This window comes from Hibiscus syriacus, unplaced genomic scaffold (assembly GCF_006381635.1).
Source record: "Hibiscus syriacus cultivar Baekdansim isolate YM2019G1 unplaced genomic scaffold, ASM638163v2 tig00008289_pilon, whole genome shotgun sequence".
Classification (NCBI taxonomy): Eukaryota; Viridiplantae; Streptophyta; class Magnoliopsida; order Malvales; family Malvaceae; genus Hibiscus; species Hibiscus syriacus.
In genome coordinates this window covers 655,303-727,391 of record NW_024062162.1, presented here as the reverse complement: position 1 = coordinate 727,391, position 72,089 = coordinate 655,303, and the positions used below count along the sequence as shown (strand labels likewise).

Sequence of the window (72,089 nt, the reverse complement as noted above, 5' to 3'; positions counted from 1 at the left end):
GGCGTTTATCAGAAAAACGCCGCAATAGGTGTTGATATTTCGCAGCGCTTGTCATAAAAACGCCACAATAGGTGTTGATGTTTAGCGACGATTTTCTCTAAAATGTCGCAGTAGGTGTTGATGTTTTGCGGTGTTTTCCCACAAACGTCGTAGTAGGTGTTGATGTTTTGTGGCGTTTTTCTCACAAACGCTGCAGTAGGCATTGATGTTTTACGGCGTTTTTGCTAAAAACGCCGGTAAAGGTCTGTATATAGCGGCGTTTCTAAGATAAAAATGCCACTAAATGTATGGTATATTGCGGCATTTTTTGTTACAAACGCCGCTAAATAACATAGAATTTAACAGTCCTAAAAATTATTCTTGATTACCCCAAAACTATTTTTTCAACCTGTTCCATTATCCAACAAACAAAACAATAATAACATCAAACTCTATATCCATAACAAACAACATCAAATCCAATATAATAAATAAAAGTTTTCATTAATGTAATATAAGTTTAGTTAAACAAGGTTCAATAGAATGCTCATAACATAAATGAGACTACGATGGTGGATTCTGAGGTTGCGATTTTTGAATCATCATCATCATATCATTGAGTCGTTTTTCAAATTCTTCACATCTCTGCTCATATGTTGCTTCTCTCTGTGCTGCCACTGCTTCTCTCTGTGCTGTCGCTGCTTCTTTCTCTGCTTCCACTGCTGCTCTGGCTGCTTCTGCTGCTGCTATCTCTGTTTCCCTTGCTTCATTTTTCGCTTTCAAGTTAGCCATTTGTTGATCCATCTCAGCCAACTTTTCTTTTAAACGACAAACTTCTTGGTGGGAAGATCGAGACTGTGATGACATGTACTGTGATGAACTAGATCCAAAATATTTGGTGGGAGTAACGAATGATCCTTGACAGCGCACCCGACCATATCTTTCAGGACCCAAAACGTCATTAATAGCTTGGTTTTCAATGTAATCACCATTAACAATACCTTAACTCGAAGCAGTAACATGATACTCCACCTTTTTCTCCCTCAATTTTTCCTAATAAAGTGAATAATTAATTAAAATAAAAAATGTCATAGTACAAATATAAATAAAGTCAGGTAAATTTAAAACATCTACCCAAAAAATGTACTATAATTTCTACAGCGTCAGCAGTTATAGGAGTGTCATCTTTATTCGTATCTGTCATGTCGAAGAGTTGGATTCGACCAACTTTAGAACCGGATGTATTTTCCTACAATGTACCATAATATAATTACTATGAGTTAGTATGTACATGGAATACAAAAAACTATTTCAATAATCTATAATACCTCCTCATGAGCTATACAAGAAAAACTCTTCGATCCAGCCGTTTGCGTAAACGTTTGTTGTTGCCTGCTAGCAACACCAATATGCTCTCGGTCCTACAATGTTAAACAACCACTTTTAATGATGATTTACAATTCGTTGCAATTATTTCTGAAAAATACATCATACCTGTTCTTTTTATGAACTCCAAAATCTGACTGCATCTTACCATTGGTACCTGAGCATTCCTGGTGGGACTGTTTGCAACTTCTCTTCAAGGCTGAGATCATTCTTGAAGTATTTTTTCTTTAAGGAGCTCTTGTGATCCCTCCATCTCTTCCCTAACATTTGCTTCACATAATCGTCAGAGACCTCTAAAGAAAATTTCTCCTATACAACAAATAAGTGTGCACCGCAAGTATAAATTAGTATTGAACTTCTATAGAGTATGTATTATAATGACATTATTACCTTAAAAAAATCCAACACTTGATTTTGGTTATTATTAGGCATTTCGCGCCATGACTCGTAATTGATGAGTAACAGATTCGCATTACGTCCAACTATGACTAAGTAACCTGCTAGAAGACGTGATTCTGGGCCAATAGGTTGACCGTCATCGTTTCTTGAAACTTTGACACGATGCCCAGGAGGAAGTTGGTATAATTCCTTCAAAGTTCTATGTCCTCGAGTCTTGCGCGTTCCAGCATTTTCAACTATATAAAAAATTATTAAATGTCAGTTTTGAAAATGAACAAAGTAGTAAATAATGTTTAGAAGATTACTTTGAATTTCCACGTCTTCTTCAACAGTTTCCGGAACTTCGGAAGACTCAGATGCATTCAATTCCTCGTTATTTCTTTCTTCATGGTCTTCAGAAGCTCGAACAACCCGCAAATCATTTATTTTTCTCCTCGGCATGATATTTATAATAAACAAATATGAGTAATAAAAATGAATTAATTAATGAATATATTGAAAGACAATATGTTAAAGGTTATAACATTATAAATAAATAAATGAAGATATAAAATCATACAAAAGTCTTATATAATGTCAGTTGTCATAAATATCTTCCTCAACGTCCTCCCGAACCCATTGAAATTGTGTTGTATTACTGATAGTTTCATCTAAGTTTTGTGGTAGTACATGTAAACTTTATGATCTTGTTTCAATGTCATCTCTACTTCCATCCCCGATGTCTATCAAGTGTCTGGGAGTATTTCGAAGCACAACATACCAATCGTCATCCATTGGATCGTGACAATAAAATACTTGTTTCACTTGAGAAGAAAATACATATGGTTCATCCATCAAACGTTGATCCGTGTGAATTAATCGAGAGAAATTCACCATTGTAAACCCGAATTTATCTCTTTTTATACATCTGTTTACATCAACCCAGTCAAACCGAAACAGCATAACCTTTCGTTTTCCATAATAATCTAACTCAATAATGTCTGTAAGATTTCCATAATAATCGACCTCTCCCTCCTGCGGATTATTGTCCCTTACAGTAGCATAACTTGTAGTTGACGAAGTAACTACGACTCCACAATTTTGTGTCATTCTTAATCTTTCACGAGATTTCGTGTGGAACCTGAACCCATTAATGAGGAAGACATTATATCTTTTAACTATTCTATTCGGACCTTGAAAAAGCCATTTAACTTCTTCACTAACTTCTCTCCCACTCCAAACCTATTACACATGAATGGTGAATTAATTTGCATTGAAGTCGATACAGAAAGTAAGACGTATATAATTTATAAGTGTTCCGTAAGATTTAGTTTCTTACCGTCTGGCCTAACCATTCATGAAAAGTTTCTATGAATAACTTATGTAGCTCTCGTTGATTTAATCTTCGGGAGCGTGCTCGAGATCTTAATACTTCTTTAAACCCACTATAAAGAATATTATGTCGTTAAAAATTGATAAATATAAAAGATAAAGAGATTTCATTAGGATTAGGTCCGAAAGACTTACGTGCGAAAGGGATCTATTGAATCGTGATGGAAAAGAACATATCAGTGTGCTTGTACCCAAGACGTGTCATCTAAGTGTGCAATTTCAACTTTCCCTAATGGTTGACCATAACTTCCAAAGAAATAATGTTGAGGTAAGTCATCAGTACTTAACACATCATTTCGATTTGGTCTATTCCATCTTGTTTCAACATCTTCCAAATATCTGGATCAAAATGTCATACATTCCTCTGCCAAATACCCTTCAGCAATTGATCCTTCTGGATAACGCTTATTATGACAATAAAACTTCAACTTGCGCAAGAACCTATACACAAAACAACATATTATGTAAATACATTTGAGTGAGAGGTATAATCAGTAGTAATTTGAAACATGTAATTCAAATAACACATCTCTATAGGGTACATCCATCGATAGAAAATTGGACCACCAACTCTTGCTTCGTAAGGAAGAGGAATTAGCAGATACACCATAATTGTGAAGAATGAAGGTGGAAATATCTTCTCCAAGTTGCATAAAGTCAAGGCGTCTCGATCTTGTAGTTTATCAAGTTCTTCAACCATTAGAACTTTTCCACAGATGGCTTTCATTATATTAGAAAGTTCAATGATACAAGACGTCACCTTACTCGGCATGCAACCGCGAACAGCTACTGGCAGTCAATATTGCATTAATATGTGATAATCATGTGACTTTAAACCATAAAATCTTCGATCTTTAACACTGACACATCGAGAAATGTTTGATGCATACCCATATGGGACTTTTATATCCTTCAACACCGTGCAAAACACTTCTTTTTCTTTCTTAGAAAGAGAAAAAATAGAAGGCGACAAGAAATTTCTTCCATTTGGACGTAATTGCGGATGAAGATCATGTCGAATTCCTATATCCACTAAGTCAAGTCGACTCTTAAGATTCTCTTTAGATTTTCTGCCATCATTCAGAATGGTCCCGATAATATTCTCACAAATATTCTTCTCAATATGCATTACATCAAGATTATGTCTCAAAATCTTTTTTTTACAATAAGGCAACTCGAAAAATATACTTCTCTTTTTCCACAAGTCTACCTTGTTTGGATCATCCTCTTCATCAGACTCATCATCAGTTTGTTCGTCAACTTCAACCTCTTCATTGACTTGCTTTGCCTTTTTCTTTGATCGTGCACTACTTGGTTGATTCATCTTTCCATAAGTAAAATTGATATTTTTCAACATTCTGAATATTTGAGAGCCGGTTGTTTGGTCAGGAGAATTTCGAAACTCTTCATCACCATCAAACATATTCTTTTGACTTCTAAATCTATGATTATCAGGTAACCACCTACGATGTCCCATATAAGAGAACTTCTTTCCATTACCCAACCACTTCGAACATGTTTCTACAGCACAACAAGGACAAGCGTAACGACCTTTGCTACTCCAACCCGATAAATTTGCATACGTAGGAAAATCATTAATTGTCCGTAATAAAGTCGTGCGTAAATTAAAGTTCTCATTCGTCAACACATCGTACGCTTCGACCCCTTCCCATAACTATTTCAACTCTGCAATTAGCGGCTGCATGTAAATATAAATATCATTTCCAGGGCCTTTCTCGCCGGGGATTATCATGGATAAGATGAAAGATGATTGTTTCATGCAAATCCAGGGAGGCAAATTGTATGGAACAAGTACAACATGCCAAGTACTATACGAAGTACTCTTGATTTTGAATGGATTAAACCCATCAGTTGCAAGACCGAGCCTGACTTTTCGAGGATCTCTCGCAAAACTTAGATACTTGTTGTCAAATGACTTCCAAGCTAAAGAATCCGTTGGATGCCGTAATAATCCATCATCGGTTCTGCCATCATGATGCCACCTCATAGACTCAGCAGTCTTGGAGGTGATAAACAATCTTTGTAGCCTAGGTATGAGAGGAAAATATCGTAGAATCTTAATCGGTTTCTTTCTTGATCGTTCTTGAGCTTCATCCTCAGTAACATTTTTTCCTCCCTAATCATCCATCAAGATTTTTCACATACATGGCAAGAGTCCTGATTTTTTCGATCACCCCAATACAACATACAATCATTCGGACAACTATGAATTTTGTCATATCCAAGACCCAAATCTTTTATCATTTTCTTCATATCTTTGCATGATTGAGGGATTTTTGCAAAAGAAAACACTTCTCCTAGTAACTCCAACAATTGCGTAAAGGAGTTACAGTCCACCCTCCCAAGCATTTTAAGTGGAAAGACGAATGCAGAAAGAAAGCTTTGAAAACTTTGATCCCTCATAAAGTTGTTCATTCATTTCATTCAGCAACTTGTAAAACTTTGCTGCTTCTCCATTTGGCTCTTCAGCAATTCCAATTCTTCCCATCTCAATGAAATCATTAACATCATTCTGACAATAATTTTCTGTAACATACGGCTGATGAGTGTACATATTAAATGCATCTCGTAACATCCCTTCCATCTCATCTTCTCTAAAAGTTGGATGGTGAGAAGGAGCATGATAAGTCAAATAACTCGTGGAAGCAGATCTATCTGATACAAACTCTCCATGAAAGATCCATTTTCTATACTCCGAATAAATCCAAAAATAACTAGATGCTCGTACACAACTTCACGAATGTGCCAGTTAATGTTAACACAATTCTTACAAGGGAAAAGAATCATATTCTCTTGGCTTGTATTCAGAAAAGCTAAATTTAGAAAATTTTTGACTCCATTTCGATATTCGACGCTTACCCTTGACAAAACCATCCAACTCTTATCCATTTCTTATTTCTGGAGTTTCAAATTCAAATGTTAATTGCTAATATTATAGATAAATTTAGAACCTAAACAGAAGCATTACATTGAATTCTATCACCATCTTTCTTTGTGGATAATCTGTAAATTCTAGAATAAATTCCAATTAGGTCTTAGATATACTCTGACCCTAAATTGGGAGAGTCACCCTGACCTAAACATTTTTCGATCAAACCTTTCAACCCCGACAATTACTCACCTTTCCTTTTCCTAAACAATAGTTTTGACTTTCATTCTTTTATTAGAACTCTATACAATCATTTGTACTGTATGAGCTAATCAATCTAAAAATTACTAAATCTTTATATTGATAATTAAAATATTCTTATCTTTAATTGTGGAGAGATTTAAATACAAATAATAAAATAACCTAACAACAAGTTATGAAGATATAACGTCCATTTATCCATGCCATGGTGAGTTGGTTAATTAGGATCGATTCTAATCATCTAAGAGTCTTTTTGATTATTTGGACGTCTCGAACAATTATAATCAACCTACTAAAAAATCATATAAGTATATTTAAAATTTAGATCAAATCATGAATTAAATTTTACAATTTTACCATTCAAAGAAACGAGGTTCAAAGAAACAAACCTGGGTAATGTTCACTAAAACTCTCTAAGAATCAACCTTTCAAGAAAAAAATAGTAGACAAGTGGTAACAAAGGGTCCATAAATATAGTATTAACTGATTTGGAGCTTTAAAAATCCTGAATTCACAAACACAAATGATTATCTAACATCAGTACAGGACTAACATTAACAAATTGACCCCACAATCAAAACATTCTAACACTTCCCTTGGTCACATGTGCAAAGTTATATACAAACAACCAACAATAAGAGCTATAATCATTTCAGTTTTAATTAAAAATCAGTTCAATATAAGTAACTTTCATCCACAATAAAAAATCACTGACAAGCAAGGTTTACATAAACCAATTCTGAAACTAAGAGTTGGTATATAGTTAGTTAGTGTATACTTTCTCCCCTGCTTGTTTTAATATAAAATTGCACAAGTCACACATAACATGTTGATTGCAATGAGGGCAGCGCCAGGGTGGTCTTCTAGAATTTATGTCAACATAGTTATTGAAATCAAAGCACTACACCAAATCAAAGAAATTTTATAAACATCAGGAACAAGAGGAACCAGACTACCATGAGAATTGCAACACGACTAGGCAAGTAAGAAACTGTTACTTGAAGTATATATTTTTAGTCAGGCTTTTCGAAATGAAAGCAAGATTCAGTGATGAAGGTTTAAGAGGATCAAAATTCGCCATAAGGAATTCAAGATATAGTGAGCTATTAACTCAGGCAAACTGTTGTAAAACTTCAAGTTCCACAACTTTATTAATAAAAAAATACCTCAAGAAAGACTCACCTGGAGATGCTTACATGCATGCCCTTTGACAGGAGTTCTGATGTGCGTTCGGCTGTTGGAAGAAAGAGAGTCAATCAAATTAAATTCAACAAGTACTTAATCCTCGAGAAAAACTAATTTCATGAACCATTTATAAAAGATTGTGAGAAGCCCTTGGTCAAAACACTGCTATATGTGTAACTTATAAGGCACTGTTGGAAGAAACATGCCGTAAATGTTTTATTTACAGGGCTAAATGTTTCTTTGAAATCATAACCAGGTATTCGTGAGAAACCCTTGGCTACTAAACGTGCCATATAACGCTGCACTGAACCGTCTGGATTGCGTTTTACCTTGAACAACCTTTTGCACCTAACAACAGTTCGATCCTCTAGCAAGGTAGCTAAAGTACAAGTATTGTTTCTCAATAGGGCATCATACTCATCACAGACTGCTTGTTTCTAGTGTTCCATCTGAAATGCTTAATGTATTGATGTTGGGACATCATCTTCATATGTAGCAGAATATGCTTTCAGTTTGAACACACCACATCGACTGCGAGTCATCATGTGATGAGTTCGCTGAAGTGCACAAGGCACACCATCAGAAGCAAGCACAATGACTTCAGGTACTGATTTTAATTCAGTATTGACCTCATTGTCATGGTTAGAAACCAGACCAGAATCACCATTTGCAGAACAAGGTGAAGATGAATTATCATATTGCTGCAAAACAGGAGAGGCTACACTACTCTAAGACTCCAAGGGCACTGATATTTCAGCACCATTCCTTGCACCATTTGATAATGATTGAGAAACTTGTTCATGCGTGGACTGGAACAAAGGCTACCTAGGATCAGCCACTATACTTAGATATGGTGTCAAGGTGGAAGGTGCATTCAAGGTACGAGCATTATCATTGTCAGCACCTGAAAAAGGAAAAACAAATTCGTTAAAAACCACATGACGAGAAGTGTATACTCGACCATCTGGGGCCAGACATTGATAGCCCTTATGTTGTGGGCTGACACCAAGATACACACATGCTCGTGATCGAAACATAAGCTTATGATTCTGAAAGGGTCTCAAGTAAGGAAAACATTGACAACCAAATACTTTCATCATCTTATAATCTGGCTTCCTATGCATGAGCTTTTCAAAGGGTGACATCCCATGAAGGACCTTAGTAGGTAATCTGTTGATCAAATATACTACAGATACAATTGTATAAGACCAATACTTGATTGGCATGGCATCTTAAGCAAGTAAGACGAGTGCAAGCTCCACAATACGGCAATATGTTCGTTCAACTACACCATTTTTCTCAGAGGTGTGTGGACAGCTCAACTGATGAGCAATGCCTTGCTTGGCCAAGAGAGGAGACATGCTGCAAAACTCCCCTCCCCAGTCGCTTTGAACAGCCTTGATCGAGTAACCAAACTGTCTATTGATAAGCTTTTGAAACAAACTAAAGGCTACAACAGCCTCATCTTTACTTTTCAAGAGATAGAGCCAAGTATGTCTAGTAAATGCATCAATAAATGAGACAAAATATCAAAAGCCATTAGAAGAAATATGAGGAGGCCCCCACAAGTCAGTGAATACAAGTTCAAATGGAGAAGAAAAAACAATATTTGATTCACCAAACGGCAATTTATGGCTCTTGCCCATATAACAGGCAGTACATGCTTTGTTTACATCAAACTTAAATTTGATACCAAGGTAATTATACAAACTAGCTAAGATAGAAGATGCTGGATGTCCAAGACGCCTGTGCCAAAGCTCATTGATGGAATATTTCATGGATGCAGCATGCACCTCAGCCTTATGAACCACAAGAGCATTGCTATTAATTGCAAAAGAATAAAGACCACCACTCTCTTCACCTTGAAGCAACAAACAACCAGTCTTATCATCACAGACACAACACCTATTAGCATGAAATTCAAAGAACACGTCATTGTCCCTAACAAGCTTCGAGACCCAAAGAAGGTTCTTAGTGATTTGAGGTACATGCAATAAATCATTGAGTAGAGGTAGTTGCTTATAGCACGTGGAGCTTGCGTCTTGTAGAAGGCAGAGTTGCTAAGCTATTATGAAACGGTTATGGTCTGTTAGGATTAACAACGTCTGTTAGAGCTAGTTTCTTTCATGGTGGTTATAACAGCTACAAAGGACTGATACTTGCGATCCTTTTAATATGCTAGCAATACGTTCGACAGAAGAAACCGGGCTACCACAAGATTCCAAGGCATCGCAGACTTCTTTAACACGTGTAAGATAGACTCTCATAGTGTCACCACCTTTCTTCAAGGATTGCAATTTCTAATGAAGGCTCATGACAACAGTCGTTGAATGCGCAAAGAAGAATTGCAATATAGTGTTCCAAACGGCTGAGGCAGATTTAGCACCAACAAATTGAGGAAGAATAAGGGCACTGATGGTGGAAAAAAAGCCATGAGGCAAGTGCACTGTCTTGTGCAACAAACTCCTCATATTCTTCATTAATCTGAGCAATACCGTTATAATCAACAACTGTTTCTGGTTGTAACATCCTCAATACCGGGTTAGTGATCAAATCGTAAAGTTTCATAATTTGATGACTAAAATAGAAGAATGAAATAGTTCTATGATTATTGGATGCATATGATGAAGGTTATTTTGTAATTGTTAAAGGAAATAAAGGGTAAAATGGTCATTTGATCATTTAAGGAATTATATACACGTGGGAAGAGAGCTATCTGGAAACTTTCTTCTTCTTGATTTCTCTTCTTCACGTGGGGCTAGCTTCAAAAGGTAAGTTCTTTGTTTGTAAATGAATTGTTGATTTTAAGGTTGGGTTTTGATTATTAGGTGATAACTAAGCTTAAGGAAAGCTTAAATCATCTTAAAAACAAATGATGGAGGGGTTAAGAGAGATTAAAGATTTGGAGTTTTTATATGAAACTTTGGAAAAGAATTGATAAGTAGAATTTGAAGTTAAATTTGACTTGTCAATGGTTAAATTAAGAGATTTGGAGTGTTAGAATTGGAATTAGAACACATTGAAAATTTGGTATGATTTTTGAATCTCATATGGAAGATAGGATTTTGAGGTTTAAGATGAAATAAATGAATATAGATTGGTTTAAGTATGTATACTAGAGTTAAGAATGAAAAGGGGATGATATATGAAGGGTTTGAGTGGAAATGAAGTAATTTTCGGGTTGAAAATATGATTTCTGGGCAAGGGGAATCGGTACCCATTCAAGGGGAACCGATACCCCTTCAAACGACAGAATTCCAGAATGTCTTGAGGGAATCGATACCCCCATGGTAGGGAACCGATTCCCCCTAAAGGAAAATGCGAATATTGGTTTAATAAGTTCGTTTAAGTTGCTAGTATCCAATTACAAGGTGTAGGTATCTAATGATTACCTCGAAATGTACATTTATGTAGATTCTACGCATAAAGAATTCCGGAACGTTTGGCAAGTAAGATTGATCAAGGGGAAAGATAAGAGATTTGAATTGACTAGTGAGGCCAGGTGAGTGCATATTAATTAGTTTATGGTGCTAAATGGAACAAGACTTGCGACAAGTCTATTTCCTCTGTTAGAATGCATGAAATATGATTATACGTATATGAATGACATGAATTGTATGTATGCATGATTATATGTGTTAACATGCTTTTGAATGTAATGTTATGAGAAGTATGTGCTATGTAATGTATATATATGAACATATGTGAAACTGAACTATGGACTGCATGAGAAAAATATGAGCCATATGACATGATATATGTGAACATGAGAAAACAAAGTATAAGATATGAACTATGTGATCCTATGAGAATGTGAAAGAAGCTATGAGCTTATATGGCATGTGATATGAAAGTGTATATGTGAAATGATATGAAATATATATGTGAAAACAAGTATATGTTATGAGATCAATGATTACACGTACATGTGATACGTGACTGAAAAGAAAGGATAAGTGGTTATAGAGAAAGAATATGAATAAGTAATGTGAACTGTTATAAATGATAATGCCCATGTTATGTGATATGAGAGCTAGGGGTATAGTTGGCATGCCAAGGGTCGAGGGTTTACCTATGTTCTTCTGGACATATGGACTGTTTACCTATGTTCTTCGGGACATATGGACTGATTACCTATGTTCTTCGGAACATACGGACTGTTTACCTATGTCCTTCGGGACATATGGACTGATTACCTAGGTTCTTCAGAATCTATGGACTGGTCCTTCGGGACATTGATCGAGCTGTGGTGACAGCATATGTGTGCACAACCTCAATGTACTCACATACCTTAAGTTCTCACTAGTGTACATGGGCTAATAAAGTGATTAAACAAGCATACTGAATGTGATGTATACGATGGGTTATAAGTGGTTTGAAATGTGTTACGTGAACCATATGATGTTGTGTGTGTATAGCGTTTGATTGAAAAGGTTAACAATAAAAGTATGTGATTACATGATAAACTGTTAATGATGAATTATGTGTCTGTATGTATTTACTGTAATTAATCTGATATGATTTTATATGATACGAAGAATGCATGGAATTGGTATAACATGATAGAACAGAACATGCATGTATTGATATATGTTAAGAAGTGCATTGTAAGTTGTTATGCCTCACTAAGTCTTCGACTTAGCGTGTGATTGTTTCACGCGTAGGTTTCGAGAAGAGTAAAGAGTAATGCGGAGCAAGACAGGTCAGTTTTCCTTACCAAATGTCAGATCAGAAAATGTATGTACTGTTTACAGAGTGTAGTTGGCATGTAGTCTAAAGATATAAATGGTATGAACTCTGATATCTGTTGTAAACGCTTTGAAATAAATTAAATGTTATCAAAGTTTTTAAATTACCCACTATTTTATACGAATACATGTTTAAAAAGTCAATGTGACACTTCGGACTCGTATCCGGGTCGGATACGAGTTGGGGGTGTTACATTTAATGGTATCAGAGCTAAGGTTTAGCCGATTCTCGGCATAAACCGAAGTCCAAAGTGTCATAAAAGGTGTACATGCCAACATAGATTGAAAAATTTCTGATCTGATTGTGTAAGGAGTATGTTGTCTTGCTAATAGAATAAGAATAGTTTAATACAGTAGAAAATCCGATCGTGATAATTTCGAAGTAAGTGAAAGGTGATATTCCTGATTGTGATAGCTATTCACTTGCCCTGGCCAGGCAGGATGAAGAGCGGACACCTCAGGAAATGCCTAGTAAGATCAAAAGTTTATTTCAGAAAGCTGAAATCATATCTGAATAATGATAGAAAGTTTTCATCGTTTGAAATCGGAAAAATGATATAGAGTATTATGTGGATAAGATAGAATATGGTGAAGGGTGTCATCATAAGAATGTTAAAAAGATCTAAGGATGTGATGAGTACGTATAGAAGAACTTAAGGATAAGTGCATCAGTGACAAGTGTATAAGATGTATAAAGTCAGAGTTTATGAGTTTGAAACGAAGTGATAGTATTGCGCATAAACAAGAGTATGTTTATGATAAGGGTTTGCAGTTTAGATGGAAAGAGTTAGCGTTGGCTAACTAGAGTATGTGATAAAAATGTACTAGATTATAAGATTATAAGATATTGTCAGGATATGATAACCAGATCTGCAATGGATCTGGATACAGTTGCATATTTGGATCATAGTAATGTGGTATAGTAAAGGAAAAGGAAGTAAGAATTTGTATATTTAAGTAAAGCTGAGGATTGATAAGAAGAGTTTGAGAATATGTATATCGATGATCAGATTATAGGACACCGGAAGTTAGAATGTTGAGTTTGAGTAAAAGAAATTTCAGGATGTATGAGAATAGAGGTGAAATTGATAAGTTGAGTAAGCGAATGTTAAGATAATTTAGATTGGAAAGAATGTATATGATTGGTATAAGAGGGCTTGTGCCCTAGACTGAACCAAAGTTATTATCTAGCTGTCAGAGTAAAGGTGCTAGAGTTATAAGATTGGAGGAAAGATATAGTGGAGTTAATTGATTATGATATGAATTTGAATATAATTTTATATTCTGAGCAGATAGCTATAATGTAGAAACAGAGATAAGTATTTGCATGGAACTTTCAGGAAGGAAAATACAAGTATAAGAAATGAAAGGGATTGATTTAAAAGAATCAGATACGATAAATATGGAAGTACAGAGGACAGTTTTGATATAGAGTGATGAGATGAATGTTACTGTCAACGTGATGAGTGACATTATATGGAATTTTAGAAAGGTCAAAGGAAAAATGCAGAATCGAATGAGAGAAAAGACAACAATGGATTGGTATTACTGGTTATTGCTTATATGATAAACAACAGAAGATGAAGGTATAAACGAAAAAGATAGTCGAAAAACTAAGGGATTGAAAAGTAAGTTTCTGACAATGACAAGAAAGAGTAAGTCAGGGAAGCAACATAAGAACATTAGAAGATATGTTCCTATTAAGATGTGCAGTGAAAATTCGAGGACGAATTTTCTTATAAGGAGGGGAGATTTGTAACATCCTCAATACCGGGTTAGTGATCAAATCGTAAAGTTTCATAATTTGATGACTAAAATAGAAGAATGAAATAGTTCTATGATTATTGGATGCATATGATGAAGGTTATTTTGTAATTGTTAAAGGAAATAAAGGGTAAAATGGTCATTTGATCATTTAAGGAATTATATACACGTGGGAAGAGAGCTATCTGGAAACTTTCTTCTTCTTGATTTCTCTTCTTCACGTGGTGCTAGCTTCAAAAGGTAAGTTCTTTGTTTGTAAATGAATTGTTGATTTTAAGGTTGGGTTTTGATTATTAGGTGATAACTAAGCTTAAGGAAAGCTTAAATCATCTTAAAAACAAATGATGGAGGGGTTAAGAGAGATTAAAGATTTGGAGTTTTTATATGAAACTTTGGAAAAGAATTGATAAGTAGAATTTGAAGTTAAATTTGACTTGTCAATGGTTAAATTAAGAGATTTGGAGTGTTAGAATTGGAATTAGAACACATTGAAAATTTGGTATGATTTTTGAATCTCATATGGAAGATAGGATTTTGAGGTTTAAGATGAAATAAATGAATATAGATTGGTTTAAGTATGTATACTAGAGTTAAGAATGAAAAGGGGATGATATATGAAGGGTTTTGAGTGGAAATGAAGTAATTTTCGGGTTGAAAATATGATTTCTGGGCAAGGGGAATCGGTACCCATTCAAGGGGAACCGATACCCCTTCAAACGACAGAATTCCAGAATGTCTTGAGGGAATCGATACCCCCATGGTAGGGAACCGATTCCCCCTAAAGGAAAATGCGAATATTGGTTTAATAAGTTCGTTTAAGTTGCTAGTATCCAATTACAAGGTGTAGGTATCTAATGATTACCTCGAAATGTACATTTATGTAGATTCTACGCATAAAGAATTCCGGAACGTTTGGCAAGTAAGATTGATCAAGGGGAAAGATAAGAGATTTGAATTGACTAGTGAGGCCAGGTGAGTGCATATTAATTAGTTTATGGTGCTAAATGGAAACAAGACTTGCGACAAGTCTATTTCCTCTGTTAGAATGCATGAATATATGATTATACGTATATGAATGACATGAATTGTATGTATGCATGATTATGTGTTAACATGCTTTTGAATGTAATGTTATGAGAAGTATGTGCTATGTAATGTATATATATGAACATATGTGAAACTGAACTATGTGACTGCATGAGAAAAATATGAGCCTATGACATGATATATGTGAACATGAGAAAACAAAGTATAAGATATGAACTATGTGATCCTATGAGAATGTGAAAGAAGCTATGAGCTTATATGGCATGTGATAGAAAGTGTATATGTGAAATGATATGAATATATATGTGAAAACAAGTATATGTTATGAGATCAATGATTACACGTACATGTGATACGTGACTGAAAAGAAAGGATAAGTGGTTATAAGAGAAAGAATATGATAGTAATGTGAACTGTTATAAATGATAATGCCCATGTTATGTGATATGAGAGCTAGGGGTAGTTGGCATGCCAAGGGTCGAGGGTTTACCTATGTTCTTCTGGACATATGGACTGTTTACCTATGTTCTTCGGGACATATGGACTGATTACCTATGTTCTTCGGAACATACGGACTGTTTACCTATGTCCTTCGGGACATATGGACTGATTACCTAGGTTCTTCGGAATCTATGGACTGGTCCTTCGGGACATTGATCGAGCTGTGGTGACAGCATATGTGTGCACAACCTCAATGTACTCACATACCTTAAGTTCTCACTAGTGTACATGGGCTAATAAAGTGATTAAACAAGCATACTGAATGTGATATGTATACGATGGGGTTATAAGTGGTTTGAAATGTGTTACGTGAACCATATGATGTTGTGTGTGTATAGCGTTTGATTGAAAAGGTTAACAATAAAAGTATGTGATTACATGATAAACTGTTAATGATGAATTATGTCTGTATGTATTTACTGTAATTAATCTGATATGATTTTATATGATACGAAGAATGCATGGAATTGGTATAACATGATAGAACAGAACATGCATGTATTGATATATGTTAAGAAGTGCATTGTAAGTTGTTATGCCTCACTAAGTCTTCGACTTAGCGTGTGATTGTTTCACGCGTAGGTTTCGAGAAGAGTAAAGAGTAATGCGGAGCAAGACAGGTCAGTTTTCCTTACCAAATGTCAGATCAGAAAATGTATGTATTGTTTACAGAGTGTAGTTGGCATGTAGTCTAAAGATATAAATGGTATGAACTCTGATATCTGTTGTAAAACGCTTTGAAATAAATTAAATGTTATCAAAGTTTTTAAATTACCCACTATTTTATACGAATACATGTTTAAAAAGTCAATGTGACACTTCGGACTCGTATCCGGGTCGGATACGAGTTGGGGGTGTTACACTGGTGGTGTAGAGATTGCACCAGTGAGCAATCGTTCCAGCCGATGGCTGTGAACCGTCAATAACACTTGCTGGTTCCAAAGAAGGAAGTTCATTTCATTGAGCATCACATTGACTTTCTTATGGGAGAAAGTCTTTGAGCTTTGGGCGGGAAACTCCATTTCTGCAACCGTCAAGCAGCAGAAGCCAAACAATGAAAGACCAGGGCCACCAACGATTGATACCATATTGGATTACTTACACCAACGAATATAGAGTTTTATTGATGCCTTAACTACACACATACATCATGCTTATATACAGCCAAAGTATTCAAGAAACTAGCTCTAACAGATGTTGTTAATCCTAACAAACCATAACCATTTCATAATAGCTCAGCAACTAACACTAACAGCTCAACAACTCTGCCTTCTACAAGACTCAAGCTCCACGTGCTATAAGCAACTACCTCTAATATCCTCTCAACCAAGCACAACCTAAGAACACTCTAAGTCTAGACCATTCACTGAAGCGTAACAAGTATTTAACATATTACGTCTCAAATTACCACAAATTATAAAAATATCCTTATTTGGCTATGTTGGAGGGTTAGGGTACACTTTTGGTTTTGGCTTGACTTCGATTTCATTTACACTTCGTACAAAGATGGCATCCGGTTCATGTCTGCACACAAGAAACGGATCAGATATTAGAGGTCGATATGTCTGATATACATGGTTTACTTTGAGGTTTTCATGTTCGATTACAGTGTAGGGGGTCTTACGGTTTATCTCCCTCTTCAAACGTGTAACTTGATGCCACAGCCAACAGCCGCCCATCTCTACTGAACGAAAGAGCTGCAATGCTTGTTGGGTACTTCGAATACTGTAAAAGATAATTTGAAAGTAGTGGTGAACTATCTGCATTTTTTCCACTGTAGAATAACGTGCAGTTCAATCCAGTCACTAACCTGATACAACCTCTTCTTATTGTTCCATCCCACACGTTAACAAAACCATCACATCCTCCAGTTGCAAATGTACCATAGTTGCGTCGAAATTCAAAGACGATATTAATTATTTTCAAGCTCCCAGAAAGAATCTCTTGAGCCTAACTCAAAAGCATTACCAACAAACTGTAACCTCATGTCTTAAATGCTAAAATGTAGGATATTACTAGCAACACAGATTTTGCAATTTATTTATTTCTCAGCAGTATTCAAATAAGAGAAAAAAAATACCAATGTATCTTGCAGACTTCCACATCACATGTGTATCTAATTTTCAAATTACTAATTGTCATATGTCCATACCAGCTAATCATAGAAACAGCCAAAATACTCTCAGACAATATGCATTTATTATAATTAAGGACAACGCCAACATGCTACTTCATATAGGCAATATGCTATCTTAGCATATATAAGAAGTTGAAGACTTGTGTCAAAAACTTACACAGGATGAAATGCAATGGCATTTACTGGATATACATTGTCCAGGCCAGCCTCAGATTTCCGATGGCACTTAAAGGCATATTTACAGATTATCCAGAATAGCCACTTAAATGAAGCAAAAGAAAATGAAAAACAGGTAGGATCAGCTGATGAACAGTTCCAAAGTTTATGTTATACACATAGGGAGCATAACCACAAGGTATACTGCTAAAAGGAAAAGAATTATACGTACTTTTTGGCTTGACTGGCCTCTGAAAGATCAAAGAACTCCATTGCCACCCGACCTTCAACTGAACTAAGAGCATATCCTACATAGAGAAGAAATTTTACCAAGTAGAACGAATGGACCACACGTCTAAAAATCTAACCCTTCATTTAAAGATTATTACTTTTAGAGGTTATGACTATTACCTGCTCCGTTTGGATAACATCTCACACACCTAGTTTCAATGAAGATTCCCTTCGTTGCTCAGGCTGGGACATATTTCGCAAGTCATAAACATTTACATGTCTTCCTGCAGTTGCCACAACTAAGCGATTTCCAACAAGAGATAATGAGTAAACTCGTTCAGGCTGCAGGTACGTGCCAACAAGAGTTTTCTCCTTGCCACTTGCTCCTCTTGGGTCCCAACATTTCAAGGTCTTGTCCCAACTGCCTGTGATACCTTGTCCTGTAACAGACAGAATGAAACTTTAAGAAACCAGATATCTTCTTAAATAAAACAAAAAGCACCCAATACCATGTTTAGTACATTCCCAAGATGTAATCCGTATCATTGGCATGACACTATTCTAACCCTCAAAACTTAAAAGTTAACTCATAAACAATGAGATCGATGTGAAATTTGTGGCTAAAAATCATTGAATTATGATTCAGCTAGCGTCAATCCCTCCAGAAACATTCAGGAAACTATGTCGAGCTTCAGGAAAAACACTTGACATTCGTACTAATAAACCAATGAATTAAATGAGACAAGATTTGTTATTTCAACCAACCTGCTGCATAAGATACTCTATACATCGCACAGGAAAATCATGTCTACCAAAAATATCCTCCTTTCCATGGCTGAACACTATCCTGCAAAGCTAAGAGCTCCATTTTAAGCTTGATTACAAAATTCATTTTACCAAACATTCTCGAGAACCAAAGAGAGAAAAAATGAAGGCAAAATCCAAAGCTAATTAACTAACCTCCTAACGGTATTATCATCACTGGCACTGAACCCAGAGGAGTCATCATGGAAGCAACAATCGAGCACGGGCCCACCGTGCAGGAACTCTCCTCGCAATGAGTCGGCACTTGCATCATACAATCTCACAATCTATTATAAAAACAATATGTTAGTTGGAAATTAAAGGAAACTTGAAAATTTTAAAGGTAATTGATGGTGAGGGAGCACCTTATCCTATGAGGAGACGAGATGGTGAGGGAGCACCTTATCATCACTGGCACTGAACCTGATGTGTCTGTGTTCCCTATCGTTGAGGTACATATTCTACCTTGTTACTATTTCCTCTTGTTCGGTGGATTTTCTTATATCTTCCAAACCCGACATATAAATAAAAGTACAAATTTACGTTAGTAAGGAGCAGCATCATAAATAAAATCATCAGACCATACCAGATCAGTAATTTCGACATCCTAATGGCATATACATATTTCTGATATAACATAGGTTCGGTTTAGACCGAGAATCGGCTAAACCTGCAGCTCTAATATCAATAAATGTAACACGCTTAACTCGTATACGTCTCGATACATGAGTAAAAAATGTCACATCAAATTAAAAACATTTTCTTAACTGAAAATGCCTAACAATTTGTTTATTTGAAAACACTCTTATTGTAACTTTAAAAATCTCTTTTTAAAGTATACATCAACTTATAATTTATTTCTTTGTTACTGGAAAATAAATTCTTTTGTTAATCAGTAATTTTATTAAACTATGTCTCTTCGTGAAAACTTTTAAAAACATAATAACGTAATATATTCTTTTCATGCATAGATACGGATAAAACTAAGCCAAGTAAAATAAACTAAAATAGTTCTAGTTTACTATAAATTCTTTTGTTAATCAGTAATTTTATTAAATCATGTCTTTTCATGAAAACTTTTAAAAACCTAATAACGTAATATATTCTTTTCATACATAGATACTGATAAAACTAAACCAAGTAAAATAAATTAAAATAGTTCTAGTTTACTATTACAGATTATTAAAAATAAATACAATAAATAGAAATCACTAACATAATTATACATGCCACTATAAGTCAAAAGAAACATCATAGACATCTTACTGATACTGATGATATGTATGTCTTTCCAAAAAAATGCTCTGATACCTCCTTACTGATCGTATTTATCCTTATTAGAACATACGCATGAAAATCATCACGCGCTAAGTATAACTTAGTGAGACAATAATATTTATCCTTACTGATCGTATTTATCCTCACTACATAATTTGTATATAATAATCCTAGTCATGAGCTTTGTCATTTCCTTTCGAATCGTTCGGATTGCATGATTTAACATAGTCTGACAACACCAAATTATAACACAAAATTTTTTTGAACTACATATTAGTATGGTACTAATATAAGCTCATTTTAACATTTGAAAATCTATAAAATAAAATTGATATCAACCAAACTCATAACTCCATTATAACTTAAAACTTATCGAAACACTTATTCAATTTCATAAATAATTATTCCCAACATGATTCTTCAACTTTTACCAATTATAAAATCAAACCACATATTTTAAATTTTTTCTAGAATTCAACTCAACTTTTCCTTTAATTCATAATGGTCCTTCACCATTATGATAATTGTACATTAATTACTAAAATTCCAGCACTTGAATAAAATACCCAAATCAATTCTTCAATATTCAAAACATTATAAATTTCAACTCAAACTTTCCTAAACTTTCGATTTTCAACACTTAACTTTATAAATTTGTAATTCAACCTCAATTCAATATTTAATTCAAAATTTAGCATACTAATAAATTTTCCAGCATTAAATAATATACTCAAATAATACTTCTTCATTTAAGAACTTGCAAACAAGTCCCCAAAGTTTTGGAACCTTTCAAATTCCACCATCTAACCTTTAAAATGAATTCTTTTAGAATTCTTCTCAACATTTCCAATTTATTCAAAATGGTCTCTTAACATTTAAATTCAATTCCAAGCATCCAAAAATATACTCAACATTTAAACATTACTCTTCATCTTCTAATCCATTTCAACGTAAATTCTAAAATTTTCATATTCAGACAACTTGCACTACCTTTAAAGAATCAATATTTTGTATTGATACACACACTTTAATTTAATTCCGTTTCTTCCATTGAAAACTATACTCGAATAAGAATCTATCCATATAAATAAATCCTTCTAATTCATTCTATACAATTTATGGTGAATTTTCTAAGTTGACCGAAAGAATCTGTTTTGTGCAGAATCTGCTGCCCATTTTTCTAACATTTCCTCGGTTACAAATTCATATCTTTTTGTATACAACTTGAAATTGATCTCCGTTTCTTTTAAACAAAACTAGATTGATATACGAACACAATATATAAAAATTACCTCCAAATAATTTTTATAGAATTTCTGGTGAATTTTCAAACTCACTGCCAGATTCAAAAATCTAAACTGTTTTCATTAATTTTCATCTTTAGGTTCTTTATCAATTCTTACAACACTTCTAATATCAAGAATCAATATTTAATCATAAAAATCACACTTCCCCTTCATAAATATCTTACCAACTTGAGCATGAAACATGAAGATTTTTTATGCCAAATGAAAGAGAATTTCATGTATGTTATTTTATCCTTAATAAGCTAACTTAAAATTCTAGTAAAAATGGACCAAAAATCAAACTAAAAATTCTTACCTTGAACAATTGAAACTTTCGCCCCCCCTGGAGAGTTTTTGCTGAAAATTCTCAACGTTTCTTGAAAATTTTGATGTTAATTAGCCTTAACACATTGCTAAATATCATTATTATTGAATTTTTTTATTCAATTTAATAGGAAATTCCATTTTTGCCATTAATGAAACTCCATAACTACAACTTTTCCACTCTATGACATCATCCCTTACCTCATAATATCCATAAAAAATATCTTAATTCTGAGTTTTCATGTTTGTCCTTGCAATTTTTGAAAATTGCAATTTAGTCACCTAATTCCAAAATTTTGGCTTAACATGGAAAATCGACCTTAATTCCATTAATCCATGTTAAATTTCACTTTTCTAAAATATATGAATAATATTTCCAACTATTTTATAACATCCTTCAAATTTTCGTAAAATTCCAATTCAATCTGAATATTCGATTTCAATACCGAACTTTACTGCTTTATAGCTTTTAACAAAATTCCCGTACCAAAAATCTGATTCCCACTAAAATCTCTGTTTTAATCCAAACTATTCATTTACAGGCTAAAATATATATCTTTTAAAAATTACAATTTTAGTTCCTATACTTTTCAAAGTTTATACTTTAGCCACTAAACTTTCAAAAATTATATTTTAGTCACTAGACAAAGTTTGGGGTATTATAGGAGATGTACATATAGTTGAAGGATCTTCTTGATGTTGGTTACATCCAACCTTCCAAGTCACCCTACGGTGCTCTGGTGTTGTTTCAAAAGAAGCACGATGGGTCACTTTGCATGTGCATCGACTACTGAGCTTTGAATAAGCTCACGGTGAAGAATAAGAATCTGATTCCTCTCATTGCGGATTTGTTTTGATTAACTTGGTGATACAAGGTGGTTCACTAAGTTGGATTTACGATCGGGCTATTACTAAGTCTGGATAACCGAGGGAGATGAATCGAAGATAATTTGTGTGATGAGGTACATTTTATATGAATACCTTGTGATGACTTTTGGCCTCACGAATGCTCTTGCCATTTTTTGTACGTTGATGAACAAGGTACTACAACCCTTTTTTGAAAAGTTCATTGTAGTATACCTAGATGATACTGTGGCTTATAGCAAGACATTGGAGGATCATGTTGAACACTTGAGGAAGATGTTCATGGTCTTGTGAAAGAATAGGCTCTATTTCAAGGAGGGAAAGTGCTCATTTTCTCAAAAGGAATTTCCGTTCCTCAGCCACATTGTTGGAGGTGGCGTGATCAAGATAGATAGGGACAAGATTCAGGCCGTTAAAGAGTGGGAAGCACCAACCAATGTAACGGATTTAAGATCATTCTTGGGGTTGGCTAATTACTACCGGAGGCTTGTCAAAGATTACTCCAAAATAGCCACACCATTGATCGAGTTGTTGAAGAAGACCAAGGTGTGGGATTGGGGACCGGAGTGTCAGAAAGCCTTTGACGAACTCAAGTTCACAATAGTGAGTGAGCTGGTCTTTGTGCTTCCAGATTACACAAGCCCTTTGAGATTTACACTGATGAATTCGATGTGGCGATTGGTGAGGTCCTTATGCAAGAGGAACATCAGGTTACTTTTGAGAGCTGGAAGCTCAAAGATGCTGAGTGGAGATACACGATGTATGAGGAGGAGATTACTGCGGTTGTCCATTTTCTATGAGCATGGCGACATTATGTGCTTGGGTCAAAGTTGGTGGTGTACACGCTTAATGTTGCCAACAGTTACTTCCTGACACATAAGAAGTTGTCACCGAAGTAGGCTTGTTGGTAAGAGTTTCTTGTCGCATTCGATGTTTCCTTGGAGCACAAAATAGGGAAAATAAGTTATGTTGTCAATGCCTTAAGTCGAAGGTACATTAGCGGGATGGTGATCTTGTTGGAGGGACCAATGCTAGAACGTGTTATAGAGGGCTTATCACATGATCCTATGGCGAAATCACTAAAGGAACTTACCAAGGAAGGCAAAATGAAGGTTTTGTTTTGAGGAGGAGCTCATGTATGCCCGAGAACACCGAATCTATGTGTCATAATTTGGGGGATTACGGAAAGTGCTCATAAGGGAATGCCATGATTCGAAGTGAGAGGGACATCCGGGGATTCACCAGACCTTAGCCTTAATAGCAGAGCTCTATTATTGGCCATACATGGGCATTGATGTTGAGGCCTATGTGAAGACTTGCCTTGTGTGTTAACAAGATAAGATTGAGCAGAAGAGACCAGGTGGGTTACTACAGATATTGTCGATCTTGGAGAGACCATGAGAAAGTGTTTCCATGGATTTCATAGTCGGTTTACTAGTTTCAGAGTGATTTTCGAGCATCATGGTCATTGTTGACTGATTTTCCAAGTATGGAACATTTATTCCAGCATCTAAAGTGTACCCAATCGAGGAGGAGGCTCGTCTTTTCCTTAAGTACATGGTGAAGTACTTGGCTGTTCCAAAGATGATCATCAGTGATAGGGACACAAGGTTCATTAGGAGGTTTTAAATGGAGTTGTTCAAGTTGATGAGACCATACTTGAACTTCTTGACGAGTGTCCATATGCAAACTGATGGGAAAATCGAGCAAGTGAATGCACTCGTTGAGATCTACTTAAGGCACTATGTGAGTGCCACGTAACATGACTGGCCGAAGTTACTAGATATGGCCCAATTTTCTTATAATTTGAAGTGAAGTGAAGCAACCAATCAAAGCCCGTTTGAGATTGTGACCAGGCAATAGCCGCTCACACCAAATGCGATTATGACCGGATACCGAGGGTCGAATCCAACATCATACCAATTTGCCAAGGAGTGGCAAGAGAACCATGATGACTTAGTCTGCACTTGTTTACACAAGGAGGGAAGCGAACCAATAAGTGGGCTAATCAAAAGCGTTGAGACGTGAATTTTGAAGTTGACGATCTAGTCCTTGCCAATTTGATTGAGATCTTGCACAACCTGAACCATAATGAGCTTGTGCAAAGATACAAGGGTCTCTTCAAATTTATGAAATGAATAGGCACCATGGCCTACAAGTTGGAGTTACCATCGACCATCCAAGCTCATCCTGTGTTCCACGTGAGTTTGTTGAAGTCTTTTCATCAGGATAAGTAGGACACGGATCGAGGAAAGTTGCATTGAACGCCATTCAGAGTGAAGGTTTCATATGAGAAAGAAGTTGAAGCCATTCACGCATAAAGAGCCATTAGAACAGTGGGATATATCCCAAGGCATGAATACCTTGTTCAATGGAAGGGACTTCCCGTGAGTGAGGGGAGTTGGGAGCCTGCCAAGGCCTTGCAGCAATTCTAAAAGGAGATTGACCAGTTCCATTCTAGCCGCGCGACGAGGGTGTCGCTAGATCTAGTGGGAGAGAATGTTACAGACCGTAAGCCCAAGATCAAAGGAAATGTGATCAAGGCTGCCAAAAGTTTTCTTTGCCACATTTTGGGCCTTCCAAAAGATCCAGAAGAGTTTCCAAAAGACCCAGGGGAGCTGACTCACTCATTTGGATGAAGAGATAAGGCACAATAATTCCTTATTTATCTTGTAGATATACCTCACAATTATCTCTTATAATTATCCATTTAAAAGGGATAGAAAATAGAGTTTTAGATAGAATATATTTTCTTCTGAACCATTGATGTAATTCAATTGTAATTGTTGGATGTAGGGGACTCCAACTATAAAAGAAGGCTCTCCGCACTTCATTTATCATCATCACTTTGAGGAATTCAAGTTAGCATTCTGTCATTCTCTCTTTTCTTTACTTTGAACGCCCATATCTTTATTTTCCATTTCTTTTGTTTGTTTCCTCTTTACTTTAATCAATCTTTATTTAAGCGTTTGAGTTACTTAACTGTCGATTCAACTAAGAATGTGACTAAGGCCGCACGAGCATTTTAGTAGTAGTCTATCCCCGTGACACTAAGGGATAAAGTAATAGCCTTGCTAAATGTATAATATAATAATTTTAAGAAAATTTCTTAAAGACCCAATGAAAATATACAATACGGTAAAGTATTTGTCGAAACGATTTTCTCTGAAGTGGGAAAATGTGGGTCTCGTTTTGAAATAATTTTTATGATCGGTTAACGATAAAATGTGGTTCGAGGAGTCACCACCAATCTTTGATCAGGGTGTGATTGGGTACCCAAAAAAGTATTTTCCATTTTAATAAAATATTAATTTTAATTAAAACAACAAACTTGCGATATATGTTACCAAGATTCGAGTTCGGGAGTTGGTTACGTGTGGGGAAGGATTAGCACCCCATAGCGCCCGAAATCGGTACCTAGTTGATTAATTAGTCATCTTCGCGATCAAATTTACGAGTTCGAGTCTAATTTAATTTAAGATCCCTAACAAAAATTATTGGGATTTTACGGAAGCTCGAATTGATAACCGAAGGGGTTCGTCAAGAGGGGTCGGGTCGGTTTTTTTGTTTAGAGAGTAAGGAGATTGAAAGATAGAAAATTGAACAGTAATTTATAGTGGTTCGACTTCTCAACTAAGTCTACATCCACTATCTTAGCTTCTCACCAAGGATTTTCCAACAAATTCACTAATTTGTTCTTTCTTTTTATAGGATAAAGAGATAACCTTTACAAACTACCTAGTTTTTTCACGGGATAAACTAGAACATTTCCCTAGCTTTTAGCAGGCTATGTTAGAACCAAAACCCCTTTACAATGAAATGAAATATAAATAAGAAAACATCTCTAAGGTAGGTGTTTACAAGAATTAAACTCACAATAACAAAAATATTTACAAGAGAAATATGAAATAAAAATGAAAAACTCTTCTCTTTTGTTTGATTGCTTGGATAATTGTTCTCTATCTTCTTCAAGTGTCCTCAGTTTGTTTTTATAGCTTGAAATAAGTTTGAAGTCGTATCTAGCCGTTGGGGATGTTTTGGAGCCGATGGGGATTCATTTTCTGCAAAATAAAACTGCTCAGAACAAGTAGTATCGGTACTACTTCAATAAGTATTGGTACTACCTTTGTAATATTTGAATTTTTTACCGTTGGGCTTGATTCTACTGTAGCAGTATCGATACTACTGTAGCAGTATTAATACTTATTTTGCATTTGATGTTTTTAAGTATCGGTACTGTTCATTACTGTTCACACAGTATCGATACTATTCATATGATATTATTCATTTAAATTCCAATAAAATGAACTTTGAATTATTTTTGAAAACTTTGAATAAATTCAATTCAAGTCCAAAAACATTTTTCCATAATTGTTATATCAAAACTTAGTTCAACAATCTCCCCCTTTTTGATATTACAAAACATTTGAAAAACAATTTATGGCAAAACTCACCCTTAATAAAATGTTTAACGAAAAATATATCAATTGTTACCAATTTTTTAGAAAATATATGAAAATGTTAAGCTCCCCTTTTTCATTAAGAAATTGAGTTTTTCAAACCATAACTTCTCCCCTTTTTTGTTATATCAAAAATAATTCATCTTCAAAGTTCTAAAATAACTTTGGAGAGTAAGTGATAAATTTGACATTTAAAAAACATTTGAAAAAATCAAAGCTCCCCCTCAATAAGTGCATTTCCAAACAAAATTTAGCTTTAAAAACTTGACACTTAACAATATTGAATTTCAACAAAGAATAACAAACATGTTAGTAGCACATGAAATTCAATATATCAAAGTCTAAAATACTTTATTTAATATCAAATTTTGAAATTAAGTCCATATGCATAAAGTTTTCCAAAAATGTTATGCATTACAAAAATATTGATATCAATTGTTAGAGAGCTATCATTTTCATTTAAACCACATGCATAAACATTCAAATTTAGGTCAAAAATTTAAAATTTATAAAATCAAAGTATTTGAAAAGTTGATATCAATTGTTAGAGAGATATCATTTTCATTTAAAACCAATTTTGACCAAAATTCATTATGATGAACTAAAATCATTAAAACTTTAAAATGTTCATCACAATTTCCTCTTAACTTACATGAGATTAAAAAAATAAAAATAATTTTAAAATCAAAACTCATGTATGTATAAATTCAAATGAGCAACCAAATAACCAAAATCAAAAGCATTTGAATATCTTTACTTTCATCACCATTGCTCCCACACTCCTACAAGAGACATTTAAGTATATTTTGGTATCCAAATTGCTTTGGATCCTTGAATGTTCGTTTCCATGCCCCTTGTTCCCTTGGGAACCCATACTTGTCTAATTTTAAAAGATTTTCTTTTCTTTATAGGACAAGTATGTTCCAAATGACCATGAATATGACAATGTGAGCATTTTGTCATTTTTAAACATAATGTGTTGTTTTTAGAAATTAATTCTTTTTATTTTGTTAAGCTTTCAAGCTTAACTTTTAAATCAAAATTTTCTTTTTCTAAAACATTGATTTTGACTTTTGAAAGCTCTAAATTATTTTGCAAAATTTCATTTTGATTTTCAAAATCAACTTTTACTTTCAAAGCCAAATTATTTTCAAGTTTTGAAATTAATTTCTTATATTTGGAACTCATGGTCTCAAATCCCAAATACAACACATTATAAGCATCTTGTAACTCATCAAAAGAACATGAATTTAATTCATTTGAGTTAGAAGATACCTCGAATTCTTCTTCGTTAGCCATGAGGCATAGGTTGACTACTTCATCATCATCATTGGAGTCATCTTCATCGCTCTAAGCTGCAACAAATGCCTTCTTCTTAGATGATCCCTTTTTTCTTAGAAGGGGACAATCATACTTGACATGCTCCGTTCTTTGACAATTGAAGCACACCGGGAGACTATTCTTTTTGGTTAATTCATGCTTCACTTCCTTGGAAGTCATGAATCTCTTTAACTCTTTGAAGAGCTTGGCCATCACATCTTATTGTTCATCATCGTCTTCATCCACCTCATCACTTGAATCTTGATAGCTTTCATTAGTGGATTTGAAGGCAATGCCTACCTCCTTCTTCTTCTTGTTTTTCTTCTCTTCGCCTTCTTCCTCTTCCTTCACCATCAACTCATGAGTGAGAAGGGAACCAATTATTTCGTCGAGAGTGAGAGACTTTAGGTCTCTAGCTTCGATAATGGTCGTCTTCTTTGATTGCCACTACTTAGGAAGATAGTAGATCATATTCCTCACAAGCTTCTCATTAGGGATTACTTCTCCAAATCCCTTGAGACCGTTGACAATCACAGAAAATCTATCCGTCATAGCTTTGATGTCTTCATCAGGTTTCATCTTAAAATTCTCGTAGCTATAGTTGAGAAGACTTATCTTTGTTTCCCTCACTTCGTTGGTTCCTTCATGAGTGACTTGGAGCTTATCCCAAATCTCTTTGGCATTGGAACAATATGAGATTCTTCCATATCCATCAAGGCCTAAAGCACAAAAGAGAATGTGCATAGCCTTAGCATTAAGCTGGAACTTTTTCTTTTCTTCATTACTCCAATCGTCGTACTCACCGAGTAGAGTGGAGTAACCCTTCATGATTGAGTTCCAAGCTCCTAGATCGTACGTTTGAATAAAAAAATTCATCTTATTCTTCCAATAGGCATATTTTGCTCTATTGAAGAAGAGTGACTTGTTGACCGGTTGTGAATCTTGAATGTATGAATCTTCAATGTAATAGGCACTGAAGGTTGAAGACATTTCTTTGTTGGTTGCATCGAGAATCGGTAGAGCTTCTTCGAGGATCGTCTCAAGGATGTGAAGCCTTCTAACGAGTCAAGCTCTGATACCAATTGTTGGGATTTTACGAAAACTCGAATCGACAACTGAAGGGGTTCGCCAAGAGGGGTCGGGTCAGTTTTTGTGTTTAAAGAGTAAGGAGATTGAAAGATAGAAAATTTTACATCAATTTATAGTGGTTCTACTTCTCAACCAAGTCTACATTCACTACCTCAGCTCCTCACCAAGGATTTTCTAACAAATTCACTAATTTGTTCTTTCTTTTTATAGGACAAAGAGATAACCTTTACAAACTCCCTAGTTTTTCACGGGCTAAACTAGAACCTTTCCCTAGCTTTTAGCAGGCTAAGCTATAACCAAAACCCCTTTACAATGAAAGGAAATGTAAATAAGAAAACCTCTCTAAGGTAGGTGTTTACAAGAATTAAGTTCACAAGAACATAAATATTTACAAGAGAAAGATGAAATAAGAATGAAAAACTCTTCTTTTGTGTTTGATTGCTTGTATAGTTGTTCTCTATCTTCTTCAAGTGGCCTCAGCTTGTTTTTATAGCTTGAAATGACTTTGAAGTCGTATCTAGTCATTGAGGATGTTTTGGAGCCTTTGGAGATTCATTTTTTGTAAAATAAAACTGCCCAGAACAAGTAGTATCGGTACTACCTTTATAATATTTAAATTTTTGACTGTTGGGCTTGATTCGACTGTAGCAGTATCAATACTCATTTTGCATTTGATGTTTTTTAGTATCGGTACTGTTCATTACTGTTCACACAGTATCGATACTATTCGTACAATATCGATACTATTCATACAATATTTTTTTATTTAAATTCCAATAAAATGGACTTTGAATTATTTTTGAAAATTTTGAAAAAAAATTAATTTAAGTCCAAAAACATTTTTCCATAATTTTTATATCAAAACTTAGTTCAAAAAAAATATTTTTTGAATTTTTGGATGAAACATGATAATATTTAATTATTTCCTATCAAGAAGAATCGATCTCTCATACCTTAAAGCAATCGATTCTTACTCCAATCGAAATAAAGAAATATTAAAATTTCATTCTAAAGTTCATTATTAATTCAAAATAACAACACCCAAAATAATTTTAAAAGAGAAAATGATAATATCTAATTATTTTCAGTCGAGAATAAATGACCTTTTATGCCTTAAAAAAGTCATTTATTATTCCAATCGAAATGAAGAGATATTACTATTTCGTATTTAAAATTCAATATTGGTTCGAGTGAAAGCGATAATATTTAATGATTTCCAATCAAGAATAAATGACATCTCATACCTTAAAGCAATCATTTATTTCTCCGACCGAAATAAAAAGATATTATTACTTTTAATATCGATTCGAGTGTTACTATTTTGAAAACCCATTTAAAAATACATGCAAAAATAAAACAAATTAAAAGCACACATCAAACAAGTACTATTATTTATTTATTTTACCAATCTTTAATGAGAATAAGGATGTTCAATTATTTAAATACATCGAGACGAGACTCTAGATTTGATCTAACAATCTTTTCTCGGTAAACTTAATTAAAAGAACATTATCTTTTTCTCAATCCCCATATTTTAAAATGGATTCAAATTTTTTTCGTGTCACTTAATGGGATAAACTTTCATTTTAAAACTATCAAAAGTAACTTTCTCATACGTTAAGACAGACACTTTAAGATAATATTAAAATGAATGATTATTACCCTTAGTCAGATAATTTTGATTCGAGTCAAGAAATACTTATGAGAGTATCATGCAAATTAATTAAAATAGAACCTAAACTGATATGCACCCAAATTACATATTTACATACATAGCATGCATAAAAATAATAACATAATTAATATATATATATACACACACACACAATATTATTTATCAAAATATAATACACTTAATAAGCAAATATTAATAATATAGAGTATGCATAAATTTAAAACTCATAAAAAGTAATATATATAAAAATTTCCTATGTTTTTATAAATATTTTAACTTAGGATAGAAATAATTATCTTATATAAAAAAATGCTAACATGTATATATATATATATATGCGTGTGTATAAAAATAGTATTTTAAAAAATAATAATATAAATGAAATAAATACATATACAATATAAGGTATTTCATAAATACATAAATATGCATATATAAAAGAATAAAGTAAAACAATGAAAAGTATAAGGATTAAAACAAATTTAAACCATTCAAAATGAGGATTAAATCATAACATGTTAAAAGAATGAGGGCTAAGCATGCTAATAAATCATTATCATTCATAATAATTTCTAAAATAAACAAGGATTAAAATGAACATATTAAAAATTACATGCTAGAAATTAAAATAAAGACCAACACATAAATTATGGAGACTAAAATATAAACGTTGAGGAACTAAAAGCTCAAAACAAAACAAAACTTCACGTGACGTCAAAATTAAAATATAACAAAAGATCGAACCCTTTATAAGTAAATATCCCACAGCCGAAAACCATGGATTTCTGTTAGCCCAAAGGCCACGCACGGCAGTATTGTTCTAAAAAATAATAATAAGGGTAAAATATAGTTATGGTCACTGAACTTTTCTAATTCTTTCATTTAGGTTTCTTAACTTTTAAAACTTATAATATAATCTCCCAATATTTAGTTTATTTGTAATATGGTCCCTCAACATTTAGTTCGTTTATAATATGATCTCCAACGTAACTGTTGGGAGGCCATATTGCAAACGGACTAAATGTTGGAGGATTGTATTATAAGTTTTAAAAATTGAAGGACTTAAATGAAAGCTTTAAAAAAGTTCAATGATACTTTACCCTTTAAAGATTGGGTTTAAACTTATGGGGTTCCTTTTTTTCCTCTCCAGATAATTTTGTTCATGCGGGCATGCATCTTGTTCATGCGGACATGCATACTGGAAATACTCTTTAGTTCAAGGCCTCATGTTATCTTACTTGATGTGGGCATGACAGCTGAACTCTCTGGGGTAGGAATGGCAACGGGCGGGTTTTACTCCCCCGTCCCCGAAATGAATCCTCATCCCCGTCTTCATCCCGTTCCCCGTCGGATTTTTTATCGGGACGTCTTGTCGGAGATTTTTTTGCCCCGTCCCCGAACCCGACCCGATCCCGAGAACTCGAACCCGACCTGATCCCGAGAAAAACCGTTTTCATAAAATATTATATATATAATTAATATAAAAATATAAAATATTATATATATAATCGGGGCGGGGCGGAGATACCTTGCCCCGAACTCGAATTCGAAAAAATCTCCGAAATTTACCCCGATACCCGACCTGACCCGAACTTAGCCGGGTTTCGGGTCGTGCTCTGGGGCAGATCGATTGAACTTACTGGAGTTTTTTAAGGCTGTTGCCCTTCGAGATGGTCTCAATGCTGCTAAGTGCACACTTCGATTATCTAAAAAGCAACGTTGCCCCAATCCAAAGGCTTTCGTGGAGGTAATGCACTATGGTGTATTTAACATACTTATTTTCCATACCATCATAAAAGTTCGTAGAACTGTCATTGAAGAGTTTGTTTATCCAAGAATTCATCAACATATTCATGGTTTACCATGTCTTTTTTAAGCATTCAACCATGTTTTCATATCAAAAATGGTTTATTGGACAAAGTTAGAACCTTGTAGACCAAGCATTTGACTTTGGAGCAGAAATACCTAATGATGAATCTGTTTCTTCTAGTAATGGAGTACCATTTTGTGGACCATGGATTTCATCTCTATTCTGGATAATTGGAACCTTTCTTAGATTGTAAAATGCAATTAATTAGGTTAGTGTGCTTTAAAGACATAAGCTTAAACTCTAGGCCTTTGCTCTCTATTGTACCCAAAAGAAATGATCTAAATCTATGCGTTTTACATTGCTGTGCAGGATGTTGAGAAATCTTTCGATTTATGGGACTCCCCAGTTGGCGAGTCTATCCACCCAGGCGAGTGCATACAGCAACTGCTTGAGCATGTTAGACGTCATAAAGTCAACATCGATGGAAATGTTTGTACCGTAATCGTTACCACCTTGGTTCTCGAGGTAATGCAGTCTTTGCCTGCTATTTATCTCAGACTTCTCTTCCTAATTTTATTCATTTTCTGCGTGTGACAAATAATGCAATTTAATCTATGTTGCTCCGACTCTTTTGTGAAATTCCATTGTTAGACATAGGTATGGGGATATGATCGTGCAATGGCCCTCAACATGCATAGAAAAAATTGAAGGAAAAAAAGGAAAGAAAAGAACATATCCACGTTAAATACTTATCCGTATCCGGCATTGACACTGGAGTCTGAGTAACAAAGAATTTAAGGATGCACATGTAATGTTCCGGCATACTCATATTTCTTGAACTCATTTGAGAAATCTTCAATGGCACAATGGAAACCATAAATGCCATTTGTAATGTTCTCAAAGTCAAAGAAAACGTTGTTTAGAGTGCCTTTATGGTTGATTAATATTAGTGCTTGCAGTCTGGAGTAAAATGGATCTCCAAGTGAGTGCTGATGCAGAAAAGTCTGAAGCCGGGCGGACAGCTCTGTGTTTGAATTCTAGCAGGGTTGCATTACATAACATCTCGAAAAAATTCTCCTTTATCAAAGTTCTATCTCTTTCTTTCCTTCATTACAATGAGAAAAATGCATTGCACTTTGTTGTCTTGAGCATATCCAAGAAAACCTCGTAGCATACAATAGCCGAATCTTTCTTGTAAACCCTCACCAAAATTTGCACGAAGGTGAAAGGAATTAGTATATAATCTCTATTTACCTTCTTGTTGAACAATGCCTCCTAGATCTGGAAAACTTAAGAAGTAAAACTTGGATTTACGTTTATGTTTCGTTTTCCATCTTTGGCAAGGATGGCAGCGGAAGCTCGATCCTCAACTGGACGTGATGCGCACGTTGCAGACTTTGCTATTTAAAGTTGACTGGGTTAATTAATATTCCGCTTATACGGATACTGTGTTTTAGTCTTTTTTAGGGTAAAGTATAGTAATGTTCACTTAAATTTTCTAAAGCTTTCATTTAGGTCCCCCAACTTTTAAAACTTGTAATATAATCCCCTAACATTTAGTCTGTTTGCAATATGATCCCTCAACATTTAGTCCGTTTACAATATGGTCACTGACGTAACTGTTGGGGGACCATATTGCAAACGGACTAAATGTTGGGAGACTGTACTTAAAGTTTTAAAAGTTGGGGGACCTAAATGAAAATTTTAAAAAAGTTTAGTGACCATTACTATACTTTACCCTAATATTAATTAAAGCCATACATTGGCTTAACCTTAACCTAATCTCTTCCATTTTGTAACCCCTCTCTCTGTGCAATTTATCCCATTCTTAAACTCTCCCCTTTTCATTCTTCTCAATAGAGAAAGTTCTCCCCGTCGGCCGCCTCTCTACTACTCCGATGAGGGGCCGATGAGAGTCCGATGACCCTCCACATGCTCCCTAAAAAATATTCTTTCAAACCTCCTAAAAATAACCCCAAAATAACACCAAAAATAGGCTACCTTGAAGCTTCTCGATTTGCTTCCTTTTTATCATTCTTTCGGTTATGTAAGGATCTTTGGGGTTCTAGAGGTAAAAATTCTTCCTTTTTCTCGTTTTTTCTTTGTTTCAGTTCTTCTCTCTTTTTTTTCAATTGATTTTTTGTTTTCCAGAACCGAAAAGTCCCCCTTTTCTTGTTCTATTTTTTCAAAACCCGAATCCTCCTCCCTTCTTTAGATCTTTTTTTTATTTTTCGAACTCTCCCTTTTTCCTTAAAACTCGAACTAAACCCCTTTTTACAGTGAAAAATGAGGCCTCTTTCATCATCTTTTTTTCTCTGTCTTTGTTTGTGGTTTGTAATGAGATCCTGACTTTTTTTTTGCGTGTTGCGGTTGCCTTGCAAGGGTTGGAGTGGAGGTAGCGTGTTGGAGCGGATTCGGTGACGTGGAGTGCTGGCAGTGGATAGCAGGAACGGCGGCGGGGGGTTGGTGCAAGAGACGGCAGTGGTAGAGGGTTTAGAAACCCTAGCAAATTAGGGTTAACATTGGGCCCAGTTTTGGGCTTCAGGTACCGGGCAGTGTCTACTTCTGGGTCGGGTTTGGCTTGTAATTGAGGGTCGGGTCTGTTGGGCCAATTGGGTTATTATTCTGGGCTCGATTGGGTTATTATTCTGGGTCCGGTTGGGTCTTGTAACCTGAAAACAAAAACAAATAATAATAATAATAATAATAATAATAATAATAATAATAATAATAATAATAATAATAATAATAATAATAATAATAATAGTAGTAGTAAAAACGGGACAAAACGGGTGTCGATAGAATTCAACTTGTTATCAAGAATAAGATGTTGCACTGTTGAGTTCTTTTACCATTAAAATTTACAAAATAGTCACCTGAATATTTATACATTTCAAATTTATTATCTTTCATTAAAAAATTGATAGTGTTCTAGGCTAAACGATAATATCTTGACTCAACAAAACAATGTAATATAGTCGGGGGAATGTTTTTTTATCATATCATAATCAACGGCTTAACGTCCAACTAAGATAACTGTTAATTTTTTAACAAAAAATGATGAGTATGAAACATATAGATAATTAAATGATCATTTTGTAACTTTAATAGTTGGAGATTTAATAAAATAATATCTTATAATTAAAAGACAATTTTATAATTTTTAACGAATTCAACAAAATATTATCTTATAAACATGGACCCATTTATATATTTTACATTATAAAATAATAGTTCATTAAATATACTAAAAGTTTTATATACAATACATAAAATTAAGATGCTTTTTAGACAATTCTTATTTTTTTCAATTTTATTTTCTGTTAAAATAATAATAGTTCATCTCAAATTTTACCTATAGGGGTTGATTCAAGTGGTAAGCAGTTTGATATTGTTTGAGTAAGATCTCGAGTTCGAGTCTTTGTGTATGCAGAAAATCTATGTTGAGAGACTCACCCATCAAAATCATGTGTGCGACGTGAACCCGTCTAGACGGGAGGGCAACCAAAAATAATAATAATAGTTCATTAAATATATAAAAAAAATACAATACATAAAATTAAGATGATTTCTAGACAATACGTATATTCTTTCAATTTTATTCTTTGTTAAAATAATAATAGTTCATTAAATATACTAAAATTTTTATATACAACACAAAAAATTAAGATCATTTTTTAGATAATTTTTACTTTTTTTTTCTCCAAATTTATTCTTTTTTTAAAATATGCATCTCTAGTTTTTCTTTTTATAAATATTGCTTGAATACAAGATAGTATATGCTCAAAGACTTTTAACCATTTGATAAATCTAATATAATCTTCTCCTATTGTATTACATAATTATGATCATGATTCAGTGATACTATAGGCTCCAAAAGAACCAGATAAATTCGAGGTCAAAGAGGAATTAAAATGATGTCTTTATGACCGGCGACGGTCGCAAAGGGAAAAACCGGACTAATTGGTGATCAGAAGATGAGCATTCAAACGCTTCTCAGGAGTTGAAGGGCAAAACAAGAGCCTCCGAGAGAGCAGCCACTCAAGGCTAACAATAAATATTATATCGAAGGTGTATCTCAAGAGACATGTGGTTAAGCACGGAACAAAGACCATCGGAGAGTGCAAATCTCCAAAATCCCCAAAACCAATCATTAATCATTCTTTCTTTGTCCCCTTTGCAGAAAAGAAGGGAAATGGCTACTACGAGACTTGGAATTCTTCAGAATCTTGTCCCCGATGGAACAAAGGTAAACTACTCAATAATATGTTCTTAGAAAGCTTGTAAACAATAACCACCGGTGTGTGCAAATCTCAGGGTTTCAACACTCGATGCACTCCTTTCATTACTCAACTCTTCTAAAAGTTGAAAATAAAATACAAAAAAGAAACTCGGTAAATGGAATGAATGCATTACACAACTTGCCACAAATTATGAGGAAAAGATCCTGGAGGTTTAGAATTTTGTAAATCAGATTTCTTAGATGTCACAGTTGAGTAGTACATTCGTATCCCTTGTGGTCTTAAGTTATCAAGGTACAAAGACCAACTTCTAAACTGAATCTCTTTATTGTCCGACTATTTTACACACCGATAACATCCATGCTTGAAATTCAATTGAATCAAGGGTATGAAAACAACCGCATCCACCACCCTCCCTTGCAAAATATTTGAGTTTCTTGTTCATGCACGGTCTTCACTTGCATGGTTTGGAACTTCACTTCGACTATGCAGAGGCATGTACTGCGACATTATAGCTCGGATTTCAGAGTCCATGTATGACCGCAAAAGTAACAAAATAACATTACAAGAAGAAACACAACATTTTCAAGCCAAGCCTCCCCATCAAAAGGATTCAATGCAGCCCAGAAGTCGAAATCATAAATAGGTTTATTTGATAATACAATGTACTGACTTACCCTTAATCTGTATTTGTAAACAAGATATGCACCACCACCAGCCATTGCCAATCCGATTAAAATGATCCAAACAGCAGCCCATGCTCATCTTACTTCAGTACCCTTACCTGTGATAGAAAAAGGAGTCGACATCAAAACAATAGCCGTATGTTATAGACTCGAAAGAAAATAGGTTCCGAGTAAGTCCTAGGTCCACCAACTCACTTATGCAGGTATCATGGTCCCTCATATACAAAAGATCTCCGCTGCAAGTGCACTTGTAGCTTCCCCAGGTATTTTTGCAGCTACATTCAGGGCACTGGCAGGCTTTCTTCTCTTCGCATTCATCAACATCTGCAAGATGACAAATGAAAGAAATATTAATATCTGTTTGCTAGAATTTGAATGTACGAGTTTGAGTTCCTAATAAGATCTCGAAACATAATATCTAATCGTTCGGGAATTCACTTTCACAACTTTTGACACCATCACCTTTAAACCCTGGAGGACACTGGCATTTAGCATCTCCAATATCCTGTTCAAAGCATCGTTTAGAATTTGAATTATTTTCAAAAGGATGGGAAGAACATAATAGGAGCTTAGAAATTAACCAAACATGCAGAGTATGAATGTCCATCCTGCGATTTATGCCAACTCCGTTGTTAATATTGCACCTTCCAGGCCTACTAGCTGAACGGTAAAAAGAAAATAGCATGTTAGAGAATATCATGCAGAGAATAGCATGTTGTCTTGCCTCTATCAGACATATGACAAACATTCATGAAGGGGCTTCGAACCAAGAAAAAAGTACAAACAGCAAATCAAGTTTGTCACAATATAGAGTTATCAACAATGAATCTCGATCCTCACCTTCACAGTGAGTATAACCATCTCCTTTAAATTGCATAGCATTCACCAAGGGACATTCACAGACTCTACCTCTAAAAGTATCCTGAGCATATCAATATAGAAGAGAGAGTTAATGCTGTCATAAGCAAGTAGATAACCTCGATCGATAAAGTTTCAATTAATACCTTGCAAGCTGTGAGATTGGCCGCTTTATCTTGCCAACAACCACCGTTATTATCCAAGCATTCATTCGTCTCCACATCTGAAACAGAACCCGCCGTCACTCTTGTTTCAAATAACCAGATGTAGGTTGAACCACTAGATTTTGTCACACCTTCCAAGAGCAGGCTCTGGAATTCTACCAGCCTACATTCTATGGTAGCCCCTTAGAGGCAACTGACTAACATAATTCACTTACAAGAAAATATAAGAAAAACGTACCACCACTCAAACAAACAGCAGGCCCAGTAGTCTCTTCAAAACCAGAACAGATGGCCTTTAGAACAGCACCTTTGGCCAGCTTACCTGTACACAGATATGTCAGAAAGGAAAGCACCAAAAGTGTATCTTTGAAATATACGTGTGAATGCGAACCTCTGTATTGTCGATTGTTGACAACCAGAATCGGCAATATTGTAACATCACCCCTTGATCCTTTCCCCACCTACAGAAAATGTTTCTTTCTATTAACCAGACTTCCTATGGTTAAGAGCTCCAGAAAGGTCAAGGTTGACAAGAAATACATAAAAGCGGAAGTATAAAAACATGAATATCTAAGTATAAGAGAATTACTTGGGCATCTTGTTCTTCTTTCAGAACAGGATTATCAGCATCGGCATTAGGGTCTCCCATACGGTTTTCAATCTTTTTAATGTCAAGCCCTGAACAGACGGTATGAGAATATCATGAATCAATCATAAATTATTTCAAGTAATATTTTGATTCTCAAGGGTGTTATTAGAAGAAGATATAAGTGAAATAGAGGATTCTTTCAATTAACTATTTACCAAGAGATCTGATAACTTCATCAGCATTCCTTGTTATATTTTTTCTCCTTCATGGGGCATCTTATTTGAAAATCCCTTACATAGTCCCACCACAATCAAGCCTTATCGGACTCATTTGCCACTCTGAAAACACATAGCTACATTAAGTTTTCAATCACAACATCTTTCCCATCATAACCTGAGCTAAAATCTTGTTCAGGATCAAGTGCACAATATCTTCCATGGTTGATGCATTGAGATTTGCTTATGGTGAGAGGGCAGTACCAGGTTATATAATGGGGTTTGAATTGTGTATAGCCACCTTTCTAGAGTATCTGAGCGGCACCCTTGAAATCCTTCAAAAATTCCATCAGCATATCACATTTAACTCCACATTTGTCATTTCTGTTGGACCATAACTCATACTCCACACGATCATCGGGGTGTGGAGCCAGCCAAGATTAACATTGCTGACTGCTTTCTTTAGTGCTTCACCAAAACTTCTCTGAATAAGGGCAGACGGAATCGTTATATTTTCGATGTATCTGGCAGATGCACTATCCTCTTCAGGAGTGTCCATGGTTATTAAAGGTTCTTCCATATCATCTGCAACAAGCACAGCAGAAGCACCGGCCTTCTGCACATTCCAGACCTTTAAAGAAAAGAAGCAATCTGGGAAAATAATAATACAAGGACATTAAACACTGAAGCGCATCAAAATATCAAGAAATAAAGAAAGTTCAGGGACAATAAACACTAAATTCTTATTGCTTAAGATTCCATAACTTAATTGGTAAAGTTCAAAATAATAATACAAGGACATTCCATAACTTAAGTAGTAAAGTTCAGGGACAATAAACAAATTTTACAACCTTAATTGCTTTGCTTAACACCATACGAGCAACTAATATATGCGCAATGGTAAATTGACACGTGCTCTAGAACTTACACTAAATTCTTATTGCTTAGGATTCCTCCCATCTCTTTTAACAATGTACTCACGTCATGGTAGCATAATTATCTATTCAAGCCACTGTCATGATGCGCTTATATCATCGCCATGAACCGGTCACTTGAAAGTGAATTCTATATTTATACATCTATTAGAGAATGTATTAGTTCAATATACTCCGGGATCTATTCAAGCAGCTTATTACAAAAGAGCAAATATAGGCATGCCATTCCAAATCAAACAAAGGGTAACCTCCATTATTAACCATAAGGCCAATCAAACCTAAACTGTACACTCTCAAGCACTTATGTGGAAATCTTTAAAGATGATCCGTTCGAAATTAGGGGTAATAAGAGATAAATAGTCAAGCCCAAATTTCAGAAAACAACTAGCACAGAAAGAGAAAAGAACATCCTTAAAAAAAAAAAGTGAATTCTACAAAATTAAATCTCATGGTATTTTTTTTAAATGCAAAATTAGGAAAAGGGTACCTCCACGATCGACCAAAACAAAAGTATGAAGGGCACCGGGCTTGGATTGAAAGGAAATCCCGAATTCATCGAAAGACTTGCAAGCCTTTTGGTTGTCCTTAGGGTAAACCACGGTATTACAGATGGAAAACAGGTACAATTTCGTAGATTCCATACCGTACCCGTTCCAATTGGGGCGGAGATGGGTATAATTTTAGCAGGTGTGGATTTAGAAACTGGTACCTGTCGCGGGTAGTGGGCGGGTAATGGGTTTAAGACATTATCTGCCCCGCATCCGCCCGCGCCCCATATCCGCCCGCCCCACATCCTCTCGCCCAGCTAAATATCCATTAAATTTTGGACCATTATGAATTTAAGTGTAATTTTAGAGAGTAATTTATAAATCCTAATATTGTATAAGATATAACTTGTAATTTAACCAAATATTAGGGATAAGTTTATGCATAAATTTTGTTCTTTCAAACCTCTCGTTATTGTGCCCATCTTTCAAACCTCTGGTCTCCACTCTCCAGCTTATTCAGGTACGTTTCTTCCTCTTCTTTAGTCTTTAATCCGATCTCTTCTTTAGTCGAACCCCAGTTTACTGTGAGTCAACTAACCAGGCCTTTCCCATTATAATGGTTTACTCTTCGACTACTCTCGCAATAACAACAACAAGGAAGCTCTAAATTTCTTTTTGGGTATTCATCGTTTTGGTTTGCTAGTTGATGAATCCAGTTTATCCTGTGTTTTAAAGGTATGCGAAGGCTTGTTTAATGTGATATCTAGAAGACAAGTATATTGCCAACGTTGAAACTTGGGTTACTTGAGGATGTCCGTGTAGGGACTTATCTTTTAGATATGCATACAAGGACAGAGAATGTTAAAGATGGTAGGAGAGTTTTTGATAGTTTAGGGGAAAGAAATATGGTTTCTTGGACTTCATTGCTTGAAATTTTAGAATGTTAAAGATGGTAGGACAGAGAATGATGATTGTAATATTAGAGTATCAGATGTCACTGTTGTGGAATTCGGGTTAATTTCCACCAATAACAGATTCACCTTTAAACTATTATCTAGGTGACTAGTGTGAAAACGATTGTACTAAAAATCACCCCAAGGTAGATTCCCAGGAAAGAGGAGGGGTCACAATGGTCCCTCTTAAAACCCACTTTTCCTTAGACAGTACTACCAAGACAAGTAATTTTAATAGGACAATAATTAACAACAACTATACCCGACAATAGCTATTAAATAGACATAAAGAGAACACCAAAATTTAACGAGGTTAGGCCAAAATTATGCCTACCTCCTCGAACACTACTAAAATAATATTTTCACTAATAGAGGAAATATTACAAAGAGAAAGAAAGAATACAAATAGCCTTTAATATAGAAGAAGGCTTATATTTGAGGGATGATTAACTAAGGAGGAGGATGACTTTATTTATAACAAAAGAATTTCCCCTTCTCCTTATACACAACCAATGTGGGACTTTGCCAAAAACCAACAAATCTCCACCTTGGCAAATTCCACACACATCTCTAAAAAAACAATCTTTTAATTTGTAACAATATTGACCAAGTCTAAATAATGTTTAAACTTGACCGCAGTTACCACTTTTGTCAACATATCAGCAGGATTCTCAGTGGTCCGAATCTTCTGGATTATGACTCCACCTTCTTCTAGAATCTCTCGTACAAAGTGATATCGAACATCGATGTGCTTCGTCCTTGCATGGTAAACCTGGTTCTTTGCTAAATGAATAACACTCTAACTGTCACAGTGCACTTTGATGTGCTTTTGTTCCATTCCCAATTCACCAAGCAACCCTTGAAGCCAAATTGCCTCCTTCACAGCCTCTATAACTGCTATATACTCTGCCTCTGTAGTAGACAAAGCCACTATTGACTGTAAGGTGGACTTCTAACTGACTGGTGCCTTTGCAAATGTAAACACATAACCAGTAGTTGATCGACACTTGTCCAAATCACCTGCATAGTCTGAATCACAATACCCAACTACACACTGACCATCTTGTTTGTCCTACTGAAAGACCAAACCAACATCTACGGTGTTCAGAATATACCGCAGAATCCATTTCACAGCTTGTCAATGCTCCTTTCCAGGATCATGCATATACCTGCTCACAACCCCAACTGCCTGTGAAATATCGGGTCTTGTACACACCATTGCATACATCAAGCTACCAACAGCACTTGCATACGGAACCTTTGACATGTATTCCCGTTCTGCATCATCCTTAGGTGACATTGATGCACCGAGCTTGAAATGAGGAGCAAGAGGTGTACTAACTGGGTTTGACATCTCATTTATGCTAAAACATTTTAGTACCTTCCTCAGATATTCTTTCTGAGACAAACAAAGCCTCCCCAATTTCTTATCCCTTGATATCTCCATGCCTAGAATCTTCTTCGCTTCACCAAGATCCTTCATCTCAAACTCCCTGTTCAATTGAGTCTTTAGTTTCGCAATTTCTGTCTGACTCCTGAAAGCTATCAACATATCATCAACATAAAGAAGAAGATATATATAGGATCCGTCTTCTAGCTCGCGTAAATACACACAATGATCATACCACTGCCTTGGAGATTGCTTCAATCCGTACAACGATTTTTCTAATTTGCACACCATCTCTTCTTTTTAGCAAATTTGAATCCATCTGGCTGAGTCATGTAGATTTCCTCATCCAAGTCTCCATGTAAAAATGCAGTTTTTACATCCATCTGAACTAGTTCCAAATCCAACTGCGCTACCAAAGCCAACAAAATTCTGATGGAGGAATGTTTTACAACTGGAGAAAATACTTCATTATAATCAACTTCCTCCGTTTGAGCGTAGCCTTTAGCCACCAATCTTGCTTTGTAGCGGATGTTATTCTTGTCAGGAAATCCATCTTTATTTGCATATACCCACTTGCACCCAATTGCCTTCTTTCCCTTCGGAAGACTAGCTAGTTTTCACGTCTGATTCTTTTGAAGGGATTGCATTTCTTCATTCATGGAGATCCTCCACTTTTTATATTCTGAACTTTGAACTGCTTCATTAAAAGTGGTAGGAACGTCATCAATTGCAATTGGTGATGCAAAAGAGACCATATCAGCATAATGAGCAGGTTGTCTAATGGTCCTCTTTCCCTTTCCGAGTGCAATTGATTCATGTTGTTGTGGAGGTTCTTGGGTCTGAACCTCTTCTTCATCTGACTTTTCTTCTACCATAGGAGAGTCAACATCAGTTTCTTTACTAGTTGGGACAATCTTGCTTCCTTCAAACTCCACCTGCTTGGGAGTTTCATCTGTCTGGTCCAATTTTTTTGAAGTCACCTTTCTCAACATGGTAGATTCATCAAAGGTAACATCCCTGCTGAAGATTATTTTCTTTGTTTCTGGACACCAAAGACGATAGCCTTTCACACCAGAGGTGATCCCCATAAAGATCGCATTCTTTGCTCTTGGATCCAGCTTTGACTCCTTAACATGGTAGTATGCAGTGGAACCAAACACATGTAAGGAATCATAATCTGTAGCAGGTACTCCAAACCATTTCTCTAATGGTGTTTTACCACCAATAGTAGTCGATGGTAAGCGGTTGACAAGGTGACAAGCATAGACCAAAGCCTCAGCCCAAAATTCTTTGCCTAACCCAGCATTAGACAACATACACCGAACCTTCTCCACTAATGTCCGGTTCATACGCTCTGCCACCCCATTCTGTTGTGGTGTACCTCTGATAGTGAAGTGCCTGACAATACCTTATTCTTCACAGACTTTCAGAAATGGATTATTTTTGTACTCTCCACCATTGTCTGTATGGAGACGTTTGATTTTTCTGCCTGTTTGAGTCTCCATCATCTTTTTCCATTTAAGGAAAAATCCTAGCACCTCATCCTTTGTCTTCATTATATACACCCAAACTCTCCGGGAAAAATCATCAACAAAGGTGACATAATAGTGTGTTCCTCCCAATGAAGTTGTCTTGGAAGGCCCCATACATCTGAATGAACATAATCCAAAATACCTTTAGTATCATGGATTGCTGTTCCAAATTTCACCCTCGTCTTCTTCCCTTTGATGAAATGCTCACAAAAAGCTAATTTGCAAGTCCGAGCACCCTTCAATAATCCTTGATCTATGAGTAATTTCAAGGATTTTTCACCAACATGCCCCAAGCGCATATGCCATAACCTGGTTGCTTCTGACTCATGTTCATCAGTAGAAGCTGCCACTACTGCTGTCCCAATAATTGTACTACCCAGAAAGTAATACACATTGTTTCTTTTTCGGATTCCCTTCATTATCACCAGTGCACCAGAGATAATCCTCATAATCCCATCTTTTGCCCTCACTTCTAAACCTTTTGACTCTAAGGTTCCCACAGAGATGAGATTTCTCATTAAATCTGGTACATAATGGACACCTGTTAAGGTTCTGATTGATCCATCCTGATTCCTCAAGCGAATTGAACCAATCCCAAGTGTGTCAAGAGGGGAATTATTTGCTGTGTAGACAATTCCACCTTTTAGTTCTTTAAAATCAAAGAACCATTCTCTATTGGGGGTCATATGGTGGCTACAAGCTGAATCTAACAGCCATGAACTGGAACAGCTGGTTAATGGCGTAGCAGCGAATACGAAATCTGAATCTGCATCATCATACTCGACCACATTTGATTCTGAGACAGCCTTCCCCCTTTCAGGTTTGCCTTTATTCTTTAGCCTGGGACATTCTTTCTTTTAGTGCCCTTTTTCTCGACAAAAGACACATTCATCTTTGCTCAATTTGGACTTTGAATTCGATCTCCCTCTGCTTCCTTTATTCTGACTCTTCGAACGGCCTCTAACAACAAGAGCTTCTGCTTCGACACTTGTGTTTTCTTGTTTGTCTTTCTTTCTCAATTCATAACTATACAAGGCAGCAGTTACTTCACTGAGAGACACATCAACCTTCCCATGAAGTAGAGTAGTTTCAAGGTACTCAAACTCATCAGGAAGTGATCCCATCAACATCAGAGCCAGATCTTTGTCTTCAAAAGTCATGTCCATATTCATCAGATCAGTTACCAGCTGATTAAAGCTAGTAATGTGATCATTCATAGTGGTACCTGGTACATAGTTGAAACAGAAAAATCTCTTTTTCATGTAGAGTTTGTTCTGACCGCTTTTCTTCAAAAATTTCTCCTCCAGTGCCTTCCACAATTTACTTGCAGAAGTTTCCTTAGAAAATGCATACTTCTGCTCTCTAGAAAGACACGATCGAATAGTACCACATGCCATTCTATTGATCCTCTTCCATTCTTTCTCCTTAACATCATCTAGTTTCTCTCCTTCAATAGCAATATCTAGACCCTGCTGAAATAGGGCATCTAGAACCTCACTTTGCCACATGCCGAAATGACCGGTGCCATCAAATATCTCCACTACAAATCTAACATTTGTCAGAGCATTTCTTGTCAAAATTGAAGATGAAGAAGCGTCTGTCATTTCTGCTACAAATTCTATTTAATAGTTGCCAATGCATAATGTCAATTATCCCAAGGAAATTTTTTCTGATGTGGAAGATCAGCATAAGCCACAACCACAGAGCATACTAAAATAAACCAAGAGCGCTGATACCAATTGTTGTGGAATTCGGGTTAATTTCCACCAATAACAGATTCACCTTTAAACTATTATCTAGGTGACTAGTGTGAAAACGATTGTACTAAAAATCACCCCAAGGTAGATTCCCAGGAAAGAGGAGGGGTCACAATGGTCCCTCTTAAAACCCACTTTCCTTAGACAGAACTACCAAGACAAGTAATTTTAATAGGACAATAATTAACAACAACTATACCCGACAATAGCTATTAAATAGACATAAAGAGAACACCAAAATTTAACGAGGCTAGGCCAAAATTATGCCTACCTCCTCGAACACTACTAAAATAATATTTCACTAATAGAGGAAATATTACAAAGAGAAAGAAAGAATACAAATAGCCTTTAATATAGAAGAAGTCTTATATTTGAGGGATGATTAACTAAGGAGGAGGATGTCTTTATTTATAACAAAAGAATTTTCCCTTCTCCTTATACACAACCAATGTGAGACTTTGCCAAAAACCAACAGTCACAAGTATTGCCTGAAATTTTAGAATGTTGTTCAAAGAACAAAATCATTATGTGTTTGTCATTTATGTTTCTAGACTTTAATTATGTTTTTATTATGGTGTTTTATGTACTTTAAGATCTATATTAACACTTAATTCAGATAATCTTTAATTTATTTTATTATGTTTTTTAATAGACGTGTTTGTTTTATATTTGTTGCTTATGTATAACTTAAGTTTGTTGTTAGGTGGGTCTAGTCGGATAGTCTCTAGTTGGATAGTGGGTGTGGGGAGGGATTTGAGAATGTACCTGCAAGGACAAGTGTGAATTTGAAAATTTTTACCATAGGTGGTGGGCGGGTAGTGGATTAAAAAATATTAGGTGGGTATGGATATGGGGAGGAGGTATCCGCATCCGACCCGCCTGTTTACCATCCTTACACAGTACCAGCCATGCTTCCCCCATATTGAGGTATCCCCAAGTTGCCAATCACACTGTCGTAGGTTCCCTTGATCTTCTCTGGTGAAGTCACCCTCAAGCTGTTCTTTTCAATCACAAATCTGGCACCGCAGCTCCCGATAGCAGATAACAACACCAAACTTAGAACAAAATCATGTAATAATCTTCTTAGCTCCATTTCTTCCTTCCCTTGTGGTTTTTGAACACTTTGGGGGTTAAGGGTTTTGGGTATCTCAGTTTAAGGGAGAGAGTCAAGGACTAGAATATCGTGTAAGAAAAACATGGGAAAAAAAGAGACTTGGGGGAACTCTGTTTTTTTTTTCTTAAAAAAAATTCTTTATTATGGGGAATAGGAAAATATGGTAAAGAAATGGAAACTGGCCATTTTTAAATAAATATTGTTATTAAAAAAAATTTACGAAAAAAAAATCTTAATATTTAAGAAATTATTATTGAAATTTATAATCGAACATTATATATGTAGAAATGTGTGAGCATTTATTATTAAACGTTGAAAATTTTGAATAGATCTTATAATCATCTTAAATTAATAAAAAAAATATAAAATTATTTTTATTTAATTATAATTATTTTTAAAATTATATTTATTTATGAAAAGTTATATTATTTTATATAGAGAGTTAAAACGTATTATCTCAACCGTAATTTCTAGAAATCACATTTGACAGGGCACATCTCTATCCTAATTGATAGTCCAACAAGTATGTTCCATATACTCTTTCATTCATGTGAAAGGATCAACTGAAGTAATGCTCTTTTCAAGAGATTAAATTAAAAAATAAATAAAAATACAATAAAAGCTTATTATAAATTTAAATTAATTTATCATAGATTTAAGAAAATTAAAATTGCTATATACTTAAATTAACTTGTTATAAACTTGGGAAATTTAATTTATTATAAGCTTAAATGTAATTGTTATACAAAACACTATATTTATGGTATGTATGAAGCCTACCAAAGATAGGACAGAGATGGTGTTTAATAAAGAGAATCATAATTGAAAGGAGACATTGTTGCCTCGAGTATAGGTTGAACAAAGAGCAGCTATGCAAGAGGCCATGAACGATGACATTCAACCATGTATTTCCAGAAACAAACAGAGAGCAGCGAGGCTTGGAACAAAATTAGATCAAGGCCTGCACCTGTACTCAGTTTGTGCAACAATCTGGCCCAAAACCACTATGCAGCAAGATTTCCAAGGAATAATTATTGTCATAACGTCTCCCGCGGGGATCCGTTAGACTTGAAAAATTTATTACGGGGAAGGCGATGAAATATGATTTTGAAAACAATTTGATTTTTTTGGGTCGCCGCCAACCATTAAGTTAGGTAGGTTGAAAAACTTAAATGATAAAAATGGTCTCCGTTTTACCAAAGATTCGTTTTTTAAGAGTTTGGTAGTCTGTTACGTGTGGGGAAGGGTAAGCACCCCCACAACGCCCAAATTTTGGTACCTAAACGATTATATGTTGTTTAAATATTGAGAATTACAAACTTGAAAATATATTTATATTAAGATCCTTTTATTCATTTAAATTTTATTCAAAAAGCGTCAATTTCCAGATAATTAATACTCTTTTGTGTGAACAATCTTTGGGAAAGCACTTCCTTTATAGTTAGGAGACTTTTCCATAGATTACCCCTCACAAAAAACATTATTTTACATTCTTCGCAAAGATAAAATAAAATAAAATAAAACAAAATAAAAGTGAAAAGAGTTGAAAATAATCAAAATAAATAACCGTGGAACAAAGAGAATTTATTGAATACAAAATACACATTTATACGAAAAATCCTTAAAAAGACACATTCCCTTGTAGTCGGGATATGTCTTCGTATATTTCCCTCATAATAAAATTTCTCATTTACATATATTTACAAAATATGTAAAACCAATACATATGTAAAAAAATCAATCATAATAAAGAAATATTACATATCAAATTACAAATAATGAAAACAATAAATAATCATATTCTTATTTAAAAGGACCCAAATAGCAAAAAAAAAAAACTTAATGGAATAAAATAGAAAAACAACAATTTAAGGAACTAAAACAACAAAACAGAAATTTAAAGGAATAAAATGGCAAAAACATAAACTTAAAAGGCTATAACAGTAAAAACTGAAAGTGAAGGGTCTAAATAGCAAATACATACATTTAAAGGACTAAAACACAAAATAAAAATAAACCAGATCCACAATCAATATTTTATACAAATACAAACACTTGAAATGGAAATAACCCACTAATAATATTGAGGACTAGAATAAAATAAAATAGAAACATCAAATGCTGAATAATAATTAAACCAAATAAGAAGCAGTGACTGAAATAATTTTTTTATAAATGCAGAGTACAATGTACAACTTTACAAAATATTAACAACATATGGCCTAGTGACCAAAATACAAATTTTACATACATGGTGCACGAAATATAAAATAAATAAACTACAAATGCCCATAAACAACTTTACAAAACACTGAGGCCCTTCTAGCCTAATTTACTCATATTGAAATTACAAATAGACCCTCCTCTAAACGGTGCCGTTTTGGACTCAGTATTTAAGGGCAAACCAAAGGCTTTTGATCGGTGAGATTTCTCATTTCTCACATTTATTCTCTCTCTTTAATAAACAAAGAGCAAAATGCTCTCAGTCTTCCCTCCCTCTCATCCTCTTCCTCCGCCGCAGGAGTGGAATAGTCACTTCTCCAGGAACCATAAATCGGCGGCCAACACAAAAAAACCTTAGCTTTCCCCTCTCTTCCATCTTCAAAAAAACAGAGAGTAAAATACTCTCGATTCTCTCCGTGTTCCACCCAAGATAAAAGGCCCTAACTCCCTGGCCACCCTAGATCGATGGCCACAGGGAGCAATACATACCCAGAAAAGACTCTCTCACCCCTCTGACTCCTTTCACTCCCTAAAGCCACCCCCTTTACTTGCCTAAACCTCAAAGAATCATCCCTCTCTAAACCTTAACCAGTCCTAGAAAAAGGGTAGACCTTTATCTCCAATGAAGGGTCTGTTTGGCTTTGATGAAATCTCTACAGTCAGATCTACAAGGTAATGTTTCCCTTTTCATTTCTCATTTTCTCTTTTTCTTTAGTTAACTTTCATTTTTTTCTCTGTTTTTTATTTTTTTGGTTGTGGTTCTCACCGAATGCCCCTCTTTCTCTATTTTTCTTTTCTTTTATCATCTCCTGCATGTGATGGATTTGTTGATATTTTATTTGCCTTGGGATTTTGGACTGATTTTTTTCATTTTTTTATTTAGGGTTGATATGATTCTTTGTTTGACTGATTAAAGTAGTCAGTCGGTCACTGTAGATGACAGTGGCAGTGTCAGAGATGGTCAGTGTTGGCAGTAACAAAGGACGACAGTGACAGAAGTAGCTACCTAAGGTTATGGTAAAACCCTAGGTAGAATCGAGTCGAGTCAAACTGGGTTGGTTCTTCTTCGGGTCGTGTCCGGGTCGCTGAATGGTTTGTTGCTGAACTGGGTCAGGATTGATTGTAAACAGGTCGGGCTGTTGGGTTGGAGAGTTGGCCTCGGTTGTAGTTGGGCTTGAGGTTGCTGGATCAACAGTTGGGTTGATGTTGTATCTGAGCTGTTGGTTGAGGCCTGCAAAATATATGTAAAATATGTAAATTAAAAATATTAATAAAAATAAGCATAATAATAATAATAATAATAATAATAATAATAATAATAATAATAATTAATATTTTTATAGACCCAGACTAAAACGGGTGTCTACAGCTGCCCCTCTTTACAAATTCTTATGTTAACAAGAATAGGCAAAGACGAAAAAAACAACCAGTTTTTGTCCGTTCTCTTTTTTGGTTTTGAAAATTTGATAGGTTTGTTGTTGGGGATGACACTGCTCATAATTGATGAAGAGGTATGGTCGTCTAAGGGTGACATGGCTCCTATGCGATGAAGAGATCTGGTCGGTGGATGACACGACTCATACGCGATGAGGACGACTGTTTATCTAGGGGTGACACGGCTCCTACGTGATGAGGAGGTCTGGTCGAAGGATGATATGGTTCCTACGTGATGAGGATGGTAGGCCATCTTTAGGGATGATAACATGGTTTCTACGTGATGAGGAAGACAGGTTATCAGGGGTGACACGACTCATACGTGATGAGGAGGTCTAGTAAGGGGATGACACGGTTCCTACGTGATGAAGATAGCATGCCATCTTTAGGAAGGGTTATAACATGGTTCCTACGTATTGAGGACGACTGGTTATCTAGGGGTTGATACGGCTCCTACGTGATGAGGAGGTCTGGTCGGGGGATGACACGGTTCCTACGTGATGAGGATGGTAGGCCATCTTTAGGGATAATGGTTTCAAGGGAAACTGACTCAAAGAAGATGTTTCAAAGGAAACAGACTTAAAGATCTTCAAAATAATATGTATCAAACAGTCTCAAGAGACAAAACTTTATTTTAAGAGGAACAATTTCCACTTTTGTTTCAAGAGAAACGACTCAAAGATGATTTTTTCCTCAAAAGAAATTGTCTCAAGAGAGACAAAACTTTGTTTCCAAAAAAACAAACTCAAAGATGATTTTTGTTTCAAAAGAAATTGTCTCAAGAAAGACAAAACTTTATTTCCAAAGAAACAGACTCAAAGATGATTTTTGTTTCAAGTGAAACAATTTCAGAATTTAATGTTTTGAGGAAAACTGTCTCAAGTGAGACGACTTTGTTTCGAATGAAACAGACTCAAAGATTTTTTTCTCAAAAGAAATTGTCTCAAGATACAAAACTTTATTTTCATAGAAACAAAATCAAAGATTACAAATTTTGTTTTCAGTGAAACAATTTCATAATTTGTTTTAAAGAAAAAATATCTCCAGCGAGACAAAATTTGTTTTCAAATTTCCAAAATTTGTGGAAAAATGTCTCAAGGGAGACAGAATTTGTTTTTTAAGAACATAATCTCAAGAGCTCATAGTATGTCTATTAGTTTCTTCATGTTGAGGAAACTTCTTTAGAAGATCTGATTTTTGACTTCAGTAAGTCAAATCTGTGGATGGCTTTGTTCTTTCAGGTTAAAGACATCTAGTTATTTCCAAGCTTTTATTTCTTGAAAAATCGAAATGATATATTTATGACTACCTAATCTTGGATGTTATGATGGGTCTCATGGTGAAGTTTGTATTTTATTTGATGAATTATTGAATTTGTCCTCAAGAGAGGGAAAATCAAAGTCTTTATTGCACATGATGATGAATGCAAAGATGCAAATTTCATGTATCATGTATGTATGTGTTGATGTATATTTGTATTGATATGGAAGGAGAATGGTTGCGAGAGTAATCTTCACTCTATCCTTGATTCATTTTGTCTGCATTTCCACCAGGGTGTACTCTTGCAAACCTCAACCTCAGACAATTTGTTTTCTTTCCCCGTCAAATTTTGCCCCAAAATTTTGCTTCCTTTACCCCAGCTTCGATCTTGAGCTTCAGAGAGATATTCGTTGAATTCTAAGATACTTCCAGAGAACTTATTTTGTTTGAAAATGTTTTTCTTCCTTTGAATTTTCAAAATTTTGAAAAATATCAAAAAGAATTTTGAAACATATTGCCTCATTCTAAGTTTCACATTTGAACAAATCATAAAACATGAGTTCGTTGAATATCAAAAGAATCAATTGTTCTTTTAATCTTTGATAGTTACAAATGTTTGACAAATATCAAGATCGACAGGTTGGTTTTGATGTTGGCTACCTAAACTCTAAGGTTTGTTTCATTAATTCAGTCATCATGAAGATCAAAGCATGCCCCTCTTTCTGGGTTTAGCATCTTGATCGGAGGTGAACAAAATGACATAACTAGCATAGTCAATAGCTAGACTTTTCAGAGCACTTCTGTCTCTGTTCTCTGAAATCTTTCATTTGTTTAAGCTTCGTAGACTCCTCTAGTCAAGGTAGTGCAGAAATATCGGTCTAAAAAAGAGATTTCTGAGTACTTGTGTGAAGTTGACTATAACAGGTGTTCCTCAACTCTCTTAGTCTATATTCACCGAAACTCTTTACTTAGTAATTTTAATTTAATTTGCCATTGTTGGCTAGCTGGATTCAGCTTTATTGTACATATATTTTATAATTGCCTTTATCTGGCTAGTTAAAGGATTAATGTCGTTACAAAGTCTTCGACTTGACAACCACAGTGGAGCAAACACCGAATTGCTAAGTACCCGATCAATGTCATGGTTTGAATGTAATCTATTCATAAATTCAGGGCTTTCGAGTTTCCTCTATAACCAATTGCTTTAGCGGAATATCTCAGCTTTATTGTACACACACATATATATATACTGGTATACGGATTCCATTTCTTAAGCTCACTAAGGAAAACCTGTTATAGTCCAGTGTTTGTTGAAGATAAAAAAATCTCATCGTTAAAGTTCAATTCCCTAGCAACTGACCTAAACTAGATTTGCCTACTTGACCATTCCATCTAAGAAGATCATGATCATTATTGAACGTCATTAACAGAAGTAGAACCAATTAGTTTTGTAATATCATGTGCTAGTTGCCCCATTTTGTCGCTCCTAAACATACATGCGAAGCCTTTGATTGGTTGTACATGCGAGGAGATGGTTAGCTCGGTCCCTGCAAGAGAAGGGTATATATTACGGTGTATCATATGGATTAGGATCAAGGGGTCCTTGTTTTGCTGGGGTTCAATCTTTTCATTTGTCAAAGATTTACAACCTCAATTATTAAAAAACTTTAATTAAAATGATATTCAAAGAATTTCAAGATTGAAATTTGCTCATTGTTCATTTCCTAAGAATGAATCAATTGATTGAAAATGTTCGAATGTCAAGTGACTTACAAATATTTAAACATGGATAGAAAAACAAGTTCAAACAAGATGACATGCATGAGAATGCAACAAAACTTATAATGGATGCCCCAGCCAACTCCTGATCAGAATGCCCCATCATAAATTGAACGTTAATGCCCCTGAATCGATCATATCCTGGACTTTACGCTTCAATATCTTACAATTCTCATTGGTATACCCCGAGGTCACAATATGATAGTTGCATATGGCGTTAACATCATGGTCTTCAAGATACGGGGCCTCTCTTGGTTTGGATTGAACCGGAGTCACAAGATTCATCTCAACTAATGTTGGAAGCAACTCCTCATATTTCATTGGAATTGGGTTAATGCGAGTCTTTTCATGGAACTCCTTATGAGGTTTGGTCCTCATACTAGCTAGATAAGATCCCACAATGTTAATCTCAGTTCTTTCCTTATTGTCGGTACGGCTAGTGCCTCCTATTTGGCCATTCTTGACTGCTCTTTTGATCATTTCTCCATACATAATGATATCAGAGAAACTCTTCGTGGCAACTCCAACCATGTAGTTGATATATGGAGATTTTAATGTGTCAATGAATAGAGTGATGAACTCTCTTTCAGTCATTGGTGGATGTACTTGAAATGCGACATCCCTCCATCGTTGAGCATATTATCGAAAGCTCTCATCACTCCTCATCTCTATATTCTACAGTATTGTTTGATCGGGGACCATATCAATCATGTGCTTGTATTGGCCCAGAAAGGCACTAGCCAAATCTTTCCAAGAGTGGATTTGAGTATGACTCAGTTGGTTATATCACCTAGAAGCGGGTCCAGTCAAATTATCTTAGAAGCAGTGGATTAACATCTGATCATTGCTGGTGTACCCCGTTATCCTTCGAATGAACATTGTGAGATGGGTACTAGGAAAACTGGTTCCATTGTATTTTTCAAAATCATGCATCTTGAATTTGGGCAGAAGCACCAAGTCAGGAACTAGGACTAGTTCTGTTGCATCAATTTCATTGTGAGAGCTTTGCCCTTTCATTCTCTGGAATGTCTCTATGCATCATTGTTTCAAATTCTCTGGGATCTCATTGTTGGCTCTTTTCATCTTATCGGGATTCGAAATGTTGTGATTAGTAGAATGTTTCCAAGGACCTATCACAGTTGTATGAGTTTTAGTGGCTGAGAAGTCTGTTTGGTGGCTTGGAAACTTGTGGGGCGAAATGAGTATCGGTGGATTAGCATGGTGATGTAAGGCGAATCTACACGCTTTGGTGAAAAGAGTAGATAGCCTTATTGTGTCCCGATCTAGGATTGACAAGTACTGATATCCTTGAATTAATAAGCTTGGGATGCAAAATAATAAGAAAGAAATATGATTAATAATGGGTTTAAGAAATGAATAATAATATAAGTAATGGAATGAAAGAATAAGAATAGAGATGGCTGCAGAATTATGGGATTGATGATGGTCTTGATGAAGAATGTTGATGATGAAATGAAGATGGTGGTAATGTTGTATCTCAAACTCGCCAAAGAGGAAACTATGCTATGAAGCACAATCTCGGTCTTCACAAACTTGCTTGAGGGGTGGTGATAGTGTCTTCAACCCACTAGATATCAATCTAGGAATTTAGGAATCAAAATAGAAGGAATGACGCCACAAGTATAGAAACTATACTTGTTTAATCGATAAAGTTCACAAAGAACTTTGAAGAAAAATTACTCACAAGAGTATATTTTATATAAGAGATAAGATGGGTGAAAATGAAGGCAAGCCACTCTATTTATAGGAAATGAGAGGGCTTGGCCGAATGATTACAAGTTGTTTCGGCTAGATACATGTCTCTAGGAAAATACATAATGCTTGAGATGAATGAATAAGTCCTTTGGGCTTGTGATGGTTCGGCTAATCCTTCATGAAAAACCTTAATGATTCGGCTAAGGATGGGAAGACATCTCCCTTGGCCGAATGGGCATGCCTTTTCATCTTGGCGCCATTTTCTTCCCTCGGCCGAATGGTGGTGTGTCTCTTCATGTTTGGCGCCAAAGGCTCTCATGTGCATGGCATGTGATGTGGCCGAATAGGCATGGATCCTTTAGCTCATATCTCTTGGTGATTTAAGCTTCCAATATGTGTGATCTCTTCATCCACGTGTTCCTTGTTGTAAAGGCATCTTCATGAGCAACATCATTCATTAAAGGTCACAATGTTTGGAAAGGTAACCCTTCATGTTTGAGCTACTTTGGGTGTGAATGAGCTGGTGGTGAGCTGGCCTTAGATGACTTCTAACATGGTGAACGTTTGGGCAGCTCCTTGTGAAAATGTACCTCTTGAGGTGGCAATTATTCGCGAAAAGGTACGATTTCACAAATTTTGACTTAGGACATATTTGAAGTGTCCTAAGTGGTGATGATGATGGTGCAATTCCCCAGCTGAAATAAGGTCATCTTGTAGCTCAAATCTTCAGCTCAATCCAGCTATGAGCTCACGGCCTCCAAACAACTTTTCACCAATTGTTCATTGTGCTCTCCTAATCGATCCCATGTAAGTTTCCTTGCTGTTACATGCTCCATTTAGCTCCAATGTAGCTCCCAAGTGTTGGCCGAATGTGCCTACATGCATAACATAAGAAAATAAACTAAGTATATAAACTTATATAATGTGTATATTATAAAAATGTGACTATAGTATATGATAATAACTTGTATCTCATATATAAATGGATAACTTATTATCATAATAACTATAGGTAATATATATATATATATGAAAATAACTATCTTATAACATATGAAATAAGCATCTATAGGTATAAAGATAGAAAGTTTCTTCCCTAGAGAGGTTGGAATAACCATGGTAAATATGATGCTGAATTGGATCACATCATCCTCCCCTTCTTTTAATCGATTTGTCCTCAAATCGAATGATCGCCTTTTCCTAGTGTCATTCCATTCAATCTTTATAAAAAGGTTCATATTCGTTGAAAGACTGCTTTGGAAGTTCTTAACCTGAAAAGAAAGAAAACTTTCATTAGTAAAAATGTGATCAAACATAACTAAAGTTAAGAAATACTTCTTGTAAATTGTATGTTCAAAGTTCATGTCTATTGAAGTCATTTTGCTTTGAACGTTTGCGCCCTTTTGCATTCCAAAAATCATGTCCCTTTGTTCTTCAATAGATGTTTGCATTGATTCGTGAAAGATGATGACTCTTGGAATGGTGATGTTCTCATAAGTCACGCCCCTTGTTTGAAAAATCGTTTCCTTTTGATTTTCATTAGGCATAACTCTTGATTCTTGAAGGATCACGTCCTTTGGATGAAGAATTACCACTCTTTGCTTTTCAAAAATCGCACCTTTTGGCTCTTGAAAGGTCACGTCCTTTAATTTCCCAAATCAATGGATTGTGTCACTTGGATCATCCTGCAAATCAAAGGAAATTCCTGCATTGTCAAAGTTAGAAAAATCTTCATTGACCTTGCGCCTCGTCAGTAAACATCTTTGTAACAAGCACTTAGATTTATAAGCACTTGTTTTTGGAATGTTTTCTTCCTGGATTAACTTCTATTTTCCTTTCCTCATGGCCTCAACACTTTGTTTCATCTTGATTTGCTCAACTTGGACTTGTTTAGGCGTCAAGGGTGTTAGGATGATCTTCTTTCCTCCATGGTTGAATGAATACTGATTGGTAAAACAATCATGAATGGTCCTCATATCATATTGCCATGGTCTTCCAATGAGTAAATGGCTCGCATGCATATGAACAACATCTCACATAACCTCGTCCTTGTACTTACCAATTAAAAAAGGGACCATCACCTGTTTGTTGACATTAAGTTCACCTCGTTCATTGAGCCATTGTAGTTTGTAGGGATTTGGATGTGGCAACATTAGTACAACTCCCTCCGTCTATAATCATGAAACATACTTTTTCATTCACATGGCAGCGGGTATGAAAGATGTTTCCTGTTGTGCATCGTCTTCTACTACTTGGGCACTTAGACTTCTCTTGACCACTAGGGCTTCACCTTTCACAGGAGCACCAATTTCGGCTTCTTCCTCCACTTCTGTTGGTGGTGCTTCTTCTTCTTCATGGTCAGATTCAATCTCACCATTTCCAAGTAATAACATGGTGTTTCTATTGGGACATTGTATGGATATATGCCCCCTCCCAGACATTTAAAACACGGATGTCTCTGTTCGTTCAGGGATCTCTTTCCTCGATTATCCTTACCCAAGTTGGGATGCATTTGATGATTCGGCTTTTTCCTTGATAGGAGTAGGAGTAGACTTCTTCAAATTGTTAGGACTCCGTCTCGAAGGCATGGTAGTGCGAGATATAGATCTCCTTCGTAATTGCCTCTCTATTTTCATAGCCATTTGCACCATTTCATCAAGTTCGATATAATGATACAATTCTAGTGTGTTGGTAATCTCAGGATTGAGTCCAACAAGAAATCTAGCCATGGTTGCTTCACGATCCTCCTCAATATTGACTCGGATCATTGTCACTCTTTTTCTTTATAATATCCTCCACACTCTCGTTGGCCTTGTTTCAAATTCTGCAATTTCTGAAACATGTCTCGGTGATAATGAGTAGGAATGAAACATTTACGCATGATACCCTTTCTTTCGAGCCTTGAAATTGGTCTCTCTCCTCCATTCCTTCTTCGAGTAATAGTAAGTTGATCCCACCATATCAAAGCATAATCAACAAACTCCATGGCTGCCAATATTACTTTCTTGAGTTCAGAATAGTTATGGTAACTAAACATATGTTCCACCTTGCTTTCCCATTCAAGATAGGCTTCTGGATCAGTCTTCCCTTGGAATTGAGGAATTTTGATTTTGATGTTGCTCATATTATCATCAACATTGGCACGCCTAGGTCATTGTATCAATGCTGGTTCTTCTTCATCATAAGGATTTGGGACATCATCTTCTGGAAGAGGTTGTTACCTCCGAGGAGTATTATTGTTTCTAATTTATGGTTGATCTTGTCTTTGGTCTAGTTTCTCATTGAGAGCATCAAATTATGTTCGAAACATTCTCATCATTTCTCCAATCAGTGCTTGCATTTGCAAATTGGGTTGACCTGCATTTTCTTTAGGACTTTGAGACATGGTTAGTAAATAAAACAAAAAAATAAACCTTACCATCACACTCACAAAGTCTCATAATTTCCAAAAAAAGAAATTCCTCCACTCAACACTCATGTTTACTCTCGGGAATATATATTTGGCTTTTAACAATTCCCCTTCTAATCTCACTCTCTCAATAGCCTTTTTCCACTCAATTTCTCTTGCTAAGTCCTTTGAGGAACTTACTCAAGATTATAACAAGTTAATTCCTTCCTTGTGTGCGTCGGCTGCAAATAGGTTAGGGTAGAAAGAATAGAAGAAATGGAAAGGTAGAAGAAAGGTTTTAAGGTATTAAAAGAAAGAAATGGTTAAAGACAAGGAAAACAAAATTATGAAAAAGAAAGAGGTATCTTACAATTCAAGAAACAACACTTACTGCAACCTTTCTCAAGAAATAATAAGGTTTTCTTCTCTTAGTGTAGATGGCCTCTTTGATGTACTTGCAAAGGTAGAGCACTTTTCCTTGGCTTGCTTTCTCTTTTGAATTTCTTTTCTTTTTTTTTCTTCTGATTTTTCTCTTCTTTTGTCTTTTTCTTTCTTTTTGCACTCCAATTTTGATGTAGGAGTCGTTTTCTTTTGCTTTGCACGCCAATGACACTTTTGTTTTCAATCCAACTATGCTCTGATTACCGCTTGATGTAAGGCGAATCTACACACTTTGGTGAAAAGAGTAGATAGCCTTATTGTGTCCCGATCTAGGATTGACAAGTACTGATGTCCTTAAATTAATAAGCTTGGGCTGCAAAATAATAAGAAAGAAATATGATTAATAATGTGTTTAAGAAATGAATAATAATATAAGTAATGGAATGAAAGAATAAGAATAGAGATGGCTGCGGAATTATGGGATTGATGATGGTCTTGATGAAGGATGTTGATGATGAAATGAAGATGGTGGTGATGTTGTATCTCAAACTCGCCAAAGAGGAAACTATGCAATGAAGCACAATCCCGGTCTTCACAAACTTGTTTGAGGGGTGGTGATAGTGTCTTCAACCCACTAGTATCAATCTAGAATTTAGGAATCAAAATGGAAGAAATGACGCCACAAGTATAGAAACTATACTTGTTTAATCGATAAAGTTCACAAAGAACTTTGAAGAGAAATAACTCACAAGAGTATATTTTATATAATAGATGAGATGGGTACAAATGAAGGCAAACCACTCTATTTATAGGAAATGAGGGCTTGGCCGAATGGTTACAAGTTGTTTCGGCTAGATACATATACTTGTTTAATAAAGTTCACAAAGAACTTTGAAGAGAAATAACTCACAAGAGTATATTTTATATAATAGATGAGATGGGTACAAATGAAGGCAAACCACTCTATTTATAGGAAATGAGAGGGCTTGGCCGAATGGTTACAAGTTGTTTCGGCTAGATACATGTCTCTAGGAAAATACATAATGCTTGAGATGAATGAATAAGTCCTTTGGGCTTATGATGGTTCGGCTAATCCTTCATGAAAAGCCTTAATGATTCGGCTAAGGATGGGAAGACATCTCCCTTGGCTGAATGGGCATGCTTGTTCATCTTGGCGCCATTTTCTTCCCTTGGTCGAATGGTGGGTGTGTCTCTTCATGTTTGGCGCCAAAGGCTCTCATGTGCATGGCATGTGATGTGGCCGAATAGGCATGGATCCTTTTAGCTCATATCTCTTGGTGATTTAACTTCCAATAGTGTGATGATCTCTTCATCCACGTCCTTGTTGAAAAGGCATCTTCATGGGCAGCATTATTCATGAAAGGTCACAATGTTTGGAAAGGTAACCCTTCATGTTTGAGCTACTTTGGGTGTGAATGAGCTGGTGGTGAGCTGGCCTTAGATGACTTGTAACGTGGTGAACGTTTGGGCAGCTCCTTGTGAAAAGGTACCTCTTGAGGTGACAACTATTCACGAAAAGGTACGATTTCACAAATTTTGACTTAGGACATATTTGAAGTGTCCTAAGTGGTGATGATGATGGTGCAATCCCCAGCTGAATGAGGTCATCTTGTAGCTCAAATCTTCAGCTCAATCCAGCTATGAGCTCACAGCCTCCAGACAAATTTTCACCAATTGTTCCTTGTGCTCTCCTAATCGATCTCATGTAAGTTTCCTTGTTGTTACATGCTCCATTTAGCTCCAATGCAGCTCCCAAGTATTGGCCGAATGTGCCTACATGCATAACATAAGAAAATAAACTAAGTATATAACCTATATAATGTGTATATTATAAAAATGTGACTATAATTATGAATAACTTGTATCATCTATAAATGGATAATTATTATCATAACTATAGGTATAATAGATATATATATATGAAAATAACTATCTATAACATATGAAATAAGCATCTATAGGTATAAAGATAGAAGTTTCTTCCCTGGAAAGGTTGGAATAGCCATGGTAAATATGATGCTGAATTGGATCACATCACATGGCCATTACAAATTCAGAGTTTCCATAAACGATTAAATCTTCTCTCTTTGCCTCTTTCTTGGTTGAGCCCAGTCAATTTTGCTACCATTTGGTCACTAGGTCATTTTGGTTTTGCAAGATATGATCCACGATGGCCTTTTTCTCTCGTGCTTCATTTTGGCTTCCCACTCTATTTACATCTTCACACAATTCTCTTCCAGCTTTCTTTATTTCTCAAATTCTGCTTCCATTCTCAGTACTGTGTGAACGAAGTTGCACAGTTAGAAGCACTTCCTCAAAGTCCTCCATGAGATAAACACGTGATTCCATGATTAATTATGTAAAAAATGCTTCAATGAATGTCATGCAGAATGCGAATATGCAAATGCAGATGCAAAAAATGTGAAAATATCTAAATAAATGCAGTGCAAATACAAATTGCAAAAGGTACGATTTCCAAAGTAATCATTTTTAAAAAGACTTTCATTCATCCAAAATATTTTCATCCTTACAAGAAAGATCCATAGACGAATGCGGTTTGTGATACGTAATCCAAGCAACTGCCAAGCTCGAACCGTCAAATTGTGATATTCCTTGTTATGAAAACTCTTTTCCATTTTAATGGTCGCGCTCTTCTACTATGATGATTACTTGGTTATCAACACCTTTCTTTTATTTATGTGATCATGCAATGTCAAACAATATAAAAAAATCAAACATAGAAATGTGTCAGTATAAAAGAATTCAAATATCAAGTAAATATCAAGAAAATAAATAATGAGGTAAATAGAAGAGATTTTGAGTCGTTTCTCTCCTTTGTGTACACTTATTTTGGGTACCTACTGACGGACAGAGGTTTGACATGAATTTTATTGGGGTGGGTTAGTAGGGTTCACTATATGCCAGTATTAGTTTTATAAGAAAAAAGTACTCGAATTGTCCATGTTGGTGCCTCCTTAGGCTGCCAAACCCTCAATCCTGTCCTATTACAGGCTTGTGCGGATCAAGTTCATTTGAGAGGATACATTCCCTTATCCATGCGGAGAAATTTATCTTATGTAAACAAAAGTATATGAACCCCAAAGGTTACTGGCTAAAACCCATGCGGAGAAACAATTTATCTCACTTAGCTAAGCTTTCACCTCAACTTAAAAATGGACAAAGCTCGTAAGTGAGCTTATGATATGTAATGTACGTTTTGTATGTGAAGCGAAACTCACAAACCTTTAAAAACATACAGAATACAAAGGTTCATAATTTCCAAAGTCTGTTCAAATCTGAAATCACTAAAATAAAAAATCATTAGTTAAAAAATAGAATAAAGTATATGTTGAAACTCAAATAAATAAAAGGATCATAAATTAAATACAATATAAGTTTGTAATTCCCAAGAATAAAACAATGTATAATCGTTTATGGCCTGACTCTCGAAGTCCCCAGCAGAGTCACCAAACTATCATAACGTCTCCCGCGGGATTCGTTAGACTTGAAAAATTTATTACAGGGGAAGGCGATAAAATATGATTGTGAAAACAATTTCATTTTTTGAGTCGCCACCAACCATTAAGTTAGGTAGGTTGGAAACCTTAAATGATAAAAATGGTATGCGTTTTACCAAAAATTTGTTTTTTAAGAGTTCGGTAGTCGGTTAGGTGTGAGGAAGGATAGCACCCCACAACGTCCAAATTTTGATACCTAACGATTGTATGTAGTTTAATATTGAGAATTAAAAACTTGAAAATATATTTATATAAGATCCTTTTATTCATTTAAATTTATTCAAAATGTCAATTTCTAGATAATTAATAATGCCTTTTTGTGTGAACAATCTTCGGGAAAGCACTTCCTTAACAGTTAGGAGACTTTCCCATAGATTACCCCTCACAAAAACATTATTTTACATTCTTCGCAAAGATAAAATAAAATAAAATAAAACAAAATAAAAGTGGAAAGAGTTGAAAATAATCAAAATAAATAACCTTGGAACAAAGAGAATTTATCGAATACAAAATACACATTTATACAAAAAATCCTTAAAAAGACACCTTCCCTTGTAGTCGGGAGATGTCTTCGTAGATTTCCCTCATAATAAATTTCTCATTTACATATTTACAAAATATATAAAACCATACTATGTAAAAAAATAATCATAATAAAGAAATATTACATATCAAATTACAAATAATAAAAACAATAAATAATCATATTCTCATTTCTCACATTTCTTCTCTCTCTTTAATAAACAGAGAGCAAAATGCTCTCAGCCTTCCCTCCCTCTCAGCCTCTTCCTCCGCCGCGGGAGTGGAATAGTCACTTCTCCGGGAACCATAAATCGGTGGCTAACACACAAAAAACCTTAGCTTTCCCCTCTCTCCCCTCTTAAAAAAAACAGAGAGTAAAATAATCTCGATTCTCTTCGTGTTCCACTCAAGATAAAAGACCCTAATTCCCCGTCCACTGTAGATCGATGGTCACGGGGAGCAAGACATACCCAGAAAAAACTCTCTCGCCCCTCTGACTCCTTTAACTCCCTGAAGCCTCCCTATTTACTTGCCTAAACCTCAAAGAACCAACCTTCTCTGATCCCTAACTAGTCCTAGAAAAAGGGGAGACCTTTACCTCCAATGAAGGGTTTGTTTAGCTCCAATAAAATCTCTACAGTCAGATCTACAAGGTAATGTTTCCGTCTTCATTTTTTTTCTCTCTTTTCTTAGTTAGCTCTCGATTTTTTTGTTTCTCTGCTTTTTTTTTTGTTGTGGTTCTCACTAAATGCCCCTGTTTTTCTATCTTTCTTTTCTTTTATCCTCCCCTGCATGTGATGGATTTGTTGATATTTTATTTGCCTCAGAATTTTGGACTGATTTTTTCATTTTTCATTTGGGGTTGATATGATTCTTTGCTTGATTGATTGAAGTAGTTGGTCGGTCACTGTAGATGACAGCGGCGGTGTCAGAGGCGGTCGGTGCTGGCAGCAACAAAGGACGGCTGCGACAGAAGCAGCTACCTAGGGTTATGATGAAACCCTAGGTAGAATCGGGTTAGGTCAAACTGGGCCGGTTCTTCTTCGGGTCCGGGTCGCTGAATGGTATGTTGTTGAACTGGGTCAGGCTTGATTGTAAACAAGTCGGGCTATTGGGTTAGAGAGTGGGCCTCGGTTGTAGTTGTGCTTGAGGTTGTTAGATCAACAATTGGGTTGATGTTGTATCTAGGCTGTTGGTTGAGGCCTGCAAAATATATGTAAAATATGTAAATTAAAAAATAATAATAATAATATTAATATAATAATAATAATAATAATAATAATTAATATTTTTGTAGACCCGAACAAAAACGGGTGTCTACAATTATACAATTATAAAGGACATCTCTGGTTTCACAACCCAAAGCTCATGTGTTTTGTAATTAAACTTTTGGAAAATTATGTTTTTCATCACATAGTTTTATTTATCTGTACTATTATCAAGATACAATTAAATCATATAATGCAATTAGATTATTTTTCTTCCAAAATTAAATTAAATGGCGATTTTTCTCAAAAATCAATCTAATCAACTTTATTTACCTGTCAAACACCACTTAATTTTTATTTACCGATATAACACACTTTGCAGGAAGGCGCGGCCCATGTATCGCGCCTTAGGCCACGTGGCAGAAGGCGCAGCCCGTGCACCACGCCTTCTGAAACGTGTAAAAAACTGGGTGACCGTTTTGTAAATACTTTTAAACTATTAATATGTAATTAATTTATATTATGGTGATATTTTGTAAAAACGACAACTTTATTTATTTATTTATTTGTGTGATATTATTTTTTAACAACATTTAATAATGTTTATTGAATTTTAAAATTAATTATTTAAAAATATTAAAATATTAAAATAATCTTTTAATTACAATTGAGAGATCAAATTAATTATTATTCATTTTTTTAAAATCAATAAAAAAATTAAAAGTAAATAAAATTGAATAAAAAAAATAATGTGAAGCTAAAAAAATATCACCTCTTTATTGAGGGACCATTTTTCTAATATTAATTTTAAAAAATATAAAATAAATATTAAATTTTAATTTTATTAAAAATGAGTAAACATTATTAACTGTTATTAAAAAAAATAATTAATGAATAATAATTCATTTGATCCCTTAATTGTAATTAAAAGTTTATTTTAATATTTTTTATATTTTTAAACAATTAATTTTAAAAGTCAATAAAGTTTTCAAAATATATAAAAATTATAATTTTTTAAATTATAAAATATTTATTATCATCATCATTATCATCATTTTGTAAAAGAAATACTGGTTATAAAATTTTTATAAAATTATTCATATTTTAAAATACTTACTCTCAAAGTTTTCATATACTAGATTATACGTATTGTGTAATTTCATTCAAAAATTAAAATAATTTTATTAAAAATGAATAAAAATTATTAACTGTTGTTAAAAATAATAATTAATGAATAATAATTCATTTGATCCTTCAATTGTAATTAAAATTTTATTTTAATATTTTTATATTTTTAAACAATTAATTTTAAAAGTCAATAAAGTTTTCAAAAAATATGAAATTTATAATTTTTTAAATTATAAAAAATTTATTATCATCATCATCATCATTTTGTAAAAGAAATATTAGTTATAAAACTTTTATAAAATTATTCATATTTTAAAATACTTAACCTAAAAGTTTTCCTATACTAGATTATATGTATTGTATAATTTCATGCAAAAATCAAAATTTATCGAGTTATAAAATAATTTGCAAAAGAATATTTAAAGATTTTAATGTATAAAGTTTTTTTTCACACACAAAAAAAAATAAATAAAGTTAACGTTTTTACACAAATATCATCTTAATATAAATTAATTACATATTAGGCACTATTTTAAAAATATTCACAAAGATAGCACCTGATTTTTTACACGTTTCACACGGCGCGATGCATGACCCACATCTTACCTCACGTGGCGTTAGATCTGGCGCGACCGTACCTTACTGCAAAGGGTGTTAAATCAATAAATAAAGATAAAAATATGTCTAATAGAAAAATAAAATTGATCAAAATGATTTTTGAAGAAAATCGCCAAATTAAATCGAACTGAATACATCTTTCTCTAGGCGATTTTCCCCAAATATCACTTATACCCTATAATATTCCCTGTCAGGCACCCTTCAGACTATTTTTCCCGATCTAACACCCTTTGTAGTAAGGTGCGCCCCCTGCAAAGCGTTTTACGTTGATTTGGTGCCACGTGGGGGTAAGGCACGTCCCTTGTAGCGCGCTTTACGCTGACATAGAAACACGTGTCTAAAGCGCGGCCCATGGGGCGCGCCTTACGACACGTAGGGCTATAGCGTGAGTCAGGGGTCGCGTTTTTCAATTATCACATGCTCAATTATCAGACATGAATAATGCAAGGCGCGACCCCGACCACTCGGATTTAAAGCATCATCTCTCGGCTTTAAAGCATCATCTCTCGACTACTCTCTTACAATTCCCTCTCGACCGAGAAATTAATACAACAATCCTTTCAACCAGTAAATAACACCCGACAATCCTCTTATATTTAATTCAGAAGTTCGTTCGATCTTTCGTTATAAGGTAACTTTGTTATAATATTTTTTTATTATACTTATTGTTTATTATGATTATTTGAAAAAATATTATAGTAATTGTTTTTAATTAATTTCTGTGCCAGTTCAAGGGGAAAGCGGGAGCATACGTTGAATTATTTTTGTGGTACAGATAATAATATAAAATTATATTATTTAAATTATTTATGTTTATGTGTAAAAAATTTATTATGTTATATTTTCGTTCATATATTATTTATTTAATCAGGTTTGTTTCAGTTATTTTTTTTGCAGATATAATATTGTCGCACTTTTAAACTCTAAGAATTGCGCGACTTTCAGCTATTGTTTATTATGATGGAAAAATTCGAGAAGATGAAATCAGCGTTGTTTTCGTATCAAATGAGCGTGTTAAAATATCATTCAAGAGAAACATAACTCTTGAGGAGTTGATAATGAAGATTTCGAGGAAGGTTCATGTTGGAAGTAGTAGAAGAATGTCATCGTTGCAGTACAGATTTCCAACATCATTGTTGCCATTAACTTATACAGCGTTCGAATTATCGAACAATGATGATGTTGAAATGATGGTTGATTCTCAAAGTAATTATTCAGACGACGATATTGAGATGTATGCAAAGTTTGTTCAAGTGCGTGTTGTTTGGGGTCAGTCATTAAGCTCCCACTATGGGCTGGCTGAACAAGTTGATCAAGTTAACAGCCCGACTACAGTAATGTGTAATGATTTTAACGCCATAATAGGAAATCCGCATCATGATGTCGTCACATCAACTTCAATGGGGAGACATTCATCCGCAACTCCTTACGATATGTACCGAGATGGGTCCACGAACAATACGTATGGCAACATCGCATCCAGTTCAAGGGGAAGACATTCATCTGCAAATTTCTTTGACCTTAATTTGGAGATGTCATCAATGCAACAATCTGTGCAGTTTCCATTTGACACGATGACTTCAAGCTTCAGGGGGAGGCATTCGACTGCGAGCTTTTTCGATCTCAATGTCGATATATCTTCTATTTCAAGGGGAAGGCATGTAAGTAGTAGGTTCTTCGACCTAAATGTGGAGAGCATGGATGAACCATTATCTCCACCATAAGAACTGCTTCGTGAGTCTGGTGCGGATGGTGCTGAGACTGGACTATTCATTCACCCAGAATCACCACAATTCAACTCTGATGATGATGATAATGTAGATAAAGTTCCATTAAATGTGGCACAAACTGACCCTCCAGCACACATATATGAAGCTGATTAAAGTGCAATGTACGGGCCAAAATTTGCGGATATACCTCATCTCGGTAACTATGTATATTACTCATCAATAAATAATGGTGAGTTATCTTTAGGCATAAGTTTTCAAGCAAAGAAGAAGTGATGATAGCTATAAAAAATTACAATATCCATAATTTTGTTCAATCGAGAGTCGACCACTCCACGATAGAAAAATATGTATGCTACTGTGCCCAACATGAAAACGGATGAAATTGGATGGTTCGCGTATCGAAGAGGTCAACCAAGATATGGGTACACTATCGGATGAAATTGGATGGTGCACAATATATGGGAACTAACAGTATAAAACGGTCCTCACACATGTTGTGCTGGAGTGGTCAACCAAGATCATCCCAACTTGGACTCTGAAGTGATATGCCAAGCCATCATGCCCATGGTAAAAGCAATATCTCATATAGTTGTTGCTGCGTTGATTTCAGTTATACAATCGTAGTATGGGTACACTATCTCCTATAAAAAAGCTTGGTTGGCAAAACAAAATGTCATTGTAAAACTTCATGGCCAATGGGATGCATCTTACAACGAACTTCCAGGCTGGTTTAGGCTGGTGCGGAGGTTGAATCCTGGGACAATTGTGGACTTCGAAACCTTATATGCATACCATAATGATTGAGTTCTTCGCAATCAATGTCAATTCTACCGGGTTTTTTGGACTTACCTACAGTGCGTTAATGCTGTCAAATATTGCAAGCCTCTGGTCCAGATCGATGGGACTTTCTTGTATGAAAATGCAAGCAAGTTTTATTATTGCAGTTGTCCAAGATGGCAATCGCAACATTCTTCTAGTTGCTTTTGCTCTTGTTGAAGGAGAATATACAGATTCTTGGGTTTTTTTCCTCCAAAACTTACGTGCACATGTTATCACGAGGGAAAAAATCTGTGTCATTTCAGATCGCGGAGCAGGGATCAAAGCATCAATGGAGTCTTTGGGTCCAATGTGGCAACCACCCTTTATCCAACATAGGTATTGTCTCCGACATATTGTTGCGAACTACCATGGAAGGTACAAGAAGAATTATGAGCGTCAATTAATTGTGCGCATGGGTAAGTGAAACTGATGTAGTTTGTTTTCTTTCGATCATTTTAATTTTGCAAAGAAAGCAAGTTAGTAAGTTATACATTTTTTGATCAGGTTACGAACTACTTCCTCAAACATTTGAATCAATGCTTCAAGATTTTCAGGCGAAAAATGACAAAGGATACGATTACATCAGCCTCATCGATAAAGAAATGTGGACGAACGTATATGATGGTGGATATCGATATGGACACATGACGACCAACTTGGCTGAGGCAATCAATTCAACCTTAAAGGGTCCACGTTACTTATCTGTAGCGGCTTTGGTAAAAACTATATATTTTTGTTTGGGGGCGCTTTTTGCGAAGCTCGGGGGACAAGCTCAAACCTGGATGCAAGGCGGTCATGTCTATCACCCTAGATTAGTTGCAGATCTACAAAAAAATTGTCGCATCAAATGGAATGTCTGTAATAAGCTTCTCTAGAAGACATGAAATGTTTCGTGCCACAAAGTTGTCGCGACCTCTTCATGGGATTGAATCTGTGTCGTTAAGAGTAAATCTATGGGACAGAACGTGCGACTGCGAGTTTTTTCAAGCTCTGAAGTATTCATGCTCTCATGCGATAGCAGCTTGCTCGCATACACGTCAAGACTATAACTGTTTTGTAGATCACGTATACCCACTATCTGAAGTTTTTAAGGTATACGAATTTGAGTTCCCCCTATAGGTAATGACAAAGACCCTGATGAGGTTCAAGATTGGCTTCCGATTGTACTAAATCCAACTTTATTGAGGGAGTGTGGTCGTCCAAAATCCAATCGAATTCATTGTGATATGGATATTCGAGAAGATGTGGGCATTGTAGAAACCCATGACACACTAGAAAAACATGTCCACTTCTTCTGTCATCAAGTAACAATTGACGATGAACTGATGTAGTTGTTTATCAAATAAGAATTCATGTACTTTAATTTGTATTTACTTCAAGTTAATGTCATTCGATCTTACAATAAGTGACAAACTGAAGAAAGTTATTGAACACAATTATTAAATTTTATCAAAACAATAACAATTTTGTATTTGAATATAATTTTAAATACAACAAACTTACAATAAGTATTAAATGGTAAATGATAAACAAATTAAAATAACTGATATTAAGTGTTAATAAACAAAATTAACCAAAATACATTAACAAAAAGTTCAACAAAATAAATTAAAATAAATCCAACAAAATTAATGAAATAAAGAAAGTATTAAATGATAAATAATAAAAAAATTACAATAAAAAAGTCCAATAAACAACTAAATACAAATATAATAAAAAACAAAAATATATCGATGCCTATGACGCGAATGTGTTCTGCAGAGCGGTGGCTGTCGGTTCTTGAGGATGATTTCTTCGTATCAGTGGTTGTGACTCCTCGCTATCATCATTATTCACCATCATCGTCATCGTCGTCGTCCTGAGCAGTTACATTAGGTTGATGAGGAGTTGATGACGATGAAGCACCTCCATAGAATAAGGACCCTGGAAGTATATGACTGACTATCCCACCGGCCTGTGAAAACTGGGAAAACTCATAAAACCCAAACATCGCTGAGTGTGAAAACTATATAGGAGGTGTCTGTGCTGCGGCCATGGGTGATGAGGCTGAACCTGCTAAAATGTGGGCATATGAACCCCAAGTCGGATCTATAAACATAGACCCATAATATCCTCCAAGAGGGGTCATAAAACTCTATGACGATGGCGGCGGCGGGGGTCATAAAATCAGGCGACGGTGGAGGCGACGACATCGGGTAAGAGAACGGCGGTGGCGACATCACATATGTTGTTTTATGTAAGTCGCTGTAGACAGTGGCTGTTGTGAAGGTCATGTTGGTGCAACTGAGGATGAACCGGAAGCACCTGCTCTCCGTCCACGTGTCGGGGGACGATGGTGCTGTGTCGGTGAATGTCTCTGTCGTTGAAAGGTCTTCCCTCGTGAATCCTCGGAAAGCAAAAACGGTTTCTCGTTACTGTTAAACCACTCATAATAACCCTCAGCAACCATCAAGAGGT

At 35.2% G+C, this 72,089-nt stretch overlaps 2 protein-coding genes and 2 pseudogenes across 2 annotated transcripts; 2 read left to right on the top strand and 2 right to left on the bottom strand.

Annotated features, from left to right (window-relative positions):
* Positions 1-16,967: 16,967 nt before the first annotated feature.
* Positions 16,968-19,317, bottom strand: LOC120202210 (annotated as a pseudogene).
* A 3,462-nt stretch (positions 19,318-22,779) lies between these two features.
* On the top strand, positions 22,780-23,484 carry LOC120202209 (uncharacterized mitochondrial protein AtMg00860-like). Its single transcript, XM_039202672.1, has 2 exons — positions 22,780-22,889; positions 22,971-23,484. Exons 1-2 carry the CDS (start codon positions 22,780-22,782, stop codon positions 23,482-23,484), a joined length of 624 nt encoding a protein of 207 aa, XP_039058603.1.
* Positions 23,485-23,615: 131 nt separating this feature from the next.
* LOC120202208 (probable serine/threonine-protein kinase abkC) lies at positions 23,616-34,392 on the top strand. Its single transcript, XM_039202671.1, has 5 exons — positions 23,616-23,723; positions 32,306-32,425; positions 32,810-32,902; positions 33,335-33,490; positions 34,309-34,392. Exons 1-5 carry the CDS (start codon positions 23,616-23,618, stop codon positions 34,390-34,392), a joined length of 561 nt encoding a protein of 186 aa, XP_039058602.1.
* A 3,255-nt stretch (positions 34,393-37,647) lies between these two features.
* Positions 37,648-47,998, bottom strand: LOC120202222 (annotated as a pseudogene).
* Positions 47,999-72,089: the final 24,091 nt, after the last annotated feature.

Coding starts and splice junctions, on each gene's coding strand:
- LOC120202209 (XM_039202672.1), top strand. CDS start 22,780: ATGAACAAGGTACTACAACCCTTTTTTGAAAAGTTCATTGTAGTATAC. Junction 22,890..22,970: donor GTTGAACACTTGAGGAAGAT/GTTCATGGTCTT, acceptor TCCGTTCCTCAG/CCACATTGTTGGAGGTGGCG.
- LOC120202208 (XM_039202671.1), top strand. CDS start 23,616: ATGGTGATCTTGTTGGAGGGACCAATGCTAGAACGTGTTATAGAGGGC. Junction 23,724..32,305: donor CCAAGGAAGGCAAAATGAAG/GTTTTGTTTTGA, acceptor TTTCCTCTCCAG/ATAATTTTGTTCATGCGGGC. Junction 32,426..32,809: donor TGACAGCTGAACTCTCTGGG/GTAGGAATGGCA, acceptor GAGTTTTTTAAG/GCTGTTGCCCTTCGAGATGG.